Raw genomic sequence first — 62,740 nt, 5'->3', positions numbered from 1 at the left:
GAATTCCCCAGCCAGCGAATGCTGGCTGGGGAATTCTGGGAGTTGAAGTCCGGACATCTTCAAGTGGCCAAGGTTGAGAAGCACTGCCCTAGTAGGCTGACTTTGGAGTCTTCCCGGGGCTGCGTCGATCCGTAGTTCCAGGGACGCCGGTAGTAGCTACAAGCAGGAGCAGCTCCTGGCCCGAAGGGGCCCCGTGGAAGCCACTGTAAAGGGAGGTTCCTCCTAAAAGGCCGCCCGGGGCTCCTTGGCTTCTGAAGGGCCACATGAAGCCGCAACTGGCACTGTGGCTGGAGGGTGGGCTACAACAAGCCATGATGGGCAACCCCGAGATGACCAGGGGCCTGGCAGCAAAATCCCAGCTCTGGCTCGGTTCCAAGCTGGGAGGAAGACCCTGGAAACCACCGCACGGAGCTCGTTTCTTGATGAAGCAACTGCCAGGGGTGGTGTGTGGAGTGGGGGTCAGCTGGCCGAAGAGAGTTGAGAGTGGCTGGGCAGTTCGACCTCCTGGGTCCCTCTGGGTCCACGCAGGGCTCTACGGGTAACAGGAAATGCAAATCCTGGGTGTTGGAGCTCATCTGGTCAAGTCTTTTGTTGCTGCTTCTTGTCTGAAGGGGGGAGGCCCAAACCTGCATTTCTAACATCTGGCCTCCTCCTCCTCCTCCCTTTCTGCTTGGGGGGCTGCTTTCTGCCTCCCTTAAGGTTTTTTCCCCGTTTCTCCTTTAGGGGAAATATTGTGGCCCCCAAAATATTTCATTCTTAGGGGAAGGAGGGGCTTCTCACACAACTAGTCACCTGGATTTTTGGAGGTCACACAGGGTGTAAATCTATTTTTTAAAAAAAATATTTCTGCTGCTTTCTGCAGTGCATGTACAGGCAGTCCTCGGCTTACAACAGTTCGTTTACTGACCGTTACAAAGTTACAAGGGCACTGAAAAATGTGACGGGGGACCATTTTTCCCGCACTTGCAACGGTCACAGCCTTCCCATGGCCACGTGGTTTACATTCAGACGCTCGGCAACTGTTTCATATTTATGACGGTTTCAGGATCCTGGGGCCCCGTGATCGTATTTTGTGCACCTTCTGGCCAGCAAAGTCAATGGGGAAGCCAGATTCACTTAACGACGGCATTGCTGATTTAAGTGCAGATTGATTCCTTTAGCAAATGAGGCAAGGGAAGTTGTGAAACGGGGCAAAACTCCCTTAACGGAGCCTGCCGGGCCCCGTGAGTGGAACACTTTCTGATTTAGGCCCCATTCCAGCAACAAAAAGGTCATTGTTCTGAAAAGTCCTTGAGGGTTTCATCCTGTTCCCGTCCCTCTTGTCCTTGAGGAGAAACTCCTTGTACTCTGGGGCTTCTCAAGTGTTTTTTTCCTTGCGTGGATGGAGAACGTCCTTCGGCCCAGTTATGCTTTTGAAATCTGATATTGGGGTGGGGGGAGGGATTGACGGAGCCCCCGGAGAAAGAAACATGCGGTCTTGACGGGAAGGGAAATCGAAACACGAAGGGCGTTCCCCGGCTTTTTCAAATCCATCGAATGAAAAGCCGGCGTGTTTCCTGTGTTTAACCACACTTCCTATGAAGTCTGCTCGAGGGCCGCTCCAGATTAGATCAAGAAATCTGGTTTAAATTCTTAAACGCTTTAACCTGGCCAGGGGAGAAACCAGTTTGGTAGGGAAAGAAACCGTAGGATGAAAAATCGTTTCGTAATGGGAATTTCTGGAGTATTGGTCTCCCTGGGATTCTCAACATCCTTCCCTCCTCCGCCTGCTGCACCTTTAAAGAAAAGGTTTCTTCCCCATCCAATGGAATGGAGGGGGAAAAGGGATTTTATGGGCAACTTTTCCAAACCTGGCTATTGTTACGGCAGAGAAGCCAGCAAGAGGGAGGGAGGGGAGTTGGAGCAACTGGGCACCAGCCAACAATGCTGCGTTTTCTTCTTTCTAAGCCTCCTTTTTCTCTCCTCCTGGTTGCAGAAAAAAAAAAACGAAGGAGAAGCTAAAGGCTTTCGTATCAACACGAACCTTGGATCTGCTTTTGGCTGGCTCAAGGATTCTGGGAATTGAAGTCCACGGGTCATCAAGGGGACCTATTTGCCCCCCCCCCCCCGATTAGGTTCTCTTCTAGCACTGATGATGCTACCTAGTTGGGTCATGAAACGTCTGCAAGAAAACCACCAAGCTCAGAGGGCACCAACAACCTCCACAGTTCTCCCCCCCCCCCCCACAACACTCCCTTTTAGCACTGATAATGTCACCTAGTTGGGTCATGAAACGTGCAAGAAAACAGAGATGCTCAGAGGGCACCAAGGGGCCCACCGCCCCCGTCGTCCTCTTCCTCCTCACAAGCCCCACTTCCATCCAGCACTGATGGTCTTAACCTAGTTGGCTCATGAAACATCTGCAAGAAAACTACCAAGCTCAGAGAGCACCGAAGACCCCCTCATTTCAACCCCAAGCGAAAATTATTCTTTGCTTTGCTTCCATTCTTTAGCAGAAATATGTGGTGCAAGACACACACACACACACCCAAAAAAAGCAGGCAACATTAGCAGACCTCACCAAAGCCACTACAATAAACCAGAGGCCACTTCAGTGGCAGGTAAGATGCACGGCAAGAGACAGGCGAGGGATGGAGGGAATACAGAAGGAAGCCCGTGTGATACGTGGATTTAAAACAATCTCTCTTTGTCCCACCTGCTTATCTCTTGTCGGTTCCTAAAGAAGAAGGCAGTGTATGCAGTCAAGGACAAACTGTTTCTACCCTGTATCAACCAACATTTGTTTCTCCTAATAAGGTAAGCAGGAAGGGTGTCTGTAACCAGCTTCATAAATGGCTTTCTTTTTTGCAAAACTTTGCCGTTTCCTCTAAGAAAACCCCTTGTTGTTACATATCAATAAAAATCTCACAGCTGCCTTCAGAGGTTAGCTTTTAGTAGTTACTAATTGGAGGAAAGGGGGGAAACTTTTCCAACATTGCTACATAGTTTACTTACTACTAGTCGTAATTTCATTCACATCAAAGGTACGCAACTAAAAGCAGAAACAACCACACCCTCCCTTACCACAGTATCTTTGCAAAACAATTCTATTTATATCCACAGAAAGGTTTTCTTTGTTCAGCTGCATCTAACAAGCTATTCGTCAAAGGAGCTGGAGAATCTTTATGTGATGTGTAAAATAAATAAAAAAACAAGAGGAAAAAATAACCAAAATAATTATCTCCAAAGAACATTTTCTACGTTTTAAGTAACCCAACCTGGGTTAATTTCTAAAGCAGAAAATATTACAAGTTAAAAACCGTGTTTAGACAGAGTTTGAATCCTTGAGAGAGAGGAAATGGCGTATCCAAACTAAGGTTAATGAAATAAAATGAGCCATTAAAATAGGCAACTCGAGTGAGTCCAGAGTGGCAATTTCTGAGTAGCGCCATCGATTTCAACATTGTCAACTCTGGAACAAGATTTCAGGATTTGCTCTGGATGGATGGAAATGGCTTAACTGTCATGGAACTCCACAAACTGTAGTTTTATGAATTTTCTAAGTAAACCCATTCAAATTCTTCGCCCAGCTTCCATTCCCAAGATTCTTTTGGGGGGGGTGAAGAAACCAGAACCAAAGACAGTTTTTACGTCTCATTTTCTCATCTGAAATGTTCCTTTTGTGAGAATTTACGGCGGCTATGAAATTGTTTTAAAAAAAGGTCTCTAACATTCATAGCCACAGAGAACTTACAGCAAAGCCAAAGTTCTTTTATTTCCCACTATTTATTGTCATAATTTTAAGACCAACATTTTGCTGCATCTAACGTTTTAGGAAACTCCAATTGGGGAACATTAGCTGAACGAGTTTTGTAAATATATGAGACTTTAACTCACAGGCGGAAAAACAATTTAACATCCGTATGTGAAGCCAACCGTGCCTAAACCCAAACTACTAATTCTTTAAAAGAACTATTAAATCTTTCCTGCTCAAATTGTTGCACTGACTTGTTAAACCAACCAACATCAGGGGCCTTGTTCTCCCCGTGCCAAGGTTTTATTTTTATTTACTCAAGATTTTATTACTTATTGACAGACGCTCGTGGCAAAACCTGCCAACTCCACTCGGACCTCTCAAGTCTAGTGACAAACAACTGAATTCCAGGAACGCTCTTGAGTTTACATTTTGAATAGTTATACAAAAACAACCCACCGTACCTGGTTTAATCCTTTCGGGATGTTCTACACACAATTGCCTTCGTTTTCCCCTGAAAGATCCAGGAGGACCCGCAGTTTCCAGAACGCCGGAAGAATTTCACTCACTGGAGAAGCCGCATCTGCAGGATGGAACTTCAGGATATGGTGATTCCATGGAGAAGCCATGACAGTTAAAAAAGATTTGAAAAGCGAGGAGGTCTCATCTTTATCTGCAGAGAGGCTCCATCATCTGGTGCTTTTTTCAAGAGGCAACTGGACTTCCTGGTTTTTCCTTTTGAAGACAATTCGCTTCTCATCCAAGAAGCTCCTTCAGCTCCCGCCTTTCTCCTTCCGGCCATCACTTTTATTTCCCAACTTCTCAACTGAAAAATCAGCCACCTAATGACTCAGGGACCACCCGAGAGTCACTTTCCACCCAGGGGCTGAAACCCCACCCCACCCCACCCCCAGCCAAGGTAGTTGTGTGATCACAATTGGCCTGTATCTACAGCCCCTTTGCACAGGAGTGCAACAGAAGCTGTTTAAACTGGTCTTTATTTCTGATGTCCAGTAAAAAATGCCCTTTGGGTACAATGGGTTCACTTAACAACTGTGGCATTAACAACTGTGTTTACTGACCCCCCCTGCAGTAAAGGTTTTGAAATCAGCTTATCTGCTTAACGACTCAATTATGGGCTGAATTACAGACCTGTCTCTGTCACTTGTGGGATGGAAAAGCAAAGTAATAAGCGCCCCCAGGAGAGAAATCTGAGAGGAGGCAGCTATCCCTTCATGAAGGAAGGCAAATGTGTGTCCTGGTGAGGAGGGGCTCCCGCAAGAGTCGGATCCTGCCAGCCGGGAAGGAGAGAACAAACGGAGGGAAAGGGGGAGCAGCAGGTTAAGAGCTCCCAGGCCCAAAGGAGAGGGAGGCCACAGACGTTGACAGAGTCCTCCGTCCCAGCCTTTGCTGGCAGGGGAAAGACCTGCGTGGGCACCCGTGACATCAAGGCTGCCCCTCCTGGGCAGGTGTAAGAAACACATTTGGAATGGCAAAAGTCAGACGGGCAATCCTGATTTGCTGCGAAATGGCGCAAAACGCATGCCTGGTACAGGAAGGAACTGCCTCCTTTCTCTGGGTGAGCCGCTAACGTTGGCTCCATCCGCCTTGGCTGGATGGCAGAGAAAGATCTCTTATCAACACCCAGAAGAGACCCCATGCAGCAAAAGCGGAGCCAGATCCAGGGGTCATTGAAGAGGACAAAAAATAAGGGTTCCAAACTGTCCAAAATGTGCTCTCGGGGGCTGGGCAATTTAGGCCATACCAACAAAGGCTTCTCAGAGTAGGGTAAGTTGAATCCTACTACTCAGCGTGCATCTTGGACCAACTGGTTTCAGTTTATTTCCCGATTCTGTTCTTACAACCTTTGGATTATTAAGGCTGACATTTCTTGAGTTCTGTGCTGTGTGCCCGTCTGTCTTGTTCTGTTCTCCCAACACAATTGCCCCAGAAACCTCCAAACACTTGGAGTTAGGCTGTTCTGTTTTATTGCTGTGGAATCCTGTCACATTTGTTTTGTACTTTTTAATCTGATTACCGTTGAGGGAATTGCATTTCCTGCCCAACTCCTGCTGCTAAAGAGGCCGCCCCCACCTTTAGTGAAAGCTGGATTTATTGGGTGCCAGAGTTTCATGGAGGCAAACGCCCTCCCTGGCCGTTCAGGCAAGACTTCTTAGTTCAGAATAGGCCTCGATTTGTTCTCTGGCAAAATGCTGAAGGAGAATGTGGTTCTCCCATTTACATATTCAAGGATCAAAGAAGCTTACATTGTACTATAAATGTCATAAACAGGAACTGTGGCCCTTCATGGTAAACAGTAATAAAGGCTCCGCTTCAGAGGAGCACCATACAATACACGTAACATGCATACATTTTCTGGAGAGCACCTCTTGTCATAGAGAAGTGCATTGTGCATTAAAGACTTCCTATGCACACCCAGCCCTCACAAACACCATCTGGTCACATTTGCTGCAGAGCAGCAGATCCTTTCCCTGAAGGGGCTTTGGTGCTTTTTGAACTGTGCACTGATGGTGTTACCCAGTTGGGTCATGAAACATCTGCAAGGAAACCACTAAGCTCAGAGAGCATGAAAGACCCCACAATTTCGTCCTTTTCCTTTTAAAGCATGAAAGGTAGCTATCTAGGCTTGGTTATGGCTAAAGCTTTCTTACAAAATTCACCTACTGAAACAGAAGTAAAATTAAACTGGAGACCCAGGGAGAAACCTATAACCACATTACACAGAAAATACATTATATGAAGTTGGCCAAGCCAAGGCAAGACCACAACGCACACACCTCAAGAAGTCCACTAAGTTCATCTCCAGGTAAACAGACATACAGGTGAAATTCAAAAAAGTAGAATGTCGTGCAAAAGTTCATTTATTTCAGTAATGCAACTTAAAAGGTGAAACTAATATATGAGATAGACTCATTACATGCAAAGCAAGATAGTCCAAGCTGTGATTTGTCATAATTGTGATGATTGAACTATCTTGCTTTGCATGTAATGAGTTTATCTCATATATTAATTTTACCTTTTAAGTTGCATTACTGAAATAAATGAACTTTTGCATAATAATCTAATTTTTCAAGTTTCACCTGTACCTTCACAGCCTTCAGAATGCCCCAAGTAACAGAAATCTCAAAATCAATTTGTTATCTTTTAGATTGCTCATTAAATATATATATATATATATTTTCCACAGAGCGGAGCCACATATAAAATCCGATCAAGTTACTCTTAAAAACTTTTTAATGGGTTCCATTCTATTCAAGACAAAAAAAATCATTTCTAAAAACAGTGGTTGAGACATAGATCAGTAGCCATACATTTTAACGTTATGGACTTCTTTGTCTTCACATTCTCTTTCCTTATCGTAATAGTAGAAGGTATTGTCCCTCCTCTGAAGCTTCTTCACAAATCCAGTTTCTGGCCACCTTTCCACCTGCATGCAAACAAGAAGAAGGAAAGCGCCCATGTGTTCTTGGAATGACCGAGCACGCACTTATCTATAGGTTCTGCTAGTGAAACTTGAATAAGGGAGGGAAAAAAGGACTACATACTATATACCATACAGAAATATACAGGAGCAGGCATGCTGAGCAGAGGATCCCAAATCTGATCCAAAGTTGACAATGTAGATAGGAAGAAATTCAGGATTTCACAAGCTCCCCTTTTCAACATTCTCTCCGAAAAGAGTTGGTCAGCAGTATTCCGACTAATTCCGTTGGTATGGAATTCTGTGACTTTTCATTCTGTTCAATTGGGAACAGCTCAGTTCCGTTCAGTTCATTTAAGCTGGTTTTAAGCACTTCTCCTATCCTTTTATTCTTGTAAAGATTCGAATGACTTAAGTATCTTGTGTTGCTCATAGTTTATTGTTTTAATCAGTAGCTTCCACTCAGAAGACTTGACCAAACGTCTCAGTAAGCAATACTTTTAGTTTTAACTTTCAGTAGTAAATTTGAGTGTTTTCTGTGCTGTCAAATACATCTTATCAGAAAGAAAGAATCAATCGCAAAGTTTTGAGGATTCCATCAAATTTAAAATCATTGCAGATTTTGTTGAAGGCTACAACACAAATTAGTGACATTTTTGATATGGTTGAGAAGAGAGGGGGCAAATTTTTTTTGAGTGAGCAAAAAAAGGACCAACTCAGTCATTTTATGCAGCATTAAAGGGACTCCAGTGATTGGGAAAAGAGCTCCCACAGAGGGGAGAGTTGTTTTCAGAAGGAAATAACCATCAGGGTGAATCTAGGTTTTTTGAAGCATTATTGAAGAAAACATTTTCATTCACTCACTCTGAAAGAGGTAACACAAACATAATCTCCGTGGCCTCCTGACCAGCATCAAAACATTGTCATAATTGCCTCCTTGTAGGGGACTGCAACAGGACCCCTCTGAAAGCAATCTCTGCCAGCAATCTCTTGGCTCAAAGTCAGGTTGCGCTGACGCAGCCAGAGCACACAGGAGATGCAGCTGTAATCCCTAAATGCTCCTTTTTGTTATGTATGCAAGTCCTATTGATTAGTCAAGGGTGGCATGACCCTCCATTTGTTCTGTCCATAAATGTGTTATTCAGTATCTTTTAAGAAGCCCAGAAAATCTATTTCTTGTGGATCCATTATACATCTGTAACAGAATGGCCGAGAACCAATTACTTGTTCCAAGATTTGAGCCCAATTTAGTGGGATTCATGGTGCCTTTGAACAGCTGATGGCCACGAAGCTCTGCCTGCCCACAATACTATATCACCAAGTGCTCCTGAGCGTTGAGAAAGATAAAAAAAACCAGACTTGTTATGTGGTAGGTGGCTGGCTGGGTTTCAGAAGCTCCTCTCCAATAGAGAAGCCGCCGGAATTAGTTTTTTGGATTCCAGCCAACGACTGTTATGTGTCATGCACCCCCCCTTTTTTTAAACCCAAGATTAAAAAACACTTTGGATGGCCAGATGGATGCCTGCAGCCTGAAAATATTTTCTCCCCCCCACCTCCCTCTGCACATATCGAAGTGTGCTTAGGAAGTGCTTCTCCAAATATCTCCAGCAACACTATGGCATATTTTCCCCAATTTCAACATTTTTCAATCCCTCGCTGATGGGTGTTTCTACATAATGGAAATCCCACTTTCCACTCCCTGTTCACACAAAATCCCTACTCTGAAGATCAGGGAACTCCCCCTTTGCTTCTCTCCTTAGTGACAGAGGGCCAAGAATAAACAGAGAAGGGCTCTTTTGAAGCTATCACTCCAGGCCCCTGAAGTAACCATGGAGTTAAGACGGGAACTAGAAAGAAACGGCCAGGAATAAGAGTCAGCTCAGCTCTTTGTAGTCCCCAAATGGAAACAAATAGTTTCTCACATAGTCAGGTACATGAAAGTAACATTCTTTTTTTCTGGACCCAATAAAAAGTTTAATGCCCTAAATAGCTTGCATTCCAATTAGACACATGACTGAACCAGCAGAAAAGAATTTGACATAAGCAAATAAAATGGCTGCAGGGTCATCTAATTCAATATGAATGCAAATGGACATTAAAATCAACACAATATTTTTGATCGCACACAAAGTGTCTTGTGCCAATCCCATGCTTTTAAATGTGTTTAGCCCATTTTCCGATTTTGGTTGACAGATCAAAATCTTTGTATTTCACCAGCTCCTTTCAATGTGAATTCACTGACAGTGGTTTTAATGGTTTTTATTCAGATTTTGCCTTCTTGGCCGTCTCAAAATCCCTCCAAGCTAAAAGTAAATTGAATAAACGGTCATTATCCCTTCTGGTGATTGATAGTAAAAAGGAAAATGTAGGTAACATAATGCCTAATATATATTGCACTAGTTTTCTCTTGCTTATCAGACACAAATTCAGCTACTATTATTGTTAGCAAAATAACCTGGGAGAGCAAAGGGAAGCACATCGCATTTTTAACATTTATATTTTATTGGGTTCTACTTATATGGATGAAACAGCATTTGTTTCCCAGCTACCCCAACCTTATTAGCTCCAATAACCAGACTGAGGACTACAATCCTGTGTACATGTGAATTGTTCAGCATTTGTGAATTTGGATTATTATTTTAAGTCAATTTCTGTACCCTTTTATAGTTTCTTCAAAAAACCAAAGGCAGCTTATTTATGCATACACACAAACACATATTTACAAAATATAAACTAAAAAGTTAATTAAATATGGAAAACACATTGCAGGGCACGTAAACATATATGTATGATAGCAGCTCCTCAGAAAATATTAATACATGACCAATAAATCTTTAGGATGTATTTCAAAATTTTTCCACCCAAAGATTCCAAAATGGGTAAATTCAGCCATCGGTATTTATAATCCATCTTTCATGGTTTGCCATGTTGCACCAATTTAGTTACTTGTCATTTATTTGAGAAACCCTCACTTAACAAATTCTCTGATGGTGGTTTTTCTACCAACAGCAACAAATCACGCCAGGAGGAAATGATGAAAAAGTACCACAAACCTAAGGAGATTATTGAACGGAATAGGAAGCTTTCCTCTTTAAAATGCTCAATTCTTAAAAGTTATCAAGCCTTACCACATCAACATGCTTTACTTGTTTATATTCATTTTCATCTCTATAGCCAGCTTGCTGAAATCTGTATAGATTTTCAACTTCATCCGACCATGTTTTGGCCCGCTGCATGAATTTTGGCTTGCGATCAATACTGGCTGTTGCCCCGGAAACATCTCTGGCTAACTTGCTGATTTTTTAAAAAAATTGCAATGATATGCATTAAAAAAGTAGAAGAAACAACATCATCAAAAATTTTATGAAAAGACATTGCAACTAAATGTATGGACATAATTAATTAAAGGCATAACTGTATTATGAACCGTTTTGATATCACCCTAAAGCCTTAACAATTGTTTTTGACAAAAAGCAGCTGTAATTTTGAAAAACAGAGCTACTATTGAAAAAGGGAATATAATCATGACTTTGGACCCATATTTCCTCTCCTTTGGTTATTCTTTCCAGCCTTAATCTGCATATATTTAGAATATAAATCCTGACTTGTCCCTTTGCTTCCAAACAGAAAGTAAGGCAGAAGAAAAGCTCTTAGGAAGCAGAGCTGCCTATTCTCACCGCAAGATAGGCAGCGAAGAAATTTAACAAAGAAATAATAAATACATCTGTAGATCTCCGTTTTGCCTCCTCCCATATTTGGTTCTAGTTCCTAGCAAACCCATTTAACTGCAGCTTGATATCCTGGAGTGAACTTTCCTTCCCCTCCCCCTTTTCCTTTCCCCCAATCTCTTTGAGGCATGATAGATTACAATTACTCCAAATGAACAAAACCTTCCGCCAACGGGATGTCACCCTGAAGACCCTGCATGATTGCCACTTACGTGTCTTCGGGACTATCTGCTCCTCTACTGAAGGACGTACCAGGCTTATCTGCCATATGTGCTTCTCCAGAGGAGAAAGATGCACAGGCCATATTCTTACTGTCCATAAACAAAGCTGAACTTTCCATAGGCGCTTCTGCAAAAAACAACAAGCGTGATACCAGGAACATAAATAGCAACAGCACTTAAAACTTATCTACCGCTTCACACTGCTTTACCCCACCACTCTCTGAGTGGGTTTACAGAGTCAGCCTATTGTCCCCCAACAATCTGTGTCCTCATCTTACCGACCTCAGAAGGACAGAAGCCTGAGTCAACCTTGAGCTAGTCAGCATATAACCGCTGGCAGTCCTACTGTGTTCTAACCACTGGGCCACCAAGCCGCGATAAAAAGACCTAAAAATCTTCACGGTTTTGCAGTTTTTACAATATGTTGTTTTTGTCATTAGTTTAAATAGCAATAGCAATAGCAGTTAGACTTATATACCGCTTCATAGGCCTTTCAGCCCACTCTAAGCGGTTTACAGAGTCAGCATATCGCCCCCAACAACAATCCGGGTCCTCATTTCACCCAGATAGATAGATAGATAGATAGATAGATAGATAGATAGATAGATAGATAGATAGATAGATAGATAGATAGATAGCAATAGCAGTTAGACTTATATACCGCTTCATAGGGCTTTCAGCCCTCTCTAAGCGGTTTACAGAGTCAGCATATCGGCCCCAACAACAATCCGGGTCCTCATTTCACCCACCTCGGAAGGATGGAAGGCTGAGTCAACCTTGAGCCGGTGAGATTTGAACCGCCGAACTGCAGATAGCAGTCAGCTGAAGTGGCCTGCAGTACTGCACTCTAACCACTGCGCCACCAACAACTACACAGGTAGTTGTTGACTTACAAGAGTTCATTTAGTGACCAAAGTTACGTCACTGAACTTTTTCACACTCACGACCATTGCAGCATCCCCAGGGTCACGTGAGCAAAATTTAAACGCTTGGCATACCGTATTTATGACGGTTGCAGCGTCCCCCAGATCACGTGGAAACCTTTTGGGACCTTCTGACCAGGAAAGTCAATGGGGAAGCCAGATTCACTTAACAACCAGGTTACTAATTTAACAACTGCAAGGATTCACTTAACAAGGGTGGCAAGGAGGGTTGTAAAATGGGGGAAAACTCACTTTACAAATGTCTCACTGAGCAACATAAATTTTGGGCTCAATTGTGGTTGTTAAGGGGCTGTTGTCACAAAACTTACAACCACAATAGTAAATGCATGCAATTGTTGTTGCATACAATTGTTGTTGACTTATAACAACAGTTGTGCATAGAATGCATACTGTACCCTGCATTTTTTTTATTTATCACCAAAATCTGCAATTTGAAGCCATCGCTTAAGCTAATTGGAGGAGGCAGGTCACGGTTTATTTATCAAAATATTAACGTGGGAACAAGGTGGAATAGAAAAAAATAATCCGAAAAGTTTACTCATTTCTTAGCACAGGAGAAAAACGTTGTAGGAAAACGCAGAGTTTATTTTGAACTCTCTTATTTCAACGTAGCAATCCAAGAGGTTGAAAATTAAAGACAAATAATAACAAATTCACAACACCGACATAAACACGCGGTTAAAAAAAACACACATATATAACAATTTTCTTATCGATGAGGAGCCAAAACAAGATATTTATGAGAAGGAAAGCTTATAAAGAGCTCAGCATATATTTTTTAATTGAACAAGAAAATCGAGGATTTATTAATTATATAATCATTATTATTTGTAATTATTGGTTTAATCACTAGTTAATCACTTTTTGGTACCCTGAATGGCAAGTGAGATGCCAATCTTCAAGTCGCTGTTTTTCGGATTGAAAATTCAAAAAAATATTTATGGAATCTATTTATATTTTTGTAAAATATATGTTTTTCGTATCAATTTTCATAATCCTGGGCCTCAAATCTCCCTCCGAGACGCCCCTCAAAAAGCTTCGCTCCTTTTCCCGCCCAAATGCGACCCAACGGCCCAAACACGTGCCGGAGCCCTATTCCCGCCCCAACGGCACAAATCTCGCGATACTTCGTCCCGGGAACGGAGTCGCCGCCCAATTAGTAACGACCAATCAAAAACGATGTTTATAAGGGAAGGGAAAATGAGAGGAGCTTCTTATTCCCCTATTTCCTCTCCATCACCGGCCTCCTCTACTCTGGCTGGGCCTGCAGCGTTTATCCTTCGGGGAAGGTAAGCCGGCCTCACTCCGCCGCCCCGGCCAAGCCCTGACTTACCTCAGGTGCGCTTCTCCACGCACGCCGACGACACGCCCCGCACCCGCTGTGGTCACGCTGTTGCTTAGCAACCAAACACGTTTAGCGCTCCGAGCCAATCGGAGCTGCCGGCGAGTGCCAATATAGCGGAAGGCGGGCTCTTCGTCTGTTTGGGCCAATCAGCAGTTCCCAGAAGCTCGAGCGAGCGTGACGGACATGATGGAATTCTGGGAACCGTAGTCCAAAACAGTCCGCGCTGCAATATTTTTATTGGTTTCTCATTATCAGTGAGAGGTTCAGGCTAGGGAAGCCCCGTAGAGAAATTTTGTTCTCGTACTTTTCCACTTAAGGTTGTGGCAACCTTCCCCTTCTTTTATTTTTTTTCAAATACAATATAGTCAATTTAATGCCAGGACAATCAACGCACTAGAACCCAGCGGTTCGCGTTTCTGTGATAGGCTGAGGCGGTGGCAATCACAGAGATGCCTCACCGGAACGCATGCGCAAATGGGAACTCGGAGGAGGTGGCTCTCCGTTGTGGGCGGGGCCTCCTTGTCTCTTAAGATCAAAGGGACAGCGAGAGAGTAGGGCCACGCCCTCCGAGTTCCTATATGGCGCATGCGTCCGGGGAAGTCGTCCTTGTGATTGGGCGCCGCCTCAGCCAATGAGAGGGCGGCGGGAAGAGCCTGGCGGAAGTGTGAAGCGGAAGAGGAGCCGGTGGCGTCGGCGGCAGCATGAGCAGCTTCGGCGGGGTGATGCGGGAGTATCCCCACCTGTCCATCGACCGCTTCGACCGGGAGAACCTGCGCGCCCGCGCCTACTTCCTCTCCCACTGCCATAAGGGTGAGCGTGGGTGGGCGTGGGGGGAAGTTCTGGGAAAAGGAGAGGGAAAGGAGACCACCAGGAGATCCCCTTTTGCCCTGCTTCAGTCGCTATGTGGCTTCTGACCTTTGCAGGATGGCAACAGGAGCCCATGCAGGTGGTCCTCCACTTAGGACCACAATGGAGGCCAAAATTTATGTTGCTAAGCAAGACATGAGTTTTTTTGCCCCGTTTTACGGCCTTTCTTGCCCGGTTGTTAAGTGAATCACTGCACGTTGTTAAGTTAGTAACACGGGTGGCTAAGTGAATTGGGCTTCCCCTCTTGGTTTGGATGTCGGAAGTTTAGTTTATTGCCATTGCACCTCGTACAACGAAATTAAATCTCATCTTCCGTGGACATCATGCATAAGAAAACGATAGAAATAAAACACAAACACGCATCCTTCGCATTCGGTGCAATTGAATTGAAAGTCCCTCATGCTGCGTTAATACTGCACTGTACAGTAGAAGGGACGTGGTGGCTCAGGGGCTGAGTCGCTGAGCTTGTCGATCAGAAAGGTCCGCGGTTCGAATCCCTAGCTTCACCTAACGGAGTGAGCTCCCGTTACTTGTCCCAGCTTCTGCCAACCTAGCAGTTGGAAATCATGAAAAAAAATGCAAGTAGAAAAATAGGGACCACCTTTGGTGGGAAGGGAACAGCGTTCCGTGTGCCTTTGGCATTGAGTCATGCCGGCCACATGACCCCGGAGACGTCTTAGGACAGCGCTGGCTCTTCGGCTTTGAAACGGAGATGAGCACCGCCCCCTAGAGTCGGGAACGACTAGCACATATGTGCAAAGGAACCTTTTACCTTTATATAGTAGAATTCAATATAGTTACTGCCCTGGGACAGAAGCTGTTTTTCAGCCTACTTATTGTCCTGTACCGGCTGCCAGAGGGTAATAGTTTAAAAAAAAGGGTGCCCAGGATGAGATGGATCTTTAAGGATGTTTTGAACTTTCTTAAGGCAGCGGGAGCTGTAAAGCTCTTCCAAAAGAAGGAGAGGACAACCAAACATCCTCTGGAGCGCTGTCCTACCTGCCACTGTGTAATTGGCAGACACAAGGAGATTAAGGTCGCAAAAGGGAATCACGCCACTATTTTAGATCATTTTTAAAAAGAAAAATATACATACAGGCTGCTAAAGGGCCCAGCAGAGGCTGAACCCTGCTTTTCAGTCTGGGTATCAATATTTTACAGGCAGGGGGGAAACGTGTTGGACTTGTTGAAGCATTTAATGTGATGATTTTCTAATGATTTGTATGGAGATTATTTTAATTCACACCATGTTTTTTTTCTTTATTCAGACCACATGAAAGGGCTGAGAGCCCCTTCCATGAAAAGACGCCTGGCATGCAGGTAAAGACCTTCTTTTAAATTTTGCTAGAATAGCGGACTTTGTAGCATCTTACAGGAGCGTCAAATTGCAAATCGCCTCTTTTCGAATTTCTTCAAAAAGCATGTTGCAATAGTGCTTCTTTCACTTGCCATCTTTCTTATCTCAATATTTTTTTCCTCTTTGTACAATTGAAGCAATATTAAGTGAAATGAAAAAAAAAATTATTTATTATTTATTTATTTTATTTATTTAAAGCTTTTTTATGCCGCCCAATCCCAAAGGACTCCGGGCGGCTTACAAGAAAATATAAAAAACACATAACAACAATACAATTTAAAACAACAGTCATCCCTCATAAATTCATTCTAGTCGGGGCCGGATCTCAACAGTGAGGTCAACAGCCCCAGGCCTGCCGGAACAGCCAAGTTTTTACGGCTTTCCTGAAGGCCATCAGAGTGGGAAAGGTCCGGATTTCCGGGGGGAGCTGGTTCCAAAGAGTCGGAGCAGCCACCGAGAAGGCTCTCCTCCGAGGGCCCGCCAGCCGACATTGTTTGGCCGACGGCACCCGAAGGAGGCCCAATCTATGGGATCTTACTGGCCGCTGGGAGGTATGTGTCAGCAGGCGGTCTCGAAGGTATCCTGGCCCTAAGCCATGTAGGGCTTTAAAGGTGATAACCAACACCTTGAATTGAGTCCGGAGACCAATAGGCAGCCAGTGCAGCTCACAGAGGATAGGTGTAACGAGGGTGTACCTCGGCACACCCACTATCACCCGCCCGGCCAGGTGATAGACGTAGATTCTGGCAGGCCTACGTTGCAGAATTTGACACACTGTGCTTAGCAATTACACGCAATTGTCGAATTTCTCCATGTGGAGGACATTGGCTTCCATGCCTTATGAAATAAGGATAAGAGATCAGATGTCTCCATCTATGCCAGTAATCATGGCTAACCTTTTTCTAAAGGTGTGACAAAACTGTGTGCATGCCTAACCCCCCCCCCCCCTTTGCGCATGTCTGAGTGATTCCTGCGTGCGGGGGGGATTTTCACCCTCCCAAGGCTCCAGAGTCTTTCCTGAAGCCTGGGGAGGGTGAAAACAGCCTTCGTTCTTCCGAATGGTTCAGCAGCAGGAAATGGCTCTGTCTCCCATTATTGTTTCCTATGGTTCTCAATCTTCGCAACTTTTAAGAGAGGTGAACCTCAGCTCCAAAAATTGAAATATACATTGCATCACATGGCATGTTTGTTTGTTTGTTTTGGTTCTCTCTTACAAGCTTGAAACTCCGCCTGTATTGCTCCCCTGTGACAAAGGAATTGCTGCTGTCCAGCCCACGATACACATTCTGGGAAAATTACATTGTGAGTTACCTGTTTACTACCTATAAGCCCTACAATGGCAATAAGCAACTCTAGTAATTTATTTATTAGACTTATATACCGCTTCATAGGGCTTTCAGCCCTCTCTAAGCGGTTTACAGATTTTTTTAGCAAATTGAGTCAGTAAATTGCCCCCACAGTGTGGGTCCTCATTTCACCCACCTCGGAAGGATGGAAGGCTGAGTCAACCTTGAGCCGGTGAGATTTGAACCGCTGAACTGCAGATAACAGTCAGCTGAAGTGGCCTGCAGTACTGCACCCTAACCACTGCGCCACCTCAGCTCCTTAATTAATAATATATACCAAAGTGTAGGAATAGTATTGCCAAGGCACCAGGCTAGGAAGTGGGAGACTGGGAGTTCTAGTCCCGCTTTAGCCATATGAAAGCCGGATGGGTGATTTGGGGCCAATTCACCAGGCGGCTATGAGTTCTAATCCCGCCTTAGGCATGAAAGCTATCTGGGTGACTGTGGGCCAGTCTCTTTCAGCCCAGCCCACCTAACAGGGGTGTTGGGAAAGCAGGAGGAGGAAGGAGTTTAGGGTGTGTTCCCTGCCCTGAATTATTTGTAAAAAAAAATATATGTGAGTTACAAAGAACTCTCTGGTCCTCCGGGTATTTTGGACTGAATTTTCTTAAATGCACCATTGGCAGGGGTGAAACGCTGCCAGTTTGCCCGAACCGCTAGTAAAAAAATACTAAAAAAAAAAAGTTTTTTTTTTAAAAAGTTCCAACAATTGCCTGGAACTTTAAAAAAAAAAAAGCTTTTTAAGCATTTTTTTTACTACAGGTTCTCCTGAAATGTGGGTGTGTGTGTCTGTTTTTGCTCCCAGCAGGCTTCCTTCCATATTTGGGTGTTTGTTGTGTTTCCCTTTTTTAACCTTCTTGTGTCCAATTGTTTTTAATAATTCTTTTAAATCTTTTTTTCATTTCTGTAAGCCGCCCGGAGCCCTCCGGGATTGGGCGGCATAGAAATTTAATAAATGAAATGAAACGAAATGTATTGGGGTGCTGAGAAAGGGAGGGAGAAAGAAAGGGAGGGATGGAAAAAGGAGGGGAAGGAAGGTTCTACAACGTGGCACTGGAAGCAGCTTCGGAGGGCAATCCGAGGCTGGAAGGGACCTGGAGGTCATCTAGTCCAACCCTGCTCCAGCAGGACATTGTTAGTTTCTGTCTTTTGATGTCACATGACTAAAACAGCCACAGCCACCCAGGTCACATGACCCAGCACCACCAAGCCACCCCCACAAAACCAGTAGTAAAAAAAATTAGATTTCCCCACTGACCATTGGGAATTAAATGGGGAGGAATTCAAGGGCATGTTTGGGAAAAGCTAATTGCACATAATAAAGATATTAGCAAATATAGGAGCGGAAGCTTCCTGGCTAATCGGGCAGATCTGCTCTGTTCATTCTTTTACCAAACCAGAATGTTACATTTACACATTCATGGGATTTCATGCATATCCGTGTCCATCCTCCCCCCCAATCTTCCCTTTATAAAACCATCAATATATCTTCCTTCCTCGGCGTTGATCTGTCTGCTGTGGTTTCTATGATTTAGGTCACCCTGGAGGTTGAAACACCGACTCAAATCTCTCTGATTGAGGAAACGTCGTGTGAGGTGAGAAGCTCAGATGAAACACAATGCTTTGTCTTTTTCATCAAAATATGTGCCTGTGTTTAAAGTTTTCTAAGGTGAAACCACCCTCAGTTCTTACTGTCTCTGGAGATTCTCCTTCATCCAAGATCGTGCTTGTCCCAAAGGTGCTTTTTTCAGGAGGCAACTGGACTTTCTTGGGTTTTTTTCTTTTGAAGACGTTTCCCTTCTCCTCCAAGAAGCTTCTTCAAGCGCTGACTGGATGGTGGGGAGTGGAAGGATTTACACTCCTTGCAAACAGAACTGGTCATTTGCATTGAAATTCAGGCCTTAAGCCCCCTTTTTTTAGGCTGCTCAAAACTTCGATTGCCAAGCGACCGATCATAAGAAATCATTCCTTTTCTAGCCATTCAGTTGAAAATATTAAATGCAAGAGAGGACAAAATCACTCCTTTGCTGCTTCGTATGGCTGTTCTAACCATTAACAGAAGGAATATCTTTTTTAAAAAACCCACAATTCAGAGGTCACACTATTTTTGTAAAATTTGAAATAATTCTGATACGATCAGAAGGGGATGTTTGGAAGATTTTGAGCTCAAAATGTTTTGTATACTCAACAGATGAGCGAATAATTCTAAGCAGGGGACTCCGGTTAGTTGTGGCCGATAATTGGGGACTGGGAGCCACTATAAAAATCAAGAGTTTTTCATCCTTTCTGTTATCTAATGAATTTGAAACTCTTTTTTCATCTTTTCCTTCCAGAAAGAAGATATTGTGGTCACACTTCTGCCAGCCGGCCATTGTCCAGGATCAGTTATGTATGTGTTTTGTTCTTCTATCAGACAATTAACAGCAGTGGTGGAAATGTGTGTTTTGTTTTCTTTTGCCGTAATTCTTTCACATTTCCATGAGAATCTAAGTGTCATTAGCCTAGTTCAACCCCGTTAGAGGAAGGGGGGGAGGGAAGAAAATGGGAATGAGGAAGGAAGGAAGGAAAAAGGGAAGGAAAGAAACAAAAAGGAAGGAAGGAAGGAAAAGGGAGGGAAGAAATTGCAAATGAAAAGGAGAGGGAGGGAGGAAGGAAAAAGGGAGAGGAGAAAATGGGAAGGAAGGAAGAAAAGAAAAAGGAAAGGAAAGAAACAGAAAGGAAGGAAGGAAAAGAGAGGGAAGAAATTGCAAATGAAAAGGAAAGGGAGGGGAGAAGGGAGGCTGAAGGAAGGAAAAAGGGAGAGAAGAAAATGGGAAGGAAGGAAAAGGGAAGGGAGGGAAGAAAAAGGGAGAGAGGGAAGAAAATGGGAATGAAAAGGGGGAGAGAGGGAAGGAAGCAAGGGAAAAGGGAGGAAGAAAATGGGAAGGAAGGAAAAGGGGAGGATGGGATTTCTAACAATGCCTACCAGCTTCCCACAAGGAAATGCAATGGGGAAGACAGCAGGAAGTCAAAAGTCGTCCTGCCTTTCCTGCTTTTTCGCCCGCCCTTCCTCATTCTGCTTCTCCGCTTGGGTAAGGGGACACCTCTGAAACAACGACCCAACAGGGCTTCGGTTGTTCAGCATGTGTGGATGTGAATAATGAATGAATCCGTTTCCAACCAGGTTTCTCTTCCAAGGGGGAAACGGGACGGTCTTGTACACGGGGGATTTCCGACTCGCTAGAGGAGAAGTGGCCCGAATGGAACTACTACATTCAGGAAGCAGGTGAGGCAAGCCCCCGGCTCTCCCTCTTGGACCACCTTCCTAGCTGGCTCCCAACATGCAAAGCCAACAGGAGGAAGCCAGGTGTTTTTAAGGACTGTTTGCCATCCTCTTAACAACCAAAAGTGGCCATTCGGATCTGGCACAACTCGCTTAACTGCCTTGCTTACCAGGAGAAATTCTGGGCGCCCAATTGTGGTCATAAGTCAAGGACTCCTGTACCAATCCTGCCATTCTCTTTTCAGAGTGAAAGACATCCAGAGTGTCTATTTAGACACCACATTCTTTGATCGCAAATATTATCAAATACCAAGCCGGGTAAGTCACTTGAGAAGATAATCTTCCATAGTCGCATGCTAAGGGTGTATAATATGTAAATGAATACATTTCACCAACTAGTAATAAAGATAAAAATCAGTGTGCAGCCGTCTTTTCTTTTGGATCTCTGGCCTGCCACACTATGTTATTCGGCTATGCATTTTCTATGGTGGGAAAATGGGATTGTACGGAGTGAGATGCTATGTAGCCATAACAACATTCTTTCTAGAAAGCCAAGGTCATCCTTTGTCTTTGCACCTGGCTGGAACTGAATGGGTGGAAGCTTCCAGTGTGTCAGTGGGAGATTGGACCATGGGATGGGCTTGTGGGTGTGGGGGGCAAGATCTTGGTCTTTCAACTGGGTGGGGAAAACCGGGAAGCTTTCAGATTCGGGTTTTCCCAGTTGTGCCAACGTGGCTCTCTTCATCAATGGGAACTTTGAGCAATACTTTGCCTTGGACTCTGATTTAATTCCGGATGCTGTTTGGAACCCTGACATGTGCCTTGAAGCATAAATATGTATAAAACCTATGAAATAAATCACATGCATGCGTTTTGTTGCAGCCAACACGCATACCAATAACATTTTAACTGTCTTTCTATTTGTGGTGTAGTTTTGCTTGCTGTACTGCTTATTGTGATAATTCCCCTTAAAACTCCTGGCAATTCATACATTCTGTTCCGTCTATACAAATTAATGATTTGGGAAGCCATCTAGCCAATTTAAACCTTTCCAATGCAATATAACTAGTTCAGGCTTATTCTGTGTTAGATTGCCAAATATTGCAAGCAAGAATTCTCTGAAGTACGATTATAGCTACATTTTGCTTTATTCTAGATGATGGATCCTTGCATCTTGTCCACACTTCTTATTCCTTATTAATTATTTCAGAATCTTCCAGTAGATCATCAGAATGTTTTTGCCTGCTTTAAAAGAAAGTTTTTTACCGCCGCTTTGTCTTCAAGCTCACTTCGAAGGAAGTTTTTCTTAACATTTGTAATCAAGTGACTTCATATTGAGAAGTGGGCATGTGATGATTATCTCTGCATTAATTCAAGGGGGTGGGGATAAGAGAATTCAACTCAAGTGTATAGTACAGTGTTTCTCAACCTTGGCAACTTGAAGATGTCCGGACTTCAACTCCCAGAATTCCCCAGCCAGCGAATGCTGGCTGGGGAATTCTGAGAGTTGAAGTCCGGACATCTTCAAGTTGCCAAGGTTGAGAAACACTGGTATAGTACCATTGCACTTAAGTTAAAACCATCATATGCACTCTCTGTTTCTCGCATCAGGAAGAATGTATGAAGGGGTTGATGGAATTAGTCCGAAGCTGGGTGGCGCAGAGTCCGTATCACGTGGTCTGGTTGAACTGCAAAGCAGCTTATGGATATGAGTATTTATTCACAAATCTCAGCGAAGAACTTGGGATTAAGGTAAGACTGCGTCCCATGGTGAGTCTTTTCTGCACAGGAGACTTCAATTCCCAGAATTCCCAAACCAGCCGTGGGGGAAATCCACAGATCTTAATAGCAATTGCACTTATATACCGCTTCATCCTGCTCCACAGCCCTCTCTGAGCGGTTTTACAGTCAACAAAATGCCCCCAACCATCTGGGTCCTCATTGTACCCACTTTGGAAGGATGGAAGGCTGAGTTGATCTTGAGTTGATCAGGATCAAACTCCTGGCAGTCGGCCTCCAATGCTGCATTCTGACTACTGCCGCCACCAAGGAGGAGAATATGGAAGGAAGGAGGGAGGGAAGGAAAGACGGAAGGCTGAGTCAGCCTTGAGCCAGTCAGGGTTGAACTGCTGGCAGTAGGCAGAGTCAGCCTGCAATGCTGCATTCTGACCACTGCGCCACCAGGAAGAAGAATGAGAAAGGGAATAAGAGAGGAAGGGAGGGAAGAAGGTGTAGCAATAGCACTTAGACTTATATACCGCTTCATGGTGCTTTTACAGCCCTCTCTCTCTAAGCGGTTTACTGAGCCAGCCTCTTGCCCCAAATCATCTGGGTCCTCATTTTACCAACCTAGGAAGGACTGAGTCAACCTTGAGCCAGTCAGGATCGAACTGTTGGCAGAGTCAGCCTGCAATACTGCACTCCTACCCACTGTGCCGCCAGAGCTCTTGGCTTCAAGTTGCCAAGGTTGGGAAACACTGCCCCCTGTGGTCAACCGGAGGTAGCCTTGCAGCTCACAGGTAGAATATGAACATCGCGGCAGTCCTAGTTCCAAGATTTTTATACTCAGCAATTCATTCGCTTGCTGGGTGTTTCCTTCCACGCGAGTGTTCAAGCTGTCAATATTTTACCAATGGAAGATAATATTTGTGGCTCAGGTTTGAACTGCGGCCTCTGAGGCCGGTTGTTTTCTTGCAAACCTTTCATTACTCTGGTACTGATGACGTTCCCTAGCTGGGTAATTAAACATCTGCAAGAAAACAACCAGCCACAGGGAGCACCAAGCTTCTGCTTCACAGTGACAGGCTACAGATCGTTCTGCATCGCGCTCCCTCGCATTTCACAAGAGAGAGAGGGTGCTTTAATCCACGGGATGAAAACAAAGTTATGGCTGATTCAGTAACCTGCCATAGAGTTTATTCTACATTACATTCTACATTCCTCAGCAATTAAGAGGAGGAACCAAGAATTTCCCCCCCTTCCCCCCAATATTTTGTTGACAAAGGATTGCCAGTGTTCTTTCTCTCTTGTCTCTCTTCTGAGTCGCTTAACGCCCCTTTCTATTACCCTTCTGGCCTAGGTGCATGTGAACAAGTTGGACATGTTTAAAAACATGCCAGAAATTCTCTACCACGTTACCACCAACCGGCGTACCCAGATTCACGCCTGTCGCCATCCGAGGGTACGTATCGCCTTGAAGGAGCCTCGCCTTCCTGCTAATTGACCCGAATCGTGGAACCCAACGTGGTGGTGGGGATGATGAAAGGAAAAGCCACGCAGTGTAGAATCGCTAACAGTGCCTACGAGGCCCTTCTTGGATTTAATATCCCCAAAGGTGCTTTTGTCAAAAGGCAGCTGGGCTGTGCGTGTTTTTTTTTTCTGTGAAGGCGTCTGGCTTCTCACCCCAGGAGGCTTCTCCAGAATTTCTTCAGATGAGAAGCGAAAGGGAGAAACAAAGAAAACAAGGAAAAGTCCAGCTGCCTTTTGGAAAAAGCCCTTTTGGGATCATCGGGACCTGGATGTTTATGGAGACAACACAGACTCGGCCCCAATACTGTTTGTGCGTCATGAAAAGGATACAAATGAGCAGCATAAATCCTTCCCTTCCCCACCATCCAGTCAGAGCTGAAGAAGCTTCTTGGATGAGAAGTGAAAGGTCTTCAAAAAAAAAAAAAAACCCCAGAAACTCCAGTTGCCTTTTGGGGACGGGGGGGGGGGGGGGGGGAATCAGTTTTGGGATAACCAGGAACTCCGTAGACGTAGCCACGATCTGGCGAGGGGTTATGTGTCCAACTAGGATTACGAAATGTTCCGTGGGAACCGACTGCCGTGTGGAATGACGTCCCAGAACGGACAGGAGCTGAGGGTGATCAGCGTCAAGCCGTCCACCATGTGGTTTGGAGAAAGGACACGGAAGAGCAACGTGGTCATGAGGTGAGGGGGGCGTTTCGGTCTCCTAAAATTAGCATTAGGAGAGAATATTGGTAGCTGTGGGTTGAACTGTGAGGTCCTTGATGCCCTCTGAGCTTGGTGGTTTTCCGGCAAACATTTCGTGACCCGACTAGGAAACATCACCAGTGCTAGAAGGGAGAGGGATTTGCAGAGAGGAGGAGGAGGAGGAGGAGGAGGAGAAAGAGGAAGAAGAGGAGGAGAAGGAGGCGGAGGAGGAGAAGGAGGACTGTGGGGTCCTTGGTGCTCTCTGAGCTTGGTGGTTTTCTGGCAAACATTTCGTGACCCAACTAGGAAACATCACCAGTGCTAGAAGGGAGAGGGATTTGCAGAGAGGAGGAGGAGGAGGAGGAGGAGAAAGAGGAAGAAGAGGAGGAGAAGGAGGCGGAGGAGGAGAAGGAGGACTGTGGGGTCCTTGGTGCTCTCTGAGCTTGGTGGTTTTCTTGCAGATGTTTCATGACCCAACTAGGAAACATCACCAGTGCTAGAAGGGAGAGGGATTTGCAGAGAGGAGGAGGAGGAGGAGGAGGAGAAAGAGGAAGAAGAGGAGGAGAAAGAGGAAGAAGAGGAGGAGAAGGAGGAATGTGGGGTCCTTGGTGCTCTCTGAGCTTGGCGGTTTTCCGGCAAACATTTCGTGACCCAACTAGGAAACATCACCAGTGCTAGAAGGGAGAGGGATTTGCAGAGAGGAGGAGGAGGAGGAGGAGGAGAAAGAGGAAGAAGAGGAGGAGAAGGAGGCGGAGGAGGAGAAGGAGGACTGTGGGGTCCTTGGTGCTCTCTGAGCTTGGTGGTTTTCTTGCAGATGTTTCATGACCCAACTAGGAAACATCACCAGTGCTAGAAGGGAGAGGGATTTGCAGAGAGGAGGAGGAGGAGGAGGAGGAGAAAGAGGAAGAAGAGGAGGAGAAAGAGGAAGAAGAGGAGGAGAAGGAGGAATGTGGGGTCCTTGGTGCTCTCTGAGCTTGGCGGTTTTCCGGCAAACATTTCGTGACCCGACTAGGAAACATCACCAGTGCTAGAAGGGAGAGGGATTTGCAGAGAGGAGGAGGAGGAGGAGGAGGAGAAAGAGGAAGAAGAGGAGGAGAAGGAGGCGGAGGAGGAGAAGGAGGACTGTGGGGTCCTTGGTGCTCTCTGAGCTTGGTGGTTTTCTTGCAGATGTTTCATGACCCAACTAGGAAACATCACCAGTGCTAGAAGGGAGAGGGATTTGCAGAGAGGAGGAGGAGGAGGAGGAGGAGAAAGAGGAAGAAGAGGAGGAGAAAGAGGAAGAAGAGGAGGAGAAGGAGGAATGTGGGGTCCTTGGTGCTCTCTGAGCTTGGCGGTTTTCCGGCAAACATTTCGTGACCCGACTAGGAAACATCACCAGTGCTAGAAGGGAGAGGGATTTGCAGAGAGGAGGAGGAGGAGGAGGAGGAGAAAGAGGAAGAAGAGGAGGAGAAGGAGGCGGAGGAGGAGAAGGAGGACTGTGGGGTCCTTGGTGCTCTCTGAGCTTGGTGGTTTTCTGGCAAAAATTTCATGACCCAACTAGGAAACATCATCAGTGCTAGAAGGGAGAGGGATTTGCAGAGAGGAGGAGGAGGAGAAAGAGGAAGAATAGCAATAGCAGTAGCAATAGCAGTAGACTTATATACCGCTTCATAGGCCTTTCAGGCCTCTCTAAGCGGTTTACAGAGAGTCAGCATATTGCCCCCAACAATCTGGGTCCTCATTTTACCCACCTCGGAAGGATGGAAGGCTGAGTCAACCTTGAGCCGGTGAGATTTGAACCGCTGACCTGCTGATCTAGCAGTAGCCTGCAGTGCTGCATTTAACCACTGCGCCACCTTGGCTCTTAGAAGAGGAGGAGAAGGAGGAATGTGGGGTCCTTGGTGCTCTCTGAGCTTGGTGGTTTTCCGGCAAACATTTCGTGACCCAACTAGGAAACATCACCAGTGCTAGAAGGGAGAGGGATTTGCAGAGAGGAGGAGGAGGAGGAGGAGGAGAAAGAGGAAGAAGAGGAGGAGAAGGAGGCGGAAGAGGAGAAGGAGGACTGTGGGGTCCTTGGTGCTCTCTGAGCTTGGTGGTTTTCTGGCAAAAATTTCGTGACCCAACTAGGAAACATCACCAGTGCTAGAAGGGAGAGGGATTTGCAGAGAGGAGGAGGAGGAGGAGGAGGAGAAAGAGGAAGAAGAGGAGGAGAAGGAGGCGGAGGAGGAGAAGGAGGACTGTGGGGTCCTTGGTGCTCTCTGAGCTTGGTGGTTTTCCGGCAAACATTTCGTGACCCAACTAGGAAACATCACCAGTGCTAGAAGGGAGAGGGATTTGCAGAGAGGAGGAGGAGGAGGAGGAGGACAAAGAGGAAGAAGAGGAGGAGAAGGAGGCGGAAGAGGAGAAGGAGGACTGTGGGGTCCTTGGTGCTCTCTGAGCTTGGTGGTTTTCTGGCAAAAATTTCATGACCCAACTAGGAAACATCATCAGTGCTAGAAGGGAGAGGGGTTTGCAGAGAGGAGGAGGAGGAGAAAGAGGACGAAGAGGAGGAGAAGGAGGAATGTGGGGTCCTTGGTGCTCTCTGAGCTTGGTGGTTTTCCGGCAAACATTTCGTGACCCAACTAGGAAACATCACCAGTGCTAGAAGGGAGAGGGGTTTGTGGAGAGGAGGAGGAAGGGAAGAGCTGTGGCATCCTTTGTGTTCTTTAAACTTGGTGGTTTTCTTGCACACATTTCATGACCCAACTAGGGAGCTTCATCAGGGCTAGAAGGTGCAAACGCCACTCCCTTCTAGCACTGATAATGTTCCCTAGTTGGGTAATGAGATGCCCAGAAGAAAACCGCCAAGCTCAGAGAACACCAAGGACCCCACAAAATTAGCAGTTTATCTCTATTTCTCTCTCATTGATACTTTTCATAGCAACTTAGAAGCGTTCATTTGACACTCCTTTTATAATCAATTAACCTAAGTGAGGTTAGTTGAAATAATTTCGCTCCATTGCCTGCTGTTGCCTTCCCTCCTCTAGGCTGCAGTTCAGATGGTTCTCGTGATTTAAATTGATTCAAACGACAAAGGTCTTCTGCATTTTTGTTTCTCCTTTCATCCTGCCCTTTACAATATCCACCTCGATTTTTGCTGGTTTATTTGCAGAGAAGGCAGAATGTAAAAGGGGATTTTTGAAGGCATCACTTATACGAATGCCGATGTCTAGAGGTTTTAAACAAAACTTAACCATAAAAATTGCCTTGATAAAAGGTTTAAAAGACTCCAAATGCAGTCAAGGGGCGGATATTTTTTATGGCTCACCCTTGCATCGTCTTGTTAGAAGGACCAGATCCTTGAACCATCTAGATTTAAGCTTGTTGGAAAACTGTGTTTCATCCAGAATCAAATTCCTTTCACTTCTGAATGTCACAGAATGACTAAGATTCCTTTAGAAGATAGAAGTTTTAGAAGAAAACCTCTGTCTTCCAGATGTATGTTCAGTTTTCATGGTCCTCAAGAGGGATGCCACATTCCTTCAGAAGGACACGGGGTTTGGGAAGACGGCTGCAGAAAGAGCATTATCTTATTCCTCATGATTTTCAGCTTTTGTTTTTAAGCTGTTTCGATCTTGTTTTGATCAACAGCAGAGGAAACTAATTTAAATCTATGCCTTGTGTTTAGGGCCGGGACGAGTTCCTACAGGGCTTGCTTCTCATTCCACTCTTCTTATAGCGAGGTATGTATCTCCGGTTTCATTAAATTACATTCCCTGGACAACACAGTCGCCATTGGCCCAATTTTATTTATTTGACTTACGAGCAACCAACCTCGCCTTAGGAAAAATCATCGTCTGCATGCTACGAATTACTACAATTTGCGAGACAATTGAGCCTAACCTTTAAGTGTTCTGGCCTAGGCTTCCTGAGTCAGTAAAAAGCACACGCTTAGCCCCACAAAACCCTCTTTTTATTTCAAAGGCTGTGAATTGTGTTCATTCATAGCCCGTAATGAGTCCCAAATAGTTTGTAAAGAGTCCTACAGTAGGCTGCCAAAGTCTTTCAGGGTAAGGCTGATAAGCACCCAGCTTTATCTCCCTTGAAATGATGCCAAAGGCTTAATTGGCAATTAGCTTGGCAAGGCCACACATAGCACAGAGTCAAAACAGAGCTTCAGAAGGTAAACTGACCAGCATGAACCAAGTTGCTTCCTGCAAAGGCTCACCTGCCTTTGCTCCTCCTTTATGTCCTACGGGAGGGGCCAATCAGCTCCAAGCCTTACTCCTGAGTCGCCCCTTTTGTCTTAACTCTTCTTGCCTTCTGGCAGCTCTGTCCATGCGCACACTGGGAACAGGGGAAGCCTGTTCCTCTGCCTCACTGATGTCCAACTCTGGAAGCTCTGGGGGCAGCTGATAACTTCCATATGGCCCTGGCCCCCTCTCTGCCTCCGACACAGAGCCCTCATCCAAGCCTTCCCCAGCCTCCAGGACTGGCCCAGGTTCCTCCCCAACCTCCTCACTGTCCAAATCTGCTGCCAGCTCTGCAGGCCTCTGGCAAACCACATTAAGTGAGACATTTGTTAAGTGAGTTTTGCCCCATTTATGACCCTTTCCTTGCCACAGTTATTAAGCGAATCACTGCAGTTGATAAGTTAGTAAGCTGATTGCCAAGTGAATCTGGCTTCCCCATTGACTTTGCTTGTCAGAAAGGTCGCAAAAGCAGATCACGCTACCTTGGGGTACAACGGTCGTAACTATGAACCAATTGCCAAGCGTCTGAATTTTATCAGCTGGCCCCAGGGATGCTGCAAAGGTCATAAGTGTGAAAAATGGGCCTAGGTCACATTTCTCAATGTCGCCGTAACTTTGAACGGTCACTAAACAGACAGCTGAAAAGTCTATCCATGCTTCTCAAGCCGTTGCAAATCATAAATACAAGGAATTAAGGCATTAAATATTATCAATGCATCCTTTTTTTCTCCCCCCTTTTTCAATCGGCTGTTCTAGATCGAAGATTTCTTGAAGTACATTTGCCCCGTGAATATCTACCCCAATGTGATTCCTTTGGGGTCAACCAAGGACAAAGTGGAAGAAAAGTGAGTCTTCTGTCTTTCCCCCCCCCCCCCCCTCCTCCATAATACCGATAAACTTACAACCTGGCCATCTAGCAACTATTCAAAACCACAACGGACTTCCTGGGAAGCTACTCGCAACACAAATTTGAAGTTCCAACAACGGGTGCCTCTCCCCATAGTTGTGTGACCAGATTTTGGGGGCCACGTTTGTGTCCATTGGCCATATCTGGTGGTCATTTTATGATGGTTTTTCTCAAAACCAGCTTTTACTTCCTTTTCAGCAAAACTGGCGGTTTGGTTTACGACTGCCACGTTCGCTTAACGACCACTACAAAGAGACACTGCCAAGTTGGTCATGTGACCGATTCATATGGCCGTCACAACTTACAGCTGGGTTTCCGTAACCGTTGTTAAGTGAAGGACTACCTGTAATGGAATCCACATCAAACCAGCCTTCGTTAAACTCTTCCATCCGTTACTTTTATCAAAAATTATTTTGATAAGGGCTTTCTGTCTTTTAATCTAAGGATAGCGTTTTGTTAAAGTATTCATGACCGGGAGAGACATGGGAACATGGTCAGCCAATGAATAGGCATAGCGACTAAGTCAGCCAATGGGAGCTTAAAAAGATCTGAATCTGTGCAAAGAATGGAAACAGAAACTTCTGTAGTCTGCTGCTATGAGAAGTAAACTAACACTCTGTCTGGGCTTATCTGCTAATATGAAACTAACTGCTTGTGTTTGCATGTAACTCTCCTGCCTTGTGTTTACTTGGAAGAACCACCTGTTGGTATTGTCCATTGATTCATCTGTTCTTAGGTATACAAAGAAGTTAATGAATCCAGCTGCATCAGTTATCTGTGTCTGCTTCTGGGTTTGAATTTATGCAACAAACTGACACGTTTTCCGAACCAAATGCTGGTTTTGCAAAAAAATTTAACATCTGGATAACAGTGTTAAATTTGATTTTGTTCACATTTAAATTTCTCTAAAATTAAGTAGGACGACGCGATTCGTTTCCAGTTCAGTATTCCATGTTTTTCTCCCTTTTTAAGATTTTAATCACTTTGTAAAAGTTGGGCCATTCTTTCTCCTCCTTAGGCTGAAGCCGTTCTGCAGGCAGCACAGGCCAAATAATCCGCCAATTTATAAACCTCTCGGGGTGCTGAAGAGACCCAAAGCCTTGGAGATTCTGGACACCAGTAAGATGAAAAAGATCGACCTTCCTTCTTCCCCTGGCCATTTTGTTTCTTCTTGTGAACAGCGCATTGTCCTGGTCAATCGGCTTACAAAATAGTATATGATATAATAATATATTAAACACAAGACATGCATAATAGTATTTTTCCAACTTCTAATTTCTACTTCTATTGTCCAACCATTGATAAAATAAGCCCCATATTTGAAAGTATTCTGTATCTTCTTCATCTTTTCTCTTTAATGCCAACCTATCCATTTCTCCACTACTATCTTTTTTAATTTCGTCTTCTTCCGTGGTTGGTACTTCGTAGATGAGAAGCGAAACGCCTTCCAGGTTTCCCCCCCCCCCCCCCGAGTGACGGGTTCGGACTGAGAAAGCAGCCGGCCCCAAATCATTGAATGCATTTCAGTAGCAGAGGCTGGATTAGGAAGAGCCGAGGTGGCGCAGTGGTTAAATGCAGCACTGCAGGCCACTTCAGCTGACTGCAGTTCTGCAGTTCGGCTGTTCAAATCTCACCGGCTCAGGGTTGACTCAGCCTTCCATCCTTCCGAGGTGGGTGAAATGAGGACCCGGATTGTTGTTGTTGGGGGCGATATGCTGACTCTGTAAACCGCTTAGAGAGGGCTGAAAGCCCTATGAAGTGGTATATAAGTCTAACTATTGCTATTGCTATTACTGCTATTGCTAAACCGGGTCTCCCCCACCCCCCCAAGACCCACCGACACTTAAGCTACCAACCATTCAATGGCTCACACCCAGGAGAATCCTGTGCTGCTGAATACAGAGAACAGGTCGACTCCAAAATTCCCCTCCGTTTAGAAAATCAGCAGGCCTGAATGAGGGTTTTTGGGCAACCAAGGTGGTTCTCTGCCTGAAAAGGATTTGATAGAAAGATTGGGTGGGTGGGTGGGTGGGTGGGTGGGTGGGTGGGTGGATGGATGGATGGATGGATGGATGGATGGATGGATGGGTGGATGGATGGATGGATGAGAGAGGGAGAGGAAATTAATTTGCTTTTATTTTGTTTGCACAGATGGTGGCAGCGATGATGACGATCTCTTTGACTCTGGACTGATTCCCAGAAGTTACAAGGTTCCAAAACTGCTGCCAGAGATTGAACCTGTGGAGAGCAAGCTGCTCCCCCCAAATCGTGAAGAAGATCCCAGTCACGAGGTGGCTCCAAGACCTGCTTGTTTGCCGGTTGATTTTGTAGAGTGCGAAGAATCAAATGGCGAGGAGGAAGAGGAAGAGGAGGAAGAACAACATGAGGAGGAGGAGACAGCTCTTCCTGGAATTCCATCATCGGGGACGGAGTTTGTTGAAGTTTCACGGCACCCCAACAGTCTTGTGGGAGCAACGAGTACCGGGAAGCTCAGTGAAGACCAAGCGCAACCTGACTCGGAAGTGCCAAAATGGGACAGTTTCTTCAGGCGCCCTTCAGAAGACCCCGAGAGCTCGGACCACGAGGGCCCCCCGCCGTGTACCGACTCGGCCGAGCCGCTTTCTCCCAGCCCCTTCAACGAGGACGACCTGAGCGACTCCACTCACATCTCTTCCCAGGAGTCCTCTCAGTCCACCCACATCTCTGAACAGGGCAGCCAAGGGTGGGACAGCCAATCCGACACCGTCCTCGTCACCTCCCAGGAGCGAAGGAATTTGGAGTCCAGCCCTTCCAAGGGAGGGACGGAGAGGGTGACCCGTCCCCTTGCAGGGGAAAAGAGAACGGACCACCTGCCGAAGAGCAGCCGGCCTTTAGATCGGGCTGCGGCTTCTGCAGAGCCCCTTCCCTTGGAAGGCAAAGGCAGATGTTGGGACACAGCAGCAGCAGCAGCTCCTGATCGGACCGAGCCAGGAGAGAAGACCAAGCCAGAAGGGAGGACAGAGCTCAGTCCAGTGGTCCAAACTGTGGATTCTCAGAGCTCTTCTGATTTTGAAGCCCCGCCTACTCCCGGGACGGAGACTCCCAAACCTCAGGAGCTCTGCAGCCTGTACCAAAAACTGGCAGCTGGAGAAAACCTCCCCTGACCAGGAGGGAACACCTGGATCCAGACGCTCCTGCCTCCCTGAATATATTTGAAATCTGGCAAATGTTTAAAATGTTAAATATGTTTTTGTATTTTGTACACTATGTAATGCAATTTATTTTGTACATATAAACGTATGTGTGTTTTCTGAGGTTTTCGCGGGTGTTAGTATGTAGGTCTTTGGTTATTCGGGTTTTCTCCCGCGTAAAATTGGAGGTGTCTTGGCGACGTTTCGACGACGTCTCATTCGTCATCTTCAGGCTTCGTGCTTCCAGGAGCAATGTGAGATCTCGGCTGTTTCTTCCTTTTAACTGCCAGTGGGGGGTTGAGCTGATTGGGTGGGAGCTTGGCTGTGTTCTGATTGGGTGGAGGTGTGTTCTGATTGGTTGTGGGTTTGTGTTTCATGTAAGGAGAGGAGGGGTTTGAAGAGGCTAATGGTGCATTTGCAGTCTGGCTTCTGGTCCTTGGTCGTGCCTCCTCATCAGTGTGGGTTTTACTCTGCTTTCTGCGTGGATGTTTGGTGGCGACACCCTGTGTGGCTCTTGTGAGTGTGGGCCTGGTGTCATTCCTCATGTTAGGGGCTCGTTTGTCAATAAGGGCGGGCTTCCAAATGGCTGGCAGGCGGGAGGTATCGTCCCGCCTGTTCATGCTGTGTGGGCGTTTTTCTATCTCGATGGCTTCTCTGATTATTCGGTTGTTAAAATGCTCAGCCTTGGCGATAGTTCTGGTATTTTTAAAATCAATTTTATGTCCTGTGGCTTTAAGGTGTTAGACCAGGGAAGAAGTTGGTTCCTCTTTTCTGATTGCGTTCTTGTGTTCTTCCTGAAGATGACGAATGAGACTTCGTCGAAACGTCGCCAAGACACTTCCAATTTTACGCGGTAGAAAACCCGAATAACCAAAGACCTACAAGCGTATGTGTGTATATATACATATACCAGGGGTGGGTTGCTGCTGGCATTATTGCCGGTTCGGCATGCAAAACTTTTTGCTCGAGTGGCTCTCCCGCTAACGGACCCCCTACGGACCGAACATCTATCTGGGGAGCCGCGTCCTGGTCACCCCACGGAATGGACATTAGGATGTTAGCAAGCATTTGAACAGCTGAAAACGTTTTTTGCCAGCGAACCGGTGCTAAAGCACCCGGACACCATCAAACCATTTGTAGTGTAAGTGGACGCTAGCGCTGTGGCGGTAGGTGCAGTTCTCTTGGAAACCCGCGAGGTGGGGGGGGGGGCTTACAAGTATGTGCAGACACGTCCCGTAAGCTAAACTACGCCGAATGCAAATGAGCGAAGGAAGGATTTGCAGTTCAATGGACTCTTAATGACTTGGAGACACCTGCTGGAGGAGGGGGGGGTTACCATTTAAGGTTGGATGGACCATAAAAATCTAGAAGCCCTCCAAAACCCAAGAAGATTGTTGCCCAAACAAGTTCAGTGGCTGTTGTATTTCAGGTGCTTCAATTTCACGCTGAAATACAAGTGGACGCCTCCTGGAAACCGCAATACGCTAGCAGACGAGATAATTCAAGCCATGATACCGCCACCACCTTTTCGAGCGCAAGCGGTTCGCCAAGCACCAGAGACAACCTGAGGGGGGAAAAAAGGAGACATACCCTGTTCCATCCAAGCTGCGCTTCCGAATGATCCATGGTTCCAGGAAAACCCACAAATACTCACACAATACGACAACCTAGCGTGAAAGTGGTCCAAGATTTACACACCCAGTGTTCTCCACCTGGATCTCCTCCGGCACTGTCGTGACGTGAGCTTGGCTGGGCACTTCGGGTTTTTAAAGATTTTTATATCTTAACAAACCGGCAGTTCTGGTGGCCTCATATGAAGGAGGATGTGGAGGAATACGTTCCATGCAACACCATGAAAAAGCGGCAAGGAAAACCTCCGACTTACACAACCAGTGGCGACACCTGTCCGACCATGGGAGGAGAGAGCCATGGACTTTATAGTGGACCTACCAGAGAGCCAAGGCAAGACGGTGATCTGAACAGTCATAGATCTTCATGGCTTGTTCCGGCCTCCCGTCAGCCAGAAAGCTGGTGAAACTCTTCACAACCAATATATACCGCCTACAAAGCACACCGCGGAGAATTGTATCTGATCGAGGGGTGCAATTCACCACTAAATTTTGGCAGCAATTCCTAATCCTGATAGGATCTTCCCAAGGCCTCAGCTCAGCGTTCCACCCAGCTACTAACAGAGCCACTGAGAAGACCAACGCAACGATACAGCAGTATCTACGCTGTTATATTTTCATTATATTTCATTATATTGTCATTTCTTAATATGTCTTCTGTGTTTTGTTGCCTATTTACAGTTCTGGTTCCCACGCCCCCCCATATCTTTCCCAAGGAAGGTTCATGTCCTACTTTTATAGGGCCGAGGTGGCGCAGCGGTTAGAGTGCAGTACTGCAGGCTACTTCAGACTGCTAGTTCGGCAGTTCGGCTGTTCAAATCTCACTGGCTCAGGGTTGACTCAGCCTTCCATCCTTCCGAGGTGGGTAAAATGAGGACCCGGATTGTTGTTGGGGGCAATATGCTGACTCTGTAAACCGCTTAGAGAGGGCTGAAAGCCCTATGAAGCGGTATATAAGTCTAACTGCTATTGCTATTATATTAAAGCGAGACTGAACAAGCTCCCAGCATTATACCTATATAAAAGGGATGGATTATTATGCTTAATATGGAAGGGATTATTGCACTTATGAATGGATCTTTTAAGGTACCATATCAAGGGCTTAAGTAAAAAATAAAAATAAAAAAAAAAAGATCAGTTCAGCCTCGTGACTCCCAGTCACTCAGGACATTTCCAGTTAGCCGTTTTCAGCTGCCAACAGAGGCCTTCTGCTAAAAAAGACTGAACGGTTTTATGGCAATTATAAAAACATGGGAGTTTATTATTCACAAGTAACAGAATAGATTCTCCAATGTACACGGTTCACAAACCCAAATGAAGCCAATTGGCCTTTACAGGTTTGTAGGTATCCCTTTAAATGTTTTGCAGTTCATTGTGGAGACGCCCGTCTGTGACCGGCTGCCTCTGAAGAATGAAAACCCATCGTTCGTCTTAAAAGCCGTGTATGAAGGTATTTACTGTAGCTGAGAAAATGGGCCTAGGAGGCCACTTCCACAGTGACGGCTTCGGATTTCCCCGTGTCTTGATCTGTGCAGGTTACATGTAATGATCCGTCCCTGGGAAAAGAAAGAGAAACGTTATCCTCACTTCCTAAACATTTAGATTAGGAGTCTCCCAACTTTGGCCACTTCCAAGTCCTGTGGGCCTCAACTCCCAGGATTCCCCAGTCAGAAATGCATTAATGGAGCGTTTTATGCTGATCCACACACCATTTCTGCGGCCAAGATCTAGATCGGGGGTGTCCAATTCTTGGCACTTTTTGAGATCTATGGATGACAACTCCCAGAATTCCCCAGCAATGCACGGTTGGCTGGGGGATTCTGGGAGTTGAAGCCCACAGGTCTTAAAAGTGGCCAAGATTGGACATTTCCCGGTTTAGATGCTAGCGACAGAAACTCTGTGTAGATCAGTATAAAATGTAAGAGGGATTACGGGAAACTTCTGTTTTAGGATTTTAGGATTTTTAGGATTTTATTATCATTTATCAGGATTTATTGTCAAATCCTAAAATCCTAAACTTCTGTTCCATATCGTGCATGCGTATATACAAACACACACAGACACACACGATATACAACGTAAGCATCCTTTTTTATCCCTCTGGCACCAATTTCTGGGACCCCAAAGTCCCAGAATTAGTGTGTACGTACTCTATTTTTTTGGACTATAAGACGTACCAGAGTATAAGACGCACCAAAATTTTGAAGAGCTAAAAAAAATTTTTTTCAAGGTTTTTGCCCTCCCCAGCCCCCGGGAGCACTCTGCAGGCCTCCCAAACCCTCTGCACACCCCATTGTTTTGTGAAAAGGGGGCATGCAGAGAGTTTGAGAGGCCTGCAGAGTGATCCTGGGGGCTGGGGCAAAAATGAGCAAAAAATTGGTTTTTTTTTTAATGCAAACATACGGTATATATACAGTATATGAGAGTTCCCAGTCAAAACAGCCACAGAACAAGAGCTTCATGGCCCCCAAAGCACTTCCTGGCTGTTGTACAACACGGCACCGTCCTTCCCCTCAGACTCACAATCCCATTTCAGGTGCTGGCCAACCTGTTTGTATTTCCAACTGGTTGCCCAGGGCCCCCGAGATCCGGTTCTCCTCTGGGCAGCCCCCGTGCCTTTCCACAGGGGAGGGAAACGGCCGTTTCAAAGGCGAGAGAGGAAGAGAAGTTTGAACAGGAAAATCAGAATTGCCCCACAAGTGTCCTTTCCAGTGTCTATAATATACATTTAGAATCTGGGTATCTTCCCCCCCAAAAAATATGTGCCGGTAAGTATGAAAATCATCATATTGTAAAGTCCATAATTACTCATGGTTCTGACCCAAAGAATCAAGATTTTTGTTTTCAGTACCTCTTCATTGTAAGGATGGTTAGTATATGATGCAGACCTTCTTTGATGTCTAAATTCTGGAGAACAATCTGTTAAAAAAAATATAATTAAGCTGTTAAGGAAACGTTCTAAGGAGGCTGGCTTCAACCTTCCACTTGAACTACATGACAAAGGACTTCAATTTTTTTTCAGAGATTTAAGATTCAACAGTAATAGAACTTCAGCATCTCATGTTGGAAAATTCCACTTTATTTGTAACTTGGGAGATTTCAGAAATTAAGAGTTTATCAGAACAATATGGGATACGTAGCAAACCCTTTTTTAAAATCCTCTAAATTCCTTTAAAAAACCCGGGGTATTTTTTTTCTCCTAAAAGATATATTTCGGTTGAAATCCGTTTCTCCCCAAAGTGGGGAAAAAACACCCTTCATTTTAACTCCTGCCTTCCTTTCCCTGTGATATTACAAGATTGCAATCCTTTAAACAAAGATCCCTGCAATTAAATCTAAATTATAATGCTGAAACATAAATTATTTGAAGGAGCCAAGCCAGGAATTTCTGTATAGAAAAGCACCTATTTCCTGAACAGATTTTTTGGGTCATCCTAAATTGTGCCTCTTAAACCACATTCTGGTTCATGGAACTCACATTTCGTGTGTGCATGTGTCTCTGTGTGTGTGTGCATGTGCACTCATACACACAAGCATGGAGCTTGCCCACTTCTGAAAGACTCAAGTATTGAAATAGAAACAACAACCTTGGTAATATATTCATCTTAATTGTCTCTATTTTACCCATTAACGATAATTGTAGATTTTCCATTTCTCTAACTCAATTTGTCTTTTCAATTTATAATAATTATCCTCTTTAATTGTTGCTCATTACTGTTATACTGTTAAATTAATTCTTAAATATTTTACCTTCTTAACTATCTGAACGTCTAACTTTTGTGTCAACTCTTTCCTGTTTCTCTGTAACGTTTTTTTACCCGTAGTTTTCTTTTTATCTTTGTTTGTTTTATTATTTTATTTTATTAGTTTTAAGTCCTGCCACTTCTCCATATTCTTCTATTTGTTCTGCTAGTTTCCTTCTGAACAGATATAAAATCGCACTGCGAAAATTAACAGGCTTTTTCTTTCTTTACCTGTGCAAATCTGTCGTCTTCTTTCACCGGGCCTTTTTCCAAAGACTCGTACAATTCCAGACAGACGGAGGAAATTTTTCCCGGGGCCTCCAGCGTGTGCTGCCTTCGAGCTGGCAAAGGAGTTCCTGATGGAAACAGCACCAGGAATTTGTCAGTCCCCGACTGGTCCAATGCCTGGGGAGAAAGAATAACAATAAAAAAAAAGCCTTGCGGAAGTTTTACTCATTCCGGGGAAACCGTCAGACGCAGAAGGAATCAACCAGCTAACCTTGGCCAAATCTTTCTGGATGGAGAAATCACTGAACAGTCCAAAAAAGATTCCAGGCGGCCACGGGGACCGAATTCCGTATTTCTGCATCTATGAGGTTGTCAGGAACTGAACAAGACTCGTTTACTTAACTTTATTTGATTATTAAAAAGGAGGTAAAAATAAGACACGGTCTTATTTTCTTTTGACCCCCAAAATAAGCGCTTGGCCTTATTTTCGGGGAGGTCTTGCTATTTTTGAGGTGCAGGAGGCGGTGAGCGTGGTCACCTCATGGCCGCTGATGTGCATTGCAATATTTTCGAGGGAGGGCTTATTTTAGCGCATGCACTCAAAAGCCAGATTGGGCTTATTATCTGGGGAGGTCTTATTTTTGGGGAGAAAGGGTGTTTTATGTGTGTGTGTGTATGTTTTCGTATATATATGCCGATTTGTGACACAATGGTTTGAGATGGTGCCCCTGTTCCTTGGGGGAAACTGAATCGATTAACACAACCAGCCTTCGTTTTCCTTCTTATCCAAATTGGCACGAAAAGTGAACTACGCCTCCTTCCTCCATCTGTCACAACAGAGGAGATGCCAATCAGGTTCTTTCCTTCAGAGATCACCGCCGTACAAGCAGCTGAACACACCTGAGTCCCGCTGCCCTTTATTGCAACGTTGCTTTCGTTTTTCTGATTCCTCGTCAGAATATTCTGTGTTACGACGGTGTTTTTATCCTAATGGTTCTCGAAGAGCTATTTAATTTGGGTCAGTGAGCGGCGTGGTGGCCCAGAGGTGAAAACGGCCGCCTCACAATCGGGGGGCTGTGAGTTCGATCCTCGGTAGCGGCAAATATTTCTGTCTCTGGGCGCAAAAGGAATAATATCTGTTGTGCACCCCGCATAGGTGTCAGGAAGGTCATCCGGCCAGTAAATGCTCAGCTCCATCCCGTCACCCCGATTCTACTCCGAATTAAGGGATACACAGGATCGTTAAAATAAAATAATAGTTCTGGTCAGTGAGTTAGGGATGTCACACTCGCAGTTCTCTCTGTGACCCTCGTACCTTGACTAATATGTCCTTGCCGGAACATTCAACGGACAGCATGTCGTCATCCGAAAAAACCTGCTCTCGTCCGAGCAAGATTCCTGCTTCCAAGGCCGCTCCGATTGGGATGACCTCGTCGGGAGGGATGGAGTTCAGCAAGTCAACATTGGGGAAAAGTTCTCTGATCAGGTGTTGTAGCTTTGGAATGCGGGCCGATCCGCCACACAGAACCACCTAGAAGAGGAGGGAAGCGGCTTTTAAGGAGAGAAACGTTAAGTGGGAATGAGTTGTTAAGACCAATTCCATATTCTGGAATTCTGGGAGTTGAAGTCCAGACATCTTCAAGTTGCCAAGGTTGAGAAACACTGGTTAAGACAACGAGTTGAGATCCTGTTTGGTGATGAAGGCACCAGGCTAGAGACTAGGAAGCTGTGAGTCGTAGTCCTGCCTTCGGCACAAGGCCAGCTAATGGGGGCCGTGGGCCAGTCACGCTCTTTCAACCCTAGGAAGCAAGCAATGGTAAACCAGAATGGGGCACCACGGGATAATTCGTCCCAGGACAATTCAATAATTCAAAATAATTTTTAAAAATATATTTCATTTGTCGTCATTCATACTTTCATTCCGTCCCTCCTTTGGCATTCTTGCTTAAATGGCTCAATCCAGCCATTTCTTTGAGGTCGGTGTATGTCTTGTCCATGGCAAGGTATCTTCGCAGTCGAATTGCCTCACTCTGCTGCCACCTAGTGTTTTTCTAGATTTCTGCAATGCTGATACTATCGTGCAGCCATAAACGTAACTAGCCCATTTGCCAAAATATATGAATAAATACGATTACCGTATTTTTCTAAGACACACCAAGATTTTGAAGAGAGATGTTTAAAAAAAAGTTTTTGCACTCTGCAGGCTTCCAAAACCCTCTGCACGCCTCATTTTTTTTGTGGAAAAACGGGGCATTCGTAACGTTTGAGAGGCCTGCAAAGTGCTCCTGGGGGTGGGGAAAAGAGCAAAAAAAAAAACAGCCCAGATTTTCACCTTCTTTTTTGTGGGGAAAAAGGTGCGTCTTATATTTCAAAAAATAGCAATAGCAATAGCAGTTAGACTTATATACCGCTTCACAGGGCTTTCAGCCCTCTCTAAGGGGTTTACAGAGTCAGCATATATTGCCCCCACAGTCTGGGTCCTCATTTCACCCACCTCGGAAGGATGGAAGGCTGAGTCAACCTTGAGCCGGTGAGATTTGAACCGCTGAACTGCAGATAACAGTCAGCTGAAGTGGCCTGCAGTGCTGCACCCTAACCACTGCGTCACCTCGGCTCTTAGATAGATAGATAGATGATAGATAGATAGATAGATAGATAGATAGATAGATAGATAGATAGGTAGGTAGGTAGGTAGGTAGGTAGGTAGGTAGGTAGGTAGATAGATAGATAGATAGATAGATAGATAGATAGATAGATAGATAGATAGATAGATGGATGATAGGTAGGTAGGTAGGTAGGTAGGTAGGTAGGTAGGTAGGTAGGTAGATAGATAGATAGATAGATAGATAGATAGATAGATAGATAGATAGATAGCAATAGCAGTTAGACTTATATACCGCTTCATAGGGCTTCCAGCCCTCTCTAAGCGGTTTACAGAGTCAGCATATGGCCCCCAACAACAATCCGGGTCCTCATTTCACCCACCTCGGAAGGATGGAAGGCTGAGTCAACCCTGAGCCGCTGAGATTTGAACCGCCGAACTGCAGCTTAGCAGTCAGCTGAAGTGGCCTGCAGTGCTGCATTCTACCCACTGCGCCACCTCGGCTCTCTTATACAGTAAGTGATGATGTAATTATAAGCATGAAAGCGAAACAAAGCAATCACTTGTCTTGTAAATCATACCCAGACAATTGTGCAAGTTACTGTATAAATGTTTTACTCAATATTGTTCCTCGTTCTATAGGTAGTCCTCAACTTACGGCCATTTGTTCAACCACTGGTTACAACGGTGCTGGGAAAAAAGTGACTTAAGAACCGGTCCTCGCATCAATGCAGCTTCCCCGTGACTACACGATCAAAATCCAGGTGTTTTGACAACTGGCTTGAATACACAACAGCTGCAGCGTGCCAGGGTTATAAGGGCTGCCACCCGTGCCCATCTCTGGGCTTCTGACAAGCGAAGGGGTTGGGGCGAGCTGGATTTGCTCAACGAATATGGGATTCGCTTAAAAACTGAAGCAAACAGGCCCCCATACACACACACAAAATTGGGAGCGACTCACTTAATGACCGCATCACTTAGCGACAGAGGCCCCAGTCCCCATTGTGGTCGTAAGTCGAGGACTACCTGTAATGACATTCACAGGTTCACAAGGACAAATCACTAGATCTGCCTTCTCATTTCAAGGCTCTACATTTTATAGTCATTTATGCACAACATGGTTTGAACTCTGCAAACACTCTCCCTCTTCTGAAATCTTTTCGCAACCTGAAACACACCTTGGGGTATCAATCCTGGAGCAAGTGTTATGTCTAAAAGCTCCTTTTCCCTTTGATATTATTTTCTAGTTTATATTCAGCCAGGATTCCTCACTACATCTGCACCAAGAATGTCCCCACTTCCCTAAACTCTTCCAAGACCTAGAAATCAAATGAGATGGAGGGGGGGGGACGAATAAAAGGACAACTTTACCTTGCTAATATCATCCGTCCCGAGCCCCACTTGTTCCAACAATTTTTTGATTGCTTCAATGCACTTCACAAAAAGGGCAGAACAAATCAGTTCAAATCTGGCCCTGTTGTATATAATAAGAAATAAAAACAAATTATTAGTTTGTCGACCTTTTTGCGCTGTGGTGGAATGCCGTCTGGATTCCCACGAGGAGGGAGGGCTCCTTCCCAGAGGGGAAGAAAGAGGCAGCAAAGTCTGGAATGGCTGGTGGGCAGGAAGAGGGAGGAGATGGCTCCTCTCTAGCAATTCACAGAGTGTATCTATAGTTGGGCAGATATTTGTCTTAAGTCTGGCAAGATTCTGTCTGTGGGAGAACAATAAAGAAACTGCTCCAAAATCACACCTCTTGCTTGGGACCCAAAATATGCATATTATTTCTTCTTTGTTTTATCTAAACTGCTGAGTTTTCTTTCCAGGTTCAGCAGCCTAAAGATAAAGCTTCCCCTTGCACATCTGTGCTAGTCGTTCCCAACTCTAGGGGGCGGTGCTCATCTCCGTTTCAAAGCCAAAGAGCCAGCGCTGTCCAAAGACGTCTCCACCTTCATGTGGCCGGCATGACTCAACGCCGAAGGCGCACGGAACGCTGTTCCCTTCCCATCAAAGGTGGTCCCTATTTTTCTACTTGCATTTTTTATGTGCTTTCCAACTGCTAGGTTGGCAGAAGCTGGGAGAAGGAACGGGAGCTCACTCCGTTACGCGGCGCTAGGGATTCGAACCGCCCAACTGATCGACAAGCTCAGCGCCTTAACCACTGAGCCATTGCGTCCCTAAAATCAGCAGTTTAGAAATGCCATTAATAACATCAACCATCTGCAGGGGATATAAGTTATCATGTGCCCATTTTCTTCAGGACCTACGGTTGAAAAAATAGGACCATGTAAACTGTTTTAAATATTTGAAGAGTTTTGGACTTCAGAGACATGTTCTGAGTTCAATGTAGCCTTTCCTGACAATTCCCCAAGTGCCCAAATTTGAAATAGCTGTTTTCAGCTCAAAACGTACAGGAGACGATTGAAAGGGCCTGCTGTGAATGTTTCACAGGAGCTCCCTCGATGGAAATAAAGAAAAGAGGCTTGGAAATACGAAAGCTTACCTGGAAACATTACAGTCAAAATCCATCCCATCGTAGAGAGAGTCGACAAAACAATTCGCAGTTCCCAGGGTCGACAATGAGTGTTTTGCCACTTCTGCACTGTTCATTAACTTCATCATAGCCCTGGGATTTCCGCTCACGTCGTTTCTATAACATCTGGGTTTTTTTTTTAAATAATAATAATAATTCAGTTGTTAATCACAACAAAATATAGTTAAGCTGGCCTGGATGTTTGAGGGAGGTGGGCAGTCTAAAAATGCAGAATAAATAAAATTAAATAAAATTAAAAACGAAATGTTATTTTGGTTCCAATCATTCCCTAATGTTCCATATAAACCAGTGTTTCTCAACCTTGGCCACTTGAAGATGTCTGGACTTCAACTCCCAGAATTCCCCAGCCAGCGAATGCTGAGAAACACTGGTATAAACAAATCAAATAGGATTCTGATATTAAAAGCTGAATAAATATATTTGCATAGGTTCCTCAAGACATACAAAGAAAGCCAAATGTTAAGGATTGAAATATTTCAAGTTCTCTCTATCTGGGCTCCTTAGACAGACAGCTTAATAGCAGGAGTTAGTAAAAGCTACGAAATATTCCCAGGGAGATGCACAGGACAAAGGACGGGCTCTTTCAAAAGTCTAAAATGGAACAAATGATCTTTCATTCTAGCCTACTGAGACCATTAAATGTATTTTAGGCCGATCTGAATGACAACAGCAGGTGTCCGATGTGGCCACTTGTGCGGATAATTGTTTGGTGTATAAAAACTTTATTGAATTTATGTCCCACCTTCCATTCAGGAGTTCAAGGTGGCATATTGTATATCATTAATGGTTGCAGGAATTGGGAATGTCTAGTATAGTGAAAAGGAGGACTAGGGGTGACATGATAGCAGTGTTCCAGTATTTGAGGGGCTGCCCCAAAGAAGAGGGGGTCAAGCTATCCTCCAAAGGACCTGAGGGCAGAGCAAGAAGCAATGGGTGGAAACTAATCAAGGAGAGAAGCAACCTAAAACTAAGGAGAAACTTCCTGACAGTGTGAACAATTAATCTGTGGAACGACTTGTCTCCAGAAATTATGGGTGCTCCAACAGTGGTGGCTTTTAAGAAGAGATTGGAGAACCATTTGTCTGAAATGCTATAAGGCAGTGTTTCTCAACCTTGGCCACTTGAAGATGTCCGGACTTCAACTCCCAGAATTCCCCAGCCGGCTGGGGAATTCTGGGAGTTGAAGTCCGGACATCTTCAAGTGGCCAAGGTTGAGAAACACTGCTATAAGGTCTCCTGCCTAAGCACGGGGTTGGACTAGAAGACCTCCAAGGTCCCTTCCAACTCTGTTATTCTGTATTGCGATCTGGGTATGTCTAGTCTGAAAGGAGAAGGACTAGGGGTGACATGATGGAAGTCTTCCAATATTTGAGAGGCTGCCTCAACATTCTCCAAAGCACCTGAGGGCAGGACAAGAAGCAATGGGTGGAAACTAATCAAGGAGAGAAGCAACCGGGAACTAAGGACAAAATCCCTGACAGTGAGGAAAATTAACCAGTGGAACAACTTGCCTCTAGAAGTTGTGAATGTTCCATCACTGGAGGTTTTTAAGAAAAAACTGGACATCCCCTTGTCTGAAATGGTATAGAGTTGGACTAGAGGTTGGACTAGAAGACCTCCAAGGTCCCTTCCAACTCTTGTTACTGTGTTGTTATATACAGCATTGTCTCTCCTAGGTTGGGCTGAGAGAGAGTTACTGCCCGACATCACCACTGATCTTCCGTTTCCGAGGGGCAGACTGGACCCTCGGTTTCCCCCTTCCCAGCCCGACGCCGTAACTGCTACACCAAGCTTTGCTCTAGATTTCCTAGCGCTTACCTGCGAAATTCCGAAGCCAAGTGCTGCGCTAAGGCTTCCGTAAAACAGGTCCCGCCTATGCTGTCATCGGTGGTGGTGGAGAGCACGCGATAGAGGCCGCTGTTGACTTCTATGACCGTGATGGAAAGCGAAGCGCCTCCGAGTTTGAACACCAGCACGTTGCTTCCGTTCGCGAAAAACATAAAATTTTAAAAAAAATCACTTTTTAATCTCAAAGTCTTAACAGCATACAGACAGCCCTCGACTTAGGACAATTTATGTTGCTAAGCAGAGTGTTAAGTTGGTTTTGATCCTTTTTACAGTCGACCCCTGTTCTTTAGCGGCTCCCTTCGTCTGGCAAATCTGCGCATGCGCACACTGGGAACAGGCTCCAGCTGTTCTTCTGCCACAATGATATCCAACTCCAAAGGCAGTTGATAATTGTCGGAGGGCCCTGGCCCCCTCTCTGCCTCCAACACAGAGCCCCCCTCTTCCCCAGACTCCAGGACTGGCCCAGGTTCCTCCCCAACCTCCTCACTGTCCGAATCTGTTGGCCTTTGGCAGGCCACAACATACATAGAGGTTATTCTTTTTAAGACACCAGTGTAAAAATTGCCACAATCCCCGTAGTTGAGAGACCCTCAATCACCTTTTTCCGCTGGGGGAATCTTGTCCGATTCCGTAAGCGAGCAGAGCAGCCGATGGTTCGTGAATTAGTCGGAGGACATTAAGCCCTGCTCCTTTAGCAGCTTCTCTGTAACAAATGGGACCCCAGAAATCAGAACATCGGTTGACCCCCAACAGCTTTTTTCATCATAAAAACCCCCAGATGGTTCTTGTATATTATCCTAGATCAGTGTTTCTCAACCTTGGCAACTTGAAGATGTCTGGACTTCAACTCCAGAATTCCCCAGCCAGCATTCGTGTATAAACAATTCAGTGTCTAGGACAGTGTTTCTCAACCTTGTCAACTTGAAGATGTCTGGACTTCAACTCCCAGAATTCCCCAGCCAGCATTCGTGTATAAACAATTCATTGTCTAGGACAGTGTTTCTCAACCTTGGCAACTTGAAGATGTCTGGACTTTAACTCCCAGAATTCCCCAGCCAGCGAATGCTGGCTGGGGAATTCTGGGAGTTGAAGTCCGGACATCTTCAAGTTGCCAAGGTTTGAGAAACACTGTCCTAGGTAAATCTAAACCAGCGGTTCCCATTCTTGTCAACTTCTAGATGCATCAATGTCTGGGTGAGTGGAGTGGTCCTATTCATTTAATAAAATCAATTAAAAAATGACAAACTTCCAGAATTTCACAACTCGGCCATGGCAAAGACATTTGACGGCTTAAGAGCTCACAGACTTTCAAGTTACCGAGGTCGGAAAATTATTTTTGAACCATTCCAGACATAAGTTGTCTTAGTATCACCCAATGCTGCAATAATATGCAATTAACGGGATATTTTATTAAGTTACATCAACTTGTAACGGAAAAAGAGCAGCGCAGTATGAAGTTTGGGTTTATATTCACTTCTGCATCAAATTCAGGACCTTTCAAATTTGCATCAACTTTCAATATATTTGTATTTCGGTAATGCGAGAAACCACTCCAATAGCAGCAGTATTTAAACGCCAAATACGGAGTTGTTGTTTTAGCAACAGATGAAAATGTGAATTGATGTTTTAATGCAGTTTCAGTATTTGAAAGTGATAGCCCAGCATACATTTCAAAAGAGTTTTTGTTCGAGTGTCTTTTTTAGAGAAAACACGTCCTAGGGAAAAACAGTAACAGGGTAGCTTGTACTGGTAAACTGATAGCTACAATTTCTTCCAGCTTGGCCTGTTTTTTCCATGAAAAAATTCAAGATGATCTGTCACTGTTTATTTGTGACTTCTGTTCCCGAAAATGCGAACAAGAGAAACTGAAGTGTCCACCTCTTGACGTTTTGTGTGGCCAATGAGCCGGGGTTTCAACAGGATGCCTGATCCAGGCAAAAAGGCTCTGTCCACAGGATCTGACCTCAATTAACTCCAGAAAATGTATTCAGGGACCCCCCCACTCACCCAAGAACCTTTTTCTGCTTCTCTCCGAAATCAAAAGGCACCGTAATCACAGTGTCGTTCACATCCGAACCCAACGCGAATTGAGCAGTTTCTAGAGAAACACAGAACGGCATAATCAGTAAAAGCTGGTTCGTTCCCCAGAACTTAACTCCACCACCCCAACTGAATACCGTACCTTTCATTTTCCTGAAGATTAACTTTGCAACATCTTCTGGAGAAACAAATTTGCCCTCTATTTCATAAGCAAGTTTTCCGTTCTTTTCGGTGACCTGCAGAAAAATCAACACCAAGTATTCCTCAGGTTAGCTGAACCAGGAGAGAAGATTTTCAATGAGCACCCCCCACGTTTTGCTTAAGAAAACATTCACAGCATTTCTGATCCACCCACTATGCCAGTTAGTTTATATTAAAAAGAAATTAAGAAGTCATTTTACAGGGACCTGTCTAAACCAGCACCGACGAATGCTGTTGGTTACATGGCTAGGAATTGAGAAAACCGAAGTCCAGATGAATAGCTGGACCACAGCAAGCATGCAAAAAATCTGCAAGTATCACTACTCTCCCACAAGACAAAAAAACCCCAAGCCTTCTTCTGACAATTTCGCAACTTAACATCAGTGCATTATTATTTCTTTTAACCATAAGCATCTTGTTGATCTACGAATGTTACACAGTAATAGTTAAATATAACATTTCCTGATCATTGGAGCAATTAGAACGGCTTGTCTACAGAAGTTGCGGATACTCCAAAACTGGAGTTTTTTTTAAAAAAAAAGATTGGATAACAATCTATCTGAAAGGGTGTAAGGGTTCCTGCCAGAGCAAGGGGTTGGACTAGAAGACCTTCAAGGTCCCTGCCAAACTCTGTTATTCTGTTATTTAACATCTGCATTTTAGGAAAGCTTAAAATTATTTCCCTTCTATCAAACTTCTGAATTTAAGAAATCAGGTTTGTTTTGTTTTAACTTTGTTCTTTTGATGTGCTAATTCATCAGCCCTTAGTCTGAATGTTTTTTTCTTTTCTGGAACATCAATCAGATTGAATAAAAGAAAAGGGAAAACATTCCTCTGGCATATCCTTGTTCTGAGGAACTGAAGAAGCTTCGTGGATGAGAATTCTTTAAGAAAGTCCAGTTGCCTTTTGGGGAAATAGTACCTTTGGGACACAAATTCATAAATTTTCCCTACAAGGGGGGGGGGGGGGAAGGCAAAGCATGCCTCACTTACTGAACATTTACTTTCTGCAATGTATTTTTCCGCTTGTGGGTCTCCAGAGCTGAGAAGACAAGCAAAATTGGAAGGTACTTTAAAACGTAAAACAAGCAATCAAAAACAGTATATTATTTGTTTTTATTGTATGAGTGTTTCATGAATTCAACTTTCATTCCTGGTTGAAGCAGTATAATTTCTGTACGTCTTTAAATAACGGGGAAGAAAACAAATATGAAAAAACCAAATTAACCTCAGCTACTTTCTTAAACAGGGACACGGTGGTTCAGTGGCTAAGATGCTGAGCTTGTCGGTCAGAAAGATCTGCAGTTCGGCGGTTCGAATCCCTAGTGCCGCGTAACGGAGTGAGCTCCCGTGACTTGTCCCAGCTTCTGCCAACCTAGCAGTTCGAAAGCAGGTAAAAAATGCAAGTAGAAAAATAGGAACCACCTTTGGTGGGAAGGAAACAGCGTTCCATGCACCTTCGGCGTTTAGTCATGCCGGCCACATGACCACAGAGACGTCTTCGGACAGTGCTGGCTCTTTGCTTTGAAAGGGAGATGAGCACTGCCCCCTAGAGTCGGGAACGACTAGCACGTATGTGCAAGAGGAACCTTTACCAGCGCTGGGAGTTGAGTTTACAAGCACGGCCAAAACAGACCAGTCAATAATTACATTTTAAAAGGAAGCAATTTATTCAGACGCACACTAATGGAGTACACAGAAAGCTTTAAAAGCATATTTTATAGCATTTTAAGGAATTACATACCTTCTTCCAAGAATCTGTTTCACTTTCACTACGGTATTTGAGAGATTTCTCACCCAGTTTTGTTTTGCTGCCAGACCAACGACCTAAGAAAAGTATTTGAGGGCAGGTTTTTTTTAAAGGAGAAAAAAATACATAACTTTGGCTTGAAGCGTTTTAACAAAAAAGGAAATTTACCTCTTCCTTTTCAGAAAAGGCAACAACAGCAGGAGTTACTCGGTCCCCAGCATCATTTGCCACGACATCTGCACGGCCATCCTACAAGACGCAAGCACACTTACTAAGACTTATGTTTTATCAAGGTCCTTATGTTTTATAAACTTATAAAGGAAAGCTCAGTGATAGATCTATGTTTTATTATTATTATTATTATTATTATTATTATTTTTAAAAGATGTTAGGCCACCAATTTAGATCTCTGTTCAAAAAGATACTGTGACTGATTTTCTTTACTTGGGGGAGGGAGATAGAGAGAAATCCTTTCCTTATAAACCAACCGGATTCAAATGTAATAAGCCAACTTTGCAATTCAATCAGTACTTATAACACCCTACAGCTATCTGAAATAAACTCAATGAGTTCAGATACACCAAGGTAGCATCCTGTCGATTAATAATTCAATCAAATGCTCACCATTTGTCAATCAAAACAAAATGGTTTATGTTAATTATTAAGAGGCTTTTTTTTGTAACAAATGGATTATTTTTTTCCCCCCTAGAAGGCATATTTACACATAAGAAAACCCCTGGAGAAATCAATCCTTTTTCCCAATATTGGCCTAATTTTATTTTTAAAATAAGATAAGCAGCCTCCGAGGTGCTGAAGGACGAAAGGAAAGCTGCTTCCACATCAAAAGCTTGGAAAACTTTCCAGGCTCATTCAAACCCCAATAAGCAGCCCTTCCCTAAAAAGGCTGGCTCGCATTACAAAGCATCTCCCAGGGACAGACAGTGCAAGGACACTTTATGAGTTGCTATTTTATGGTTTTTCTGCTTTTGATTTTTTAAAGTGTGTGTGTGTGTGCGTGCGTGGAATTGTTGCAAAAATGGGAGCAATTCACCAAAGTGGTGCAAATTACCCCCCCACCCCTCCAAACAATTGCAAAAATAAAAAAAAAACCCAAAAAACTTTTGAACCCCCTTCCAAACTTTTGCATTAGACCTCATAAGTCCAAGCCCCCCCCCACCCCACCCAGAGCATCAAAATGCAACCTTAGCCCCCCCCCCTTGCAAAAAAAAAACCCCTCCTTGGAAGCAGAAAGGTAGCATCTCAGCCTAACCCTGCCCTTCTTTTTTTACAAATGAAGCCCCCTCCATTGACTTTGATGCAGGGGAGCCACGGACCCCCCCCCAAAAGGAAAAAGACCCCTTCAACCCTCCCCTCTCCCTGCCCCCTCGCGTAGAAAGCTAGCATCTCAGGGTCCCTTTGCTCCCAGGACCCTCCTTTTTCTCCCAAAGCGGGCTTTACCCCTATTTCGTCTCATTTTAGGGGGAAAAAGCGACCCCTCCCCAGTAAAACCCAGGGCCCCCGCCGCCCTGCGCCCCCTCCTCGCCTTATAAACGGCCGCGCAGGCGCAGCTGCTCCCCAAGTGGATGCCGATCGCCGCCATCTTGGCTGCTCCTCCCCTACCCACAATGCACCGGGAGCGCCGCCCTATTATCATCGTCATCATCATCTCCGCCTCTTCTTTTCCCAGGCGCCGCGCGGCCAATCAAAAACAAAAGGCCTGGCGTGACGTCACTCCACCTAGCAACCGGGGCAGATTTTGGCTGGTTATTGCAAGGGGGAATCGCCTTTTGCAAGCATGGCCCGTGCAGGGCCGTTGCAGGTCTGCATTTTAGCAGCCCTGCTGGTGGCGGCGCTCTGTTTAAGCCCCGGGGCTAGGCCTTCCGCCTCCGAAGCGCGGTGCGAAGGTGAGGAAAGGGGGCCACATGGGTGTGTGTTGCAACCCGCGTGCAAAATGAGCTCCCTTTTTAGGCTGCTATAATTAGCCTGCTGTGAATTCCAGCATGTCTGGCTTGCATGCAGAATGCACCTTCTGAGACTCTGAGCTGGAAGACCGGCCGTTTTCCTGCAAACTGCCTGGAGTTGTGGACTTTTGCATATATTTTAATTTTCTTTTCTTTTTTTTAAATTAACCTCCCCCCACGAAAACCCTCCGCCGTTGCTTCCTGCACAGTTGCAAATACAGACTGACTCACCTTTGCAGGTGTACTAAGTAAGGTTTTTCAACCTGGGTTACATTTTTAAGATGGTGGACTTCGACTCCCAGAATTCCCCAAATCCACAAGTCTTAAAAAGTTGCCAAGTTTGGACACCCCTGTTCCAGTCAGATAAAGAGATAAGAGAGCGATTTGCAAACATATTTTCTCACTTATGACTGCAGCAACCCCCGGGTCAGGTGATCAAAATCCAGACCCTCAATTTACGACGGTCCTGGGGTCACACAAACCCCTTTTGCAACTTTCTGACAAGTAAAATCAGGTTGACCTATAACAGTCTTTAACAACTGCGGTGATTCGCTTAACGACCCTGGCAAGGAAGGTCATAAAACAGGGCAAAACTCAGCTATCTGTATTGCTTAGCGGCCTAGTGATGACTCATGAAAGTGTCATTACTTCACCTTTAGTTCGGAAAAACATCAAGTTAAGTTACAGGAATGGAGGCAGGTAAGCTGAGGTGACCCTCCCCTCCCAAAGGACATTTAGCTGGTCATCCAGACCAGAAATTAAGTCTGGGTCTCCCTGTTGTATCCTGAGTTTTAAGCGTTCATTTGTGTGTCCTGTAGGTGGCATAAAGCCGCCGTAATGTTACTCGATTAAGGGGTGCAGCCTTGCTTCGAAAATTTGCATTGTGGCGTGTAGGAAACGTCCTGTTCTTCATCAGGAGTCACAGAGCTGCTGGATTTGATTACAGCAAGAATAATGGCTCCAAATGTATATCGCGTTTTTCAACTATTTGGAACGCGGGATCAGATTTCAGCCTCGGATGGCAGGAAATCCAACTGAATATCTAAAATTGTCTCGCAGCACACGCACAAAGCTTGATCTCACTTTGTGGGATGGGTAATAGCAATAAACACTTAGAATCCCTAAGCGCCGCATAACGGGGTGAGCTCCGGTGACTTGTCCCAGGTTCTGCCAACCTAGCAGTTCAAAAGCAGGTAAAAAATGCAAGTAGAAAAATAGGAACCACCTTTGGTGGGAAGGGAACAGCGTTCCGCGCGCCTTCGGCATTGAGTCATGCCGGCCACATGACCACGGAGACGTCTTCAGACAGCGCTGGCTCTTCGGCTTTGCAACGGAGATGAGCACCACCCCCTAGAGTCGGAAACGGCTAGCACATATGCGCAAGGGGAACCTTTACCTTATTGTATTTTACCCTACTTTCATTTTAAATTGTTTGCTCGTTTTATTGGTAATAAAAGGTGTTTGAACCTGTACGTTGATATGGCCTATAGGCTAATTTATATACATACATACATACATATATACATACATAAATATATATATATATATATATATATATATATATATATATATATATATATATATATATATTCGTAGATTTTCACGGGTGTATGTATGCTGGTCTTGTTGTTATTCAGGTCTTTTCCCATGTAAGATTGAGATTGTCTTGGCAACGTTTCAGCGAGGTCACATACATACATACATACATACATACATACATACATATGTATATATATTTGTTTTCGCAGATTTTCAGGGGTGTATGTATGCTGGTCTTGTTATTTGGGTCTTTTCCCATGTAAGATTGAGATTGTCTTGGCAACGTTTCAGCGAGGTCTCATACTTGCATACATACATACATACATCATACATACATACATACGTATATATATTTGTTTTCGCAGATTTTCACGGGTGTAGGTATGCTGGTCTTGTTGTATTCGGGTCTTTTCCCGTGTAAGATTATTAGGGGAAAAGACCCAAATACAAGACTAACATACCTACACCCATGAAAATCTACGAAAACATACATAGACACGCACACATATACACACATATATACATACATATTTTTTTTGCAGGAAATGCCTGCTTAGATTCACCCACAGATCTTCTGAAACTGGTCCAAGTGGAAGGACAGTTTGTGGCAGTTCTAATATTGTGTCAAAGAAAACCCCATGAAAATTAAAGATAGGAAGAACGGCCGCAGGATTTGGGTTTGGCTGTGAAAAAGAAAAGAAGAATTAGAGGGGAGATGACAGCAGTCTTTTCAGTATTTGAGGGGCTGCCCCGAAGAAGAGGGGTCAAATTATTTTCCAAAGCCCCAGAGGGCAGGACAAGAAGCAATGGATGGAAACTCACCCAGGGGAGAATCAACCTGGAATTAGGGAGACGCTTAACCTAACAGTGAGGACAATTAAATCAGTGGAACAGAAGTTGCCTTCAGAAGTTGTGGGGGCCCCATCACTGGAAGTTTTTAAGAAGAGACTTATCTGAAAAAGCATAGGTTCTTCTGTTTGAGCAGGGGGCTGGACTGGAAGACCTCTAAGGTCCCTTCCACCTCTATTCAAGGAAGGAAGAAATCTCAACCTAAAATGAGTTCTGAGTTTTATTTGTAATTTATTTTATTTTATTTTTTATTTTATTTTATGAAATGAATTCTACCCTTCAAGTTGGAAGGTTTTGGTGATCCATTTGTTTAACTTCCACATTTTGTGCATTGTGTGTGTGTGTTTACTTTTTCACTTCTTGTTCTTTTCGCAGTGTGTCAAGATTTCTTGGAAAGGTTTTACAGTTCTTTGAAAGAAAAACACTCTGATTTCTCCATGGCTTCTATAGAGGAGGAATTAATTAAGGCTTGCGTGGAGGCCAAAGGCAAAGAACAACGCTTGGTATGACTTTCCCTTGTCTTCTTGCCACCAGCTCAGCTTAGATAAAAAAAATTGTGTCCTTCAAATACATTTTGAACTCTTAGTAAATTCACTCCCACAAAAGGCCCTGCCTTTTTTTTTACTCCACAATACTACGGAACCAATTTGCAATTTCTTTCTTCCAGAATGCATGTGGGTTTTTTACACACTTTTGTCTGAACTTAAGGCCCCAGTTTTTCTGGTTTTCCTTAATTGTCCCCTATCCAACTACTAATGCCAGTGTTTCTCAACCTTGGCAACTTGAAGATGTCCGGACTTCAACTCCCAGAATCCCCCAGCCAGCATTCGCTGGCTGGGGAATTCTGGGAGTTGAAGTCCGGACATCTTCAAGTTGCCAAGGTTGAGAAACACTGTACTATACACTTGAATTGAATTCTCTTATCCCCACCCCCTTGAATTAATGCAGAGATAATCATCACACATGTTGAGAAACACTGAATGAGACCTTTCATGGTGCAGCTTCTAAGCCCTTGAGATAATTTCCTTCAAAGACCTCCGGCTATGAAAACTCACGAAGGAGAACCAGGGTGCCCTGATCCCTAACCATCAATGTTCGCCTTTGTGTTATTTTTCGTAGTGCTATTACCTGGGAGCCACCGAAGACGCAGCGACCAAGATCCTCACTGAAGTCAGCCGTCCGATGAGTGGACACGTCCCTGTGACCAAAATCTGCGAGAAACTGAAGAAAGTCGATGTTCAGATTTGCGAACTCAAACACGGTATGGATGAAAGCAACAGTCTTAACAGGGTTGGAAGGGACATTGGAGGTCATCTAGTCCAACCCCCCCCCGCCCCGCTCACGTAGGAGTTCGAACTGCCGACCTTTCTGATTGACAAGGTCAGCGTCTTAGCCACTGAGCCACCTAGCCAGGCTAACAAATGGAGGCCAGTTTTAAGCACGTGATGAAGCTCCTTCCACAGTATTTACAACTCGTTTACTAGTCCTGGACATAGCAATAGCAGTTAGACTTATATACCGCTTCATAGGGCTTTCAGCCCTCTCTAAGCAGTTTACAGAGTCAGCATATCGCCCCCACAGTCTGGGTCCTCATTTCACCCACCTCGGAAGGATGGAAGGCTGAGTCAACCTTGAGCCGGTGAGATTAGAACCGCTGAACTGCAGATAACAGTCAGCTGAAGTGGCCTTCAGTACTGCACCCTAACCACTGCGCCACCTCGGCTCTTGATAGATAGATAGATAGATAGATAGATAGATAGATAGATAGATAGATAGATAGATAGATAGATAGATAGCAATAGCAATAGCAATAGCAATAGCAATAGCAATAGCAATAGCAATAGCAGTTAGACTTATAAACCGCTTCATAGGGCTTTCAGCCCTCTCTAAGCGGTTTACAGAGTCAGCATATCACCCCCAACAACAATCCGGGTCCTCATTTTACCCACCTCGGAAAGATGGAAGGCTGAGTCAACCTTGAGCCGGTGAGATTAGAACCGCTGAACTGCAGATAACAGTCAGCTGAAGTGGCCTTCAGTACTGCACCCTAACCACTGCGCCACCTCGGCTCTTAGATAGATAGATAGATAGATAGATAGATAGATAGATAGATAGATAGATAGATGATAGATAGATAGATAGATAGATAGATAGATAGATAGATAGATAGATAGATAGCAATAGCAATAGCAGTTAGACTTATATACCGCTTCCTAGGGCTTTCAGCCCTCTCTAAGCGGTTTACAGAGTCAGCATATCGCCCCCAACAACAATCCGGGTCCTCATTTCACCCACCTCGGAAGGATGGAAGGCTGAGTCAACCTTGAGGCACTGATAATCCTGATTTACTAAAGGCGTGGGCTGTAACACAGAGAATCACCCTGTAATCACTTTTTGCCCTTTCAGACGTGAGCCTAGAGCAGGGGCCTCCAACCGTGGGAACGTTAAGCCTGGCAGACTTCAACTCCCAATAATTATAAGTGTGAAAAACAGTCATAAGTCACTTTTTTTCAGTGCCGTTGTAACTTTGAACTGTCACTAACTGTTGTAAGTTAAGGACTACCTATATTCAAACATTACATAGCCAAGGTATCTTTTAAAGTGCATTTGGGGCCTATGTCCATGGGGATGCCTCGTCCTCCAGGTCACGGTTATCCCAAAGGTGTTTTTTTCAAAAGGCAACTGGACTTTTTTTAGTTTTTCCTTGAAGACGTTTCGCTTCTCTTCCACGAAGCTTCTTCAGTTCTAACCGAACTGAACTCAGAATTGAAGAAGCTTCTTGGATGAGAAGCGAAATGACTTCAAGGAACAGTCCAGCTGCCTTTTGAAAAAAGCACCATTGGTGCACCGATGCACCAATTGCTTTGCTGGCTGAGGAATTCTGGGAGTTGAAGTCCACCAGGCTTAAAGGGGCTGTGGTTGGAGACCCCTAGCCTAGAGGACAGCCAGCCAATCAGCGCCGAGAGGGATCTTCTGAAAGCAGTCAACACGTTGACCTCAAGCACTTGATCAATGCTCCACCTGATTTTTTTTAAATCTGTGTCACATCGAAAAGCTTGTCCTATAAAGATAACTCTGTCTTGGTGCCGTTCAATAAGATACTTTAAACACCAACAAGACGGTTGAGCCATTAATAAGTAACAATAAGTCCTTGACTTATAACCACAATTGAGCACATCCTTCCCCGTTGCTAAGGGAAACCTTTGTGAAGTGAATTTTGCCCTGCCCTCCCTTGTGATTGCAAAGGTGCCATGAAGGCATTTGTAAGATTGTGATTGTGGAAGAAACAACAGTGCCACACATACAACATTGTCCGGAAGGTTTCTCTGTCTGCCGTCAAGTCTCCAACCACCTGTATGTAGGGCACCTGCCTTGCACAGGTAATGCTTGGCTTACGATAGTTCATTTAGTGGCAGTTTTACAAAGCTCAAAGCCAGATTCACTTAATGACGGTGTGACTAACTTAACAACTGCAGCGATTCACTTAACCGCTGGGGCAAAATTCGTAAAATTGGCACAAAATTCTTTTAACAAATGTTTTACTTAGCAACAGAAATTTTGGACTCGATTGGGATTGCAGGTAAAGGACTTCTGTTTCCTTTAGAAGTGTACTATTTTTTTTTAAAGATAACTTTAGCTTTATACGTTTTAACCGTGTGTGTGTGTGTCTGTGTGTTTTTGTGAGTTTTGTGAGAGAGCGATGGAAAGAGAGAGGGAGAAGAGAAAGAGAGAGAAGAGAGGGAGAAAGGGGAAAGAAAGAGGGAGAGAAAGAGAGGGAAAAGAGAAAGAAAGCGATGGAAAGGGAGAGAAAAGGAAGAGATGGAAAGAGGGAGAAAGAAAGGGAGAGGAAGAGAGAGAGAGAAAAGATGGAAAGAGAGAGGGAGAGGAAGAAAGAGAGAGAAAGAGAGGGAGAAAGGGGAAAGAAAGAGGGAGAGGAAGAGAGGGAAAAGAGAAAGAAAGCGATGGAAAGGGAGAGAAAAGGAAGAGATGGAAAGAGGGAGAAAGAAAGGGAGAGGAAGAGAGAGAGAAAAGATGGAAAGAGAGAGGGAGAGGAAGAAAGAGAGAGAAAGAGGGAGAAAGGGGAAAGAAAGAGGGAGAGAAAGAGGGAAAAGAGAAAGAAAGTGATGGAGAGTGAGAGAAAAGAAAGAGATGGAAATGGAGAGAAAAGGAAGAGATGGAAAGAGGGAGAAAGAAAGGGAGAGGAAGAGAGAGAGAGAAAAGATGGAAAGAGAGAGGGAGAGGAAGAAAGAGAGAGAAAGAGGGAGAAAGGAGAAAGAAAGAGGGAGAGAAAGAGAGGGAAAAGAGAAAGAAAGCGATGGAAAGGGAGAGAAAAGGAAGAGATGGAAAGAGGGAGAAAGAAAGGGAGAGGAAGAGAGAGAGAGAAAAGATGGAAAGAGAGAGGGAGAGGAAGAAAGAGAGAGAAAGAGAGGGAGAAAGGGGAAAGAAAGAGGGAGAGGAAGAGAGGGAAAAGAGAAAGAAAGCGATGGAAAGGGAGAGAAAAGGAAGAGATGGAAAGAGGGAGAAAGAAAGGGAGAGGAAGAGAGAGAGAAAAGATGGAAAGAGAGAGGGAGAGGAAGAAAGAGAGAGAAAGAGGGAGAAAGGGGAAAGAAAGAGGGAGAGAAAGAGGGAAAAGAGAAAGAAAGTGATGGAGAGTGAGAGAAAAGAAAGAGATGGAAATGGAGAGAAAAGGAAGAGATGGAAAGAGGGAGAAAGAAAGGGAGAGGAAGAGAGAGAGAAAAGATGGAAAGAGAGAGGGAGAGGAAGAAAGAGAGAGAAAGAGGGAGAAAGGAGAAAGAAAGAGGGAGAGAAAGAGAGGGAAAAGAGAAAGAAAGAGATGGAGAGTGAGAGAAAAGGAAGAGATGGAAAGAGGGAGAAAGAAAGGGAGAGGAAGAGAGAGAGAAAAGATGGAAAGAGAGAGAGAAGGTAGTGGTTCTACTTATTGTATTAGCAAAATTCTAAACATCTGTACACAGGCCTGTCCAAATATTATCCGTGCCCACATGTTCAGCCCAGAAATATAAACCTAAAGGAACTATGAGAAGGGAATGCAAGACTCCTTGAGTTGGTCTAAAGTTTTCCACAGGATTTGGCATTTTCCACTAAGAAGGGTAACCCAACTGCATGGAGAAAAGAAAAGGAGAATGAGAACAATTTGTGAGGCTGTGTGTGTGTGTCTGTGTATAGAGTCACGTTATTAATTATTTCCACGTGAGGAGACACCACACCACTTGAGGCTTTTTGCATTCAAAACCTAAGACGTGGAATGATCCAAGGAGAAACGTTTGGGAAGATGTGAGCTACTCAAAGCAACTTTCTTCTCCATGATGCTAAAAGATCCATGTACAAAAAGAATGAGGAGTTCTGCCAATGAATTGAGAAAACAGCTTCCCTGTGGCATCTTCTAGTTGACCATAGGGAGGTCACAAACATCTTACAATTCCTTTTGTTTCTCCTCCAACCATTCCATCAGGTTGTCAGTGAGGTGACCTCTGGGAGGGAGGGAGGGAGGGAAGGAGGGATCGCTTCAGGCTCATGATCCCCCACCCTTCCGTCCACTTCCTGGGTGTGGTGTGGGGCCATCCCTGGAATGGGGAGAAGGTCTGAATTCCCCGAAGGTTGAGAAATCACCATGGAAGGTGGCTCTGTTGCTATGAGGCCTTGTGATCTTCTCTGGACGTTTCACTGTTTCTGCAGCCTTCAGAATAACAAAGTTAGAAGGGACCTTGGAGGTCTTCCAGTCTAACCCCTTGCTCAAGCAGGATATCATTTCAAGCAAATGGTTGTCCAACATCTTCTTAAAAGCTTCCAGTGTTGGGGCATTCACAACTTCTGGAGGCAACTTCTGTTCCACTGATTAATTATTCTAACTGTCTGGAAATTCCTCCTCAGTTCTAAGTTGCTTCTCTCCTTGATTAGTTTCCACCCATTGCTTCTTGTTCTACCCTCAGGTGCTTTGGAGAATAGCTTGACTCCCTCTTCTTTGGGGCAGCCCCTGAGATATTGGAAGACTGCTATCATGTCTCCCCTGGTCCTTCTTTTCATTAAACTAGACACACCCAGTTCCTGCAACCGTTCTTCATATGTTTTATCCTCCAGTCCCCTGATCCTCTTTCCTGCCCTTCTCTGCACTCTTTCTAGAGTCTCCACATCTTTTTGTCTGGTCTTCTGGTTCTTTAGAGAATAGGTTGACCCTCTCTTCTTTGTGGCAGCCCCTCAAATATTGTTGCCCCTTTTCATCAGACTAGACATATCCAATTCCTGAAGCCGTTCTTCATACTTTTTAGGCTCATCATAGCAAGTTGGTTTGGTGTGTCTGTGTATGTGTGTGTGTGTGTGTGTGTTGCATTTGTGCTGATAAATAAATAAAGGGAGACTAGTATAGATCTATTTCAAGCTATTTAGCTCTCATCGAACCTGGGCTGTATTACATATCAGGCAGTTAATACAGCCCAGGTTCGATTCCCAGTAAGGGTATGGCTAGCTGATGAGAGCTAAATAGCTTGAAATAGATCTATATTCGTCTCCCTTTATTTATTTATCAGCACAAATGCAAGACAAATGTAACAAAGACAACAGTAAAAATATTGGGTTTCTGTCGTGATGGTCTCTTGTGACGAGCCGATAGACAGAGAAAGGAAGCAGTAGGCCTCCTCCCATATTTTGGCATACCAGGGGTTGTGACACAATACATACATACATGCATGCATACATACATACATACATACATATATATACACAAACATATATGCATATATACATATACATACATACATACATACATACGTTTGTGTGTGTGTGTGTGTGTGTGTGTGTGTTGGTAGATATCTGACTTGGCTTATGTGCTTTTACAGAAAGGCAACTGGATTTAACTTCGGTCGACCTATCCAAGATGAGAGTGGCGGAGCTGAAGAAGATCCTGGATAGCTGGGGAGAAGTTTGCAGGGCGTGTGCTGAAAAGACCGATTTTGTGAACCTGATTAAAGAGGTTGCTCCCAACCACGCAGCTCCTCCGGCTAAAACTGACCTCTGAGGGATGACGCTTCCCCTCAACGCTTCCCACACGGCCCTTAAGCCCTTAAACTTCCGAAGAAACTGCTACCAGAACTGCATGGATCTCGAGGGCTTCTGCAAGGAAAAGCACAGAAAGAAAATAGTAGAATCCTTTGCAGTTGGATGAACTGACTCGAAGAACGGAGGAAGACTGCGGGAGGAGGGCAGGGGAGGTCAAAGTAAGAAATGCTTTCTCCAGGTTTCAATCCTGCCTCCACCTTGGGCAGGGGATCTCTTTGGATCTCAGATGGGTGGGGGCCCCTACTTATTTTTTTTCTCCACCCATCCCTGCCTGGAAATGCTGATCTTGAGGTGTGTGTGTGTGTGTGTGTGTCAGAGGGCACATTGCAATGCAAATCCCCTTCTATGCAGGTGTTGACATCACCTGCATGAAGGGTGGAGCTTCCATGGTGCCCCTCCATCTGGCCAGGATTGTCTCTTCCCATCAGGTACCCCTGCCAGGACAAGAAACGCCACCTGCTTTGCCTTCCATGGGAATGTCCTTTGTGTACCGAGGGGGGCGGGGGGGGGGGAGCAGTCATCACCACCACGTAAGAGTCCCTTGGACTGGAAGGGGAAACTCGACAGAATCTTTTATTAGTTTCTCCCTGCTTCAAAGAGAGAGGGGGAAGAGAGAGAGAAAGATGATAGAGGTGACAGACAGACAGACAGACATATAGATGGATGGATGATAGGTAGATGATCGGCAGATAGAGGGAGAAATAGAGGATAGGTATATGATAGATACAGGATACAGTATAGATAGATAGATAGATAGATAGATAGATAGATAGATAGATAGATAGATAGATAGATAAGCAGAAAGAAAGAAAGCAAGAAAGAAGTAAGGAAAGAAAGAAAGAAAGAAAGAAAGAAAGATAGATAGATAGATAGATAGATAGATAGATAGATAGATAGATAGATAGATAGATAGATGATAGATAGCTGGGTAGATAGATAGATAGATAGATAGATAGATAGATAGATAGATAGATAGATAGATAGATAAGCAGAAAGAAAGAAAGCAAGAAAGAAGTAAGGAAAGAAAGAAAGAAAGATAGATAGATAGATAGATAGATAGATAGATAGATAGATAGATAGATAGCAGAAAGTGGATAGGCAGATAGAAGACACATGATAGAGAAATAGATGATAGATAGATAGATAGATAGATAGATAGATAGATAGATAGATAGATAGATGATAGAGATAATAGAGGATAGGCAGAAAGAAAGAAAGAAAGGAAAGAAAGAAAGAAGGAAGGAAATAAGAAAAGGATAGCAGAGAGGATAGGCAGATAGAAGGCACATGATAGAGAAATAGATGATAGACAGATAGAGAAATAATAGAGGATAGGCAGAAAGAAAGAAAGAAGTAAGGAAAGAAAAGAAACAGGATAGGCAGATAAAAGACACATGATAGAGAAATAGATAGAGATAGAAAGAAGGAAAGAAAGAAAGAAAGAAAAATAGAAATGATAGAAGATAGGCAGAAAGAAAGAGGAAAAAAGGAAAGAAAGAATGAGAAAGAAAGAAAGAAATAGATATCGGAGAGAGGATAGGCACATAGAGGATAGACAGGCATGATGGAGAAATAGAGATGATGGATAGATGTGTGTGTCTGTGTGGGAGGGAGGGAGAAGGAAGGAGATGGCCAACATTTCACCTTTCAACTGCTGACTCGGTCAAAAGAGGAAAACAGTTTGGATCCATCCAACCTTCTGGGCCGGCAGCCAAGCTGCTCCCTGAGAAACAGCCATTGAAGGCGAAAAGCAGGGAGGGGATTGTGAGTTTCTTCAAATCTTTGCCATTGAACATCATCCAAGTTTCCCAGGTCTATGAAACCTAGTTCAGAAGGGGAGTTTCTTTATTTAACCCTGTGGATTCATCAGCCAATGAAAGAAAAAGCAGCCGTAACATTTGCAAAGACATTGCAGGAAGAAACCTGGGTCAAAGTGGGTTGGTTGATGGATTTGGATTTGCTAACCCTGTTTTAAAGGCTTGAATAAATTGTCTGGGTGCTTCTGGTGTTCTTCAGCTGTTCAAATGGAAATATTAAAATGTCCTCGAGAAAAATCACCTCGGCCGAGAGTCATTTCTCAACCCTCTGACAATCCTGGGGGAAGTAACAATGGGTAAGTTTACTTGCTGTAGCCCGAAGTCAGGGATAGTTGACCTGGGCTTTTATGAAAAGTTCATCGTTCTCCGAGAGACGGAGAGCGGTTTCAAAATCAACCGAAGAAGACGTGGGAGAAATAGGACAGCTGCTAAGGTGGCGC

At 44.6% G+C, this 62,740-nt stretch overlaps 4 protein-coding genes and 1 long non-coding RNA gene across 6 annotated transcripts; 3 read left to right on the top strand and 2 right to left on the bottom strand.

Moving 5' to 3' along the window:
- Positions 1-2,292: 2,292 nt before the first annotated feature.
- LOC116511628 lies at positions 2,293-4,843 on the top strand. Its single transcript, XR_004255760.1, has 3 exons — positions 2,293-2,600; positions 2,723-2,796; positions 4,076-4,843. It is a non-coding gene; the product is annotated as an uncharacterized LOC116511628 (long non-coding RNA).
- A 2,113-nt stretch (positions 4,844-6,956) lies between these two features.
- MEIG1 (meiosis/spermiogenesis associated 1) lies at positions 6,957-13,496 on the bottom strand. Its single transcript, XM_032220623.1, has 4 exons — positions 13,402-13,496; positions 11,116-11,251; positions 10,304-10,469; positions 6,957-7,181 (listed from the first exon to the last, which is right to left on the bottom strand). Exons 2-4 carry the CDS (start codon positions 11,241-11,243, stop codon positions 7,053-7,055), a joined length of 423 nt encoding a protein of 140 aa, XP_032076514.1. The 5' UTR covers positions 11,244-11,251; positions 13,402-13,496; the 3' UTR covers positions 6,957-7,052.
- A 566-nt stretch (positions 13,497-14,062) lies between these two features.
- Positions 14,063-32,569, top strand: DCLRE1C (DNA cross-link repair 1C). 2 transcript variants are annotated; one of them, XM_032222158.1, is made up of 14 exons: positions 14,063-14,223; positions 15,549-15,600; positions 16,855-16,939; positions 18,519-18,578; positions 19,317-19,372; positions 20,147-20,248; positions 20,491-20,563; positions 21,857-21,997; positions 23,325-23,426; positions 24,042-24,178; positions 27,828-27,882; positions 29,149-29,237; positions 30,318-30,418; positions 31,451-32,569. In XM_032222158.1, the coding sequence occupies exons 1-14, from the start codon at positions 14,115-14,117 to the stop codon at positions 32,440-32,442; spliced, it is 2,154 nt and encodes a 717-aa protein (XP_032078049.1). In that variant the 5' UTR covers positions 14,063-14,114; the 3' UTR covers positions 32,443-32,569. The 2 variants fall into 2 exon arrangements, with proteins under 2 accessions (XP_032078049.1, XP_032078050.1); XM_032222159.1 differs by lacking the exons at positions 14,063-14,223; positions 15,549-15,600; positions 16,855-16,939; positions 18,519-18,578; positions 19,317-19,372 and adding an exon at positions 19,895-20,054.
- Positions 32,570-35,337: 2,768 nt separating this feature from the next.
- Positions 35,338-50,691, bottom strand: HSPA14 (heat shock protein family A (Hsp70) member 14). Its single transcript, XM_032221625.1, has 14 exons — positions 50,607-50,691; positions 49,232-49,312; positions 49,058-49,140; positions 48,307-48,355; positions 47,255-47,348; positions 47,080-47,170; positions 45,671-45,775; positions 45,043-45,204; positions 43,174-43,329; positions 42,042-42,144; positions 39,384-39,599; positions 38,072-38,245; positions 36,949-37,016; positions 35,338-35,653 (listed from the first exon to the last, which is right to left on the bottom strand). The coding sequence occupies exons 1-14, from the start codon at positions 50,661-50,663 to the stop codon at positions 35,575-35,577; spliced, it is 1,518 nt and encodes a 505-aa protein (XP_032077516.1). The 5' UTR covers positions 50,664-50,691; the 3' UTR covers positions 35,338-35,574.
- A 120-nt stretch (positions 50,692-50,811) lies between these two features.
- On the top strand, positions 50,812-61,225 carry CDNF (cerebral dopamine neurotrophic factor). The gene is made up of 4 exons (XM_032221472.1): positions 50,812-50,967; positions 53,788-53,915; positions 54,532-54,673; positions 60,264-61,225. Exons 1-4 carry the CDS (start codon positions 50,859-50,861, stop codon positions 60,440-60,442), a joined length of 558 nt encoding a protein of 185 aa, XP_032077363.1. The 5' UTR covers positions 50,812-50,858; the 3' UTR covers positions 60,443-61,225.
- Positions 61,226-62,740: the final 1,515 nt, after the last annotated feature.

This window comes from Thamnophis elegans, chromosome 7 (genome assembly GCF_009769535.1).
Source record: "Thamnophis elegans isolate rThaEle1 chromosome 7, rThaEle1.pri, whole genome shotgun sequence".
Classification (NCBI taxonomy): Eukaryota; Metazoa; Chordata; class Lepidosauria; order Squamata; family Colubridae; genus Thamnophis; species Thamnophis elegans.
The sequence above is the reverse complement of the archived record's forward strand: the minus strand, read 5'-3'. Positions and strand labels throughout refer to the sequence as shown.

Excerpts from the sequence above, each read along its gene's own strand:
- CDNF (XM_032221472.1), top strand. The coding sequence starts at position 50,859 with ATGGCCCGTGCAGGGCCGTTGCAGGTCTGCATTTTAGCAGCCCTGCTG. Across the intron at positions 50,968-53,787 it reads CTCCGAAGCGCGGTGCGAAG|TGTGTCAAGATTTCTTGGAA; the intron begins GTGAGGAAAGGG and ends TTCTTTTCGCAG. Across the intron at positions 54,674-60,263 it reads GATTTGCGAACTCAAACACG|AAAGGCAACTGGATTTAACT; the intron begins GTATGGATGAAA and ends GTGCTTTTACAG.
- DCLRE1C (XM_032222158.1), top strand. The coding sequence starts at position 14,115 with ATGAGCAGCTTCGGCGGGGTGATGCGGGAGTATCCCCACCTGTCCATC. Across the intron at positions 15,601-16,854 it reads AAAAGACGCCTGGCATGCAG|CTTGAAACTCCGCCTGTATT; the intron begins GTAAAGACCTTC and ends CTCTCTTACAAG. Across the intron at positions 18,579-19,316 it reads TTGAGGAAACGTCGTGTGAG|AAAGAAGATATTGTGGTCAC; the intron begins GTGAGAAGCTCA and ends TTTTCCTTCCAG.
- HSPA14 (XM_032221625.1), bottom strand. The coding sequence starts at position 50,663 with ATGGCGGCGATCGGCATCCACTTGGGGAGCAGCTGCGCCTGCGCGGCC. Across the intron at positions 48,356-49,057 it reads AAACAGATTCTTGGAAGAAG|CTCTGGAGACCCACAAGCGG; the intron begins GTATGTAATTCC and ends TTGTCTTCTCAG. Across the intron at positions 45,205-45,670 it reads GATTCCCCCAGCGGAAAAAG|CAACGTGCTGGTGTTCAAAC; the intron begins GTGATTGAGGGT and ends CGCGAACGGAAG.
- MEIG1 (XM_032220623.1), bottom strand. The coding sequence starts at position 11,243 with ATGGAAAGTTCAGCTTTGTTTATGGACAGTAAGAATATGGCCTGTGCA. Across the intron at positions 10,470-11,115 it reads GCAGATAGTCCCGAAGACAC|CAAGTTAGCCAGAGATGTTT; the intron begins GTAAGTGGCAAT and ends TTAAAAAATCAG. Across the intron at positions 7,182-10,303 it reads AAGTAAAGCATGTTGATGTG|GTGGAAAGGTGGCCAGAAAC; the intron begins GTAAGGCTTGAT and ends GTTTGCATGCAG.